At 35.1% G+C, this 55,529-nt stretch overlaps 2 protein-coding genes across 3 annotated transcripts; both read left to right on the top strand.

Annotated features, from left to right (window-relative positions):
- Positions 1-2,637: 2,637 nt before the first annotated feature.
- On the top strand, positions 2,638-13,008 carry LOC138323408 (erlin-2-like). The gene is made up of 12 exons (XM_069268008.1): positions 2,638-2,788; positions 3,576-3,687; positions 3,936-3,958; positions 4,231-4,311; positions 4,568-4,614; positions 6,924-7,111; positions 7,249-7,381; positions 7,571-7,662; positions 8,070-8,159; positions 8,715-8,794; positions 9,147-9,305; positions 9,969-13,008. Exons 2-12 carry the CDS (start codon positions 3,600-3,602, stop codon positions 9,978-9,980), a joined length of 993 nt encoding a protein of 330 aa, XP_069124109.1. The 5' UTR covers positions 2,638-2,788; positions 3,576-3,599; the 3' UTR covers positions 9,981-13,008.
- A 1,113-nt stretch (positions 13,009-14,121) lies between these two features.
- On the top strand, positions 14,122-46,685 carry LOC138323407 (wings apart-like protein homolog). 2 transcript variants are annotated; one of them, XM_069268005.1, is made up of 17 exons: positions 14,122-14,240; positions 14,907-16,661; positions 16,923-16,985; positions 18,524-18,709; positions 27,477-27,613; positions 29,588-29,699; positions 31,131-31,379; positions 34,736-34,847; positions 37,502-37,605; positions 38,609-38,685; positions 40,461-40,603; positions 41,270-41,385; positions 42,013-42,150; positions 43,423-43,699; positions 44,144-44,232; positions 44,707-44,802; positions 45,159-46,685. In XM_069268005.1, exons 2-17 carry the CDS (start codon positions 14,925-14,927, stop codon positions 45,222-45,224), a joined length of 3,702 nt encoding a protein of 1,233 aa, XP_069124106.1. In that variant the 5' UTR covers positions 14,122-14,240; positions 14,907-14,924; the 3' UTR covers positions 45,225-46,685. The 2 variants fall into 2 exon arrangements, with proteins under 2 accessions (XP_069124106.1, XP_069124105.1); XM_069268004.1 differs by having other exon boundaries at positions 16,923-17,003.
- The last annotated feature ends 8,844 nt before the right edge of the window (positions 46,686-55,529 follow it).

Raw genomic sequence — 55,529 nt, 5'->3', positions numbered from 1 at the left:
TAAAATTGTTACTACGCTATCAAATCAGAAAGTTCAAGTTGGATTTTTCATAGCTGGTTTTGTAAAGGTTTTGTACATTTGTAAAGGAAGAGACATTTGTACAACGGTTTGAATTAGTTGTTTTCTCCCTTTAGAAGACGATTGTTTGAAAACAATATAAGTACATTATTTATCAATTCTAAATCCGACAATTATGAGAAATACATGTACATGTATAACACTTTCCATAGTCTTCATATACTTACATCTAGCAGTCTTTTTGTTAGAATTCTTTACGCCAATAGTCGACGTCTAGCTAAATATGATTGTGAAAATATGTGGTATAGAGTGCACAAATCCTTTCATATTCAATCAAGTTGTAATCTTGGACTTATAAAGTCAGTACGCGCTGAAGATGAAATCATATGAATGACAGAATTTCTTATCGAGCACATATTGACTGGTTGTCTTCCCTCCTATCATAAACTATAAGATAGCCCGTGCCGCCGCTATGCAGATTGACTTCATATTCTTTTTTGTATGTGTGCAAAATCACTAAAATCCTTCATTATCCATGGTGTCTGTCGACGAACTTGTAACCGGGATCGATAGCATTGTTTCTATTTCCAGTCTTGTTTATATGTCCTGTCACAGTAGATGCTATACCCCGTTTAATTTGTTATGGCTTTTGATTTCTCACTATTTATCATATTATCAGTGACGACGACATCAGGACACACGAGTTTGAGTGGATGTGAATAAATGCATTTCGTAAAAACTTTTCTTGTCGGACATCATGATATCATCTGAATACACAAATGTATATTAATCCATATTAGAGCGGATTGATATGATAAACTATATCTTTGTTTTTAGACAATGCCTCTCGAGTGGTATTACTGCCTGACCTGGGTTGAGCTTTGGTTTTGTATGTTGGGTGAGATCAATGTACTAGTAACAATGACGCTTCCTTTTTCTGGAACACCGGGACTTATATTCTCTGTGTAAGAATTTTTAAATATTGTTTTGTATGTTTTCGTAGTTGCCTTTGTAATTCATTGTTTTGTCCGTCGGCCTTGAGAGCTTTCTGAGCGGCTTTATTGAGAACAATGTACACCCAGTCGACAATAGACATTGGCCTTTTAAAGGAAGGCGAACATCTTTTTTTATTAGTAATTCTGATTATCAATATAATCCAGTGCTATTTACTTTATACTAGTAATTGTTTTGTGCTTCGATGTACGAGTAATCAAATTAACCAAGAGAAGAACATAGTTTTCACAGGGACTTGTAACGTAGGTTGTGAGAAAGTCTGTTGTGTATGTACATGTGTACTAGGCTTATATACTATATAGTACATATGTATGCACAACAGACTTTCTCACAACCTATACTACGTTACAAGTCCCTGTGATAGTTTTCTTCCCATGGAAACCTTTCAGATTGGTCTGCTCATCAAACTCAAGTATGATGCTACTTATTATAAATTCCATTATCTTTTCGATTCCATTAAAAGTGTATCATCAAAAACAGCCTCTGTATAGAAAATGACTGCAATAATAGGACATTCTAATGTCATGCGCTATTTTTGAAAAATGAAATATATCGTAGATAGTAGGTATATATACGTCTCAAGTGAAAATAATCAGGATATGTAATTCAACTAGGCTAGTACAGCATTCAAACGTTTTGCTGGAAATATTTTAAAGTTATTTCAGTTTCCATATCCCGGACCAAACATCGTCGCTCACATCTCATGAATATATATAATTTTGACGTTTTCTTTGGTTATTATCCTAATATGGTGTACAACAATATCACACAGTTTTGTATGACTTCGCAACTGCTTTTTTGTCATTAATATGGCAACTTCGTTATATTTTATCATGCAACGTACCGTTCCCATAGACTACGGTTGCGTTCTACGTCATAGCTCATTACATGTTATTGTGTTACGTATACATTAGAATGACAGTTCTACCAAATCTTTACATTAGGGAAGGGATTTATTACAGAACGAGTACAGAACTCAATCTTTTTTTTCAAGAGTAGTGAACTAATATAATTCTTTTAATAACTAGCAGATCGTTGTAAATAATTTAAAAACGTTATATCGGCCATGTGTCATATGATATGCTGGGATAACGGAATCATCCATAGTCAATTTTTCATAACAAATTTAAATGCAGTCCACTGACAGTCAAAGTCATACAGTCAGCCACAATGTACCGTTATATCAGATTCTTCTGTTGTACAGTGTATCAAATATGTTGAAAGAACCTTCACATTTGCTATGAATCAAATATTCCAGGGCCCAGTCTCATGAACATTCCTTTAAATTAAGGAATTCATTAACTTGAAATTATCCATAGGTCTAGAGTTTAAAGTTAAGGAATTCCTAAAGTTAAGAAATGTTATTGAAACTGGGCCCTCAACGTTGCTGGGCCCTGGGTGGATACATTACGACAGCGGCAGTAGGGCCTAACCCCTGGAGTATCGAGGATGATATATATATGTTCGCATAAATAACATTAACTTTCGTTATTTTTTCCAACTATCCACAACTGTGTATATAAAGTGATAAATTGTGTATAACAAAAACATACATAATATAGCGTTGCGTTGTATTGTATACGGGCACATGACCATAAAAATACGAAAATATCCTCGAACAGCTCTGCTAGCTTTTTGTATGAATGGCGTCCTCCATGTAATGATCATCCTCATCCAGGAAAACGAAAGTTGTTGTGTTACTGACTGATTCCTCTCTCGCATCTTGTGTTTATTTGGATTTTTCGAGTTTGATAAGGTAGCTAATTATTTAGTATTATATTTCAATGTTGGCAAATCCGCTTTGTATCGTTGGACAATAACGTTACACCACAGTGACAGTCGTTTTGTCTTGTCATCGTTGCCGGTTGACGTTAGGAAATGCTCGTTGGTTAACCAGTGGTACACGTGTTTGTAAAGCTGTTGTATATATAGAAATGTGCAAAGTAGCAAAAATTTTCACAAGATATTGACGCGCAGTGCTTTATTTTACTAATGTTAGGTTGTTTTATTTTCTTATGATGACATGTTCCTTGCCTCATCCATAGCGATATACAGTTACATAGCAACGTTAACATAAACGTTGCATTATTATTATGTTATCTGTTAGTCCTTTATTATAATAATAATACAGTAGTACTGACGTGGCGTTCGTCTGGAAACCTATTTTTATTTTTGTCTGTAACAGCTAAAAATAGTTTTTTTCCTACATGAACTTGTACTGTGCAATATATAAGCTTGTTACCTGACAAAATCTTAACTGGATGTCTTTTGCCTGAAAGATATTGTACGTGTATAGACCAAATAGGTAAATCCACCAAAGACATACTATTTGTGATATTAGAAACTTGTACTCATACTATTATATATCTATATCTGGTGGTATCAACCTTATATTATTTTCACACATTTATACATGCAAATTTGTATTATTTTCACAATTTATACATGCAAATTTGTATGTGACAATTCCTATGCAAATGACTATAAGATCAATAGATTCCGTAGATCTTCCTTCATTCCAATTTCTTCTCATTTTTTTGTAGTGAGCTGATTGTTGCTGCTGAACCATGTCACAATCTGGAATTATTGGTGCTGGGATACTAGCTGTAGGGCTGGGGTTATTGATCAATGTGTCCATCCACAAAATTGAGGAAGGTGAGCTGCAGCGTTCTGATTTCTTGTAAATTTGTACCCATGTACAAACCACAACAAACCGCTCCTTTTACATATACTATGCACCAGACAAAAATGCAAGGGCACAATTAAACACTGAGGATAACCATTCCTGTTATACTGTTTGGTGTTTCTGTAGACAAATCATCAATAACTGAAATATTTACATAGAATAATATTTAAAAAAAAAATAATTTAAAAACACTTAATAATCTCTTGTGTATTTGCAGGTCATGTTGGAGTGTATTACAGGGTAAGTTTTCCGAGGGTTTTTCCTAAAACAAATCATGAGATAAATTTTGTGCAATGTTGTATATTAAGCTACTACTTTCACTTTCTATTTAAAACTAAAATCCTTAATTTGATGAAAAAGAATATGTTGTGCATGCTTATAAATATAATTCATGATTAACGTATAACATATTGATATACACTGGCATTACAATCACATAAATTAGGTCTAAACACCAATAAAGAACACGAGTTACACAGAAAGTATTTTAAGTTGATGTTTTGTTGTATCAGGGAGGAGCCCTGCTTTCGTCAGTTAGTGCTCCAGGTTACCACTTTATGCTGCCTTTCCTGACTTCCTATCGCACAGTACAGGTGAGAGACATTTTACGCTAATAAACTGGTCTAGCAAGTCCATGAGCATTAGAAATATCATATCATAAGTAGTTATAAACACATTACTTGTATTGTTAATGTTATAGTCATGGTTTCGTCCACAAAGGAAGATACCAATTTTGTAGGGTTCTTTCTCAATTTTATTCTTATAAATACCCTGCAACATGAATTACTAAGAATACAAATGTAATGCTCATCATATTTATAACATATTAACATGCTTCCTTTTTTGCAGACAACACTACAAACAGATGAAGTGAAGAATGTACCATGTGGAACAAGGTATAGTTTATCTATACATAGAAATAAGAAGAAGTGTAATCATTGAGTAGTGTATCTATACGTCATCTTTCTCGGAAATGTAACAAACTTTTAATAAGTTGGTTCTCTTACCTAGATGCATATGTATATAGTTGTCATTAAAAAACCATGTTCAACATAGATAACAACCATAAAGTGTTATTAAAAAAAACCATTCAAATTTCCACATTTTGTTAAAGATGCATGCTCCACAGCTGACACATGGTATTTTTACGCTATCAAAAAGAGGAGCAGACAATTTAGTATTTTTCTTCAGTTACATAAAAAACTAGGTCCTATATGGAATGAAGTACTGATTGCCCATGCACCAAAAGTGAAATAAATTATTTTATATTATTTTTTGTTTTAATTATACATATACACTGGTACATGATTAAACACTTGTTATTGCATGTTTAAATGATGAGTATCATTTATGCTCTGTCGGTGGTGGAGCATCTTTAACAATACTATGCAATGGTGATAATGCAGTGTGTTAGACAGTTGATTGTAACTTAAGTATTTTTTATTATTTGCCTTTTGTCCGTCGTCGTGCGTCGTGCGTCGTATGTCCGTAAACAATTTACATTTTCGACTTCTTCTCCAAAACTGCTGAAGCAATTTCAATGAAATTTTGCACAAACCTTCATAAGGCATAAGGCCAATCAAAATGTTGGAAAGTTATATGGTCCCCACCCCCCAGGGAGCTATGGTAGGGGCCAAAAGGGGTAAAATTGACTAAAATTGCAAAAATCTTCCTTCTCCAACTCACAGATGTGATGGAATTAAATACTCTTCATAATAGAAAGGTCATAGGAAGTCCTTTACAAAAATTGAATTATATGACCCTGGTCTCATCAGGTTTCCCCCTGGGGAGGGGGGGTAAGTTACTATTAGTTTATATAGGGAAAACACTTTTGAGTAATTATTTGATCATTTGAGTGCTAATAGGAAATGATTGCGATCAAAAATTGTCAGAATATCATATACGAATTGCAAATGAATCCTATTATCCTAACTTTCCCATGACTGACCCAGGGCCTTAGGGGCGGGTGTCAACAAGGGGTCAAATAGGCTATATCTTCAAAAATCTTCTTCTGAAATTCTGGAAATGGGTATGAATCACTTACTCTTCATAGATGGAAAGGTCTTGAGAACCTTTACCAAAATTGTGAATTAATATGACCCTGGGGTCTCATCGCTTTATTTCCCCCTGGGGAGAGGGGTCAAGTTTACTATAGTTTATGATATAGTGAAAACACATTTATGAGCATTTTTTGGCTCACTTTTAATACCAAATGAGCTCAAACTTGTTAGAATTATAAGGGCATGGAGATAACAATTTACATATCATATATCTATATTGGTCCCTGTTCAAGAGCCCCTCGGGGCGCAGAGGGGCGGGGCCAAAAGGGGTCAAATAGGCTAAAAAACTTTAAAAATCTTCTTCTTAAATACTGGAATTTGGTAGAATCAAATACTCTTCATAGATGGACAGGTCTTAAGGTGTTTTATGAAAATTGTGAATTATATGACCCTTGGGTCTCAGGTTTCCCCCTAGGGAGGGGGTTAAGTTTACTATATATAAGTTTATATATGGAAAACACATTTTTGAGCATTATTTAGTCATTATAATAGGAAATTAGTCAATTGTAGTCAGAATTATCCCTATGTGATGGCCATTGAATTTTATTACCAAATTTTCCATGACTGATCCCCAGGGGCCTTAGGGGCGGTCCCAAAACCGGTCAAATAGGCTAAAACTTCAAAAATCTTCTTCTGAAATTCTGGAACTGGTAGAATCAAATACTCTCCATAGATGGAAAGGTCTTAAAGTCCTTTACAAAAATTGTGAATAATATGACCCTGGGATCTCAGATTTTCCCCTAGGGAGGGGGTCAAATTTACTATAGTTTATATAGGAAAACACATTTAGGAACATTATTTGCTTAGTTTTCATAGGAAATTAGTCAATCTGGGTTAGAATTATTAGCCTGAGATGGCATTTAACATCATACCCATATTGGTCCTGGCCGACTCCCAGGGGCGAGAGGGGTGGGGCCAAAAGGGGTCGAAATGGATAACATTTCAAAAATCTTTCTCCTGAATTCACAGATTTGATGGAACCAAATAATCTTCATAGATTAAAAATTTATAAAATCACTGACTGACTTCAAGGGCCTGATGGGCCAATATATATTTATAGTGTTTATATGCATGTCTTTGTTTCATTCTGTGTCTGAACTCAGGTGACCGCTAAGGCCCATGGGCCTCTTGTTTATTATTTCCAGTGGAGGTGTGATGATCTACTTTGACCGTATAGAAGTTGTCAACAAACTGGATATCAATGCTGTGTATGATATAGTGAGGAACTACACTGCAGACTATGATAAGACGCTCATCTACAACAAAGTTCACCACGAGCTTAATCAGTTCTGTAGTATGAACAACCTTCAGGAGGTCTACATTGATTTGTTTGGTGAGTTTGTAAAGATTTGTCTGAATTATTCAGAATCAGAATGAATGAAGTAAAGTTACTGTATAGAATTCTGATTGTTTAAGGCTTCTTTACACTAAATATCTATGCAAACTTAATATCTTTTTTTTTACATATAGATCAAATTGATGAAAACCTGCGAGTAGCCCTACAGAAGGATCTGATTACCATGGCGCCGGGTCTCACTGTGCAGGCTGTCAGAGTGACCAAACCAAAGATTCCAGAACAGATTCGTAAAAACTACGAAGCCATGTTAGTAAAATCATTTACGCTCCTTTCTATCTGAAATCAGCATTTATTCTGTCTCTTTGTCCATTTGTCCTACTTTTTTCCAAAGAATGAAATAAATTTTCTTGAAGGATGGCACAAGCAGTTGTAAGGGTCTTAACATGTTATACATGTACATTTATTTATATATTTGATACTTTCTTACCTAAATAGGGAAGCTGAGAAGACAAAGCTGCTCATCTCTATACAGAAACAGAAGGTCGTGGAGAAGGAAGCAGAGACTGAGAGGAAGAAGGCCATTATTGGTGAGGCCTAAATAGTATTGTACCAGATTAACTGTAGAAATTCAGCAGGTGTCAGGGTTCAGTATAGTCTTACATTTATTGGTATATTTACCTATCAATAGAATATCTCTATGGCCTTGAAATTTCCCATATGCTGGTAAGTTTTCAGTCTTTTCAAAATTACTTGTTTATTTTCCTAACCTTCCTTTACTGGTTATATCACTAGCTATAGTATTCACCACAATTTAGTGACATTGTCTTCATCTTCATTATCATATTATATTTTTGTATGTCATATTGGGTTAAATTCCTTTTTATTGTGCATGTGATCAGTTACTGTGACTATTTATTTTGTAATGACATATAGGTTACAGTCTTAGGGCATGCAATATAAAACAAAGTCATAATATGGTAATGATTTTTTGTAGAGGCTGAGAAGCTAGCAGAAGTGTCTAGAATTCAGTGGGAACAGAAAATTATTGAAAAAGAGTCTCAAAAGAAGATATCACAAATAGAAGGTAAGACAACTTTGATTTGGTGACCATTTTTTTCTAGAATTAATGGCTCATGATTATATCACGATGCCAACATTTTAGAACTCAGGTGTCAGTATGAAATCTCCTGCAATGAATTTTAATTTGAGGTAGAGAGGATGAAGGTTTACAAGAACAACCAGCCAACCATAACTATAAAACTTAACAGACACCATAGAGGATTAAGGATGTGAAAGAACTTTTTTCTAGCCTTGAAACTAAGAAAGGATTAAAGTGATTATTGAATGTTTTGTTTTCAAATTCAAACAAACTAATTAATATTTGGCATGCACAGTGAGACCTGTCTTAGCAACTACCACTTAGTGTATAAAGGCCATGTGCTTTAGACCAAATGGCCATTTATAACACAATTTAACCTGTGTATAAAGACCACTTGGCTATAGAGACCACTTTTTCCTTTTCCTTGTCCCTTTGGTGGTAGTAAGAGACAGGTTTGACTGTCTTCAATTTCATCTGTTCTTCACCTGCTATTCTGTGTCAGGATAAACATTTAATGCTTACCTCTGTTATTTGTTTCAGATTTAACACATTTAGCAAAAGAAAAGGCAAAGAGTGATGCTATGTTCTATGCAGCAGAAAAGGAAGCCCAATCCAATAAGGTATAATATTGATTGTGTGGCGAAAATGTCATACTTGTAGTTTACAAGCAGTTAAAAAAGTATTTTTATGAATATGCATTTTATTGGTTGCAAACCTTTAGAGATGTTAAAATTGAAATACGTTAGATGATTTCCCACTGTCAGACTGTTCTCAGTGTGGCATCTTAATTATGACACAAATGTTTTCATTGGACATTCAAGTTTGTTTTGGATTTTGATCACTGAAATCAGATTTTCACATTTTAATTTCTGATAATGCTTTGTATCAAGGTCACAATAGTAAATTGCAGTTGAACAAAAAAAGTGATACTTGATGCTGATCAATACTAAAAAATATCTTGTTTGTGTTCAGGCTAAACTATCACCGGAGTACCTTGCATTGATTAAATACCAAGCCTTGGCCTCCAACACTAAGATCTATTTCGGAAATGCGATCCCAGACATCTTCCTGGACCAGAACACAGGAGGAGTTTCAGCTGCAGCAGCAGCCAGCAAGGCACAGAAAGATCAGGTAAGTCAGTAATGGAAGCTACATAACATAGAAGTCAAAATGTTTAAATATTCAAAGACAAAGAAGCTTAATATGGAGGATAGCAAAAGAATTTCCCATGTTCTAGTGTATAATATGCTGCTCTCAATTTGGAAATTGGGCTTGTGACTTATATGTGCAATGTTTAGGGAAAAGCATACATTGCATTTTATTCTATATCTTTGCAATGCTTGTGTATTGTTAGCTTGCCTCTCGAAGAGAGGGGAAGGGATGAGGGGCTTATGGAATCACCCTGGTGTGAGCATAAGTGTCAGGGTTAGACATAAGGTTTTGGTGCAAGTTGTGAAATGCCATAACAACTGATATCGATTTCTACTTTAAGATTGAAATGTTTTGTGGTATATAATCAATCCTTTTAAAGAAGAAAATACTGTATTTTGAAAAATTTAAGAGGCCCAATGGACCAGAATTACCAGGATAATGTTTTGGCTAAGAAATGCCGCTATCTCCAATAATTGACATTGATAACTTCATGGATATAGGATTTTAAGTACATGCACAAGCATTTCAGTTAAATTTGATTTAAGGTCTTTAAACTTATCTCAAACAGCTCCTTTTCTATTCCTGATGCCATCCCTCATTTGTTAGCGATAAGTGTTGTATGTTGGTCTTTTCTGGTTTCAGCCTAAGATGTAAATACCCTACAGATGGACTAAGACAAACCTGAACCTACAAAACTACTTGCTCACTTCTTTCTGTGATATGTTTGAATGATTGTGAAAAAGTCCCAGTCGTAAGTGTCGACCTCTATCAGAACTGGTGCTTTGAGAACTTAAACAAACACCAGTTTCATTAAACATTCCAGGTGTGTAATACTATCACTGACACCTGTAAAATAACCCAGGAGTCACAAGTTACCTTTGTATGTATTTTATTACTTTAAGGTGTTTAAAAGAAAATTTCTCATTAACTCATTAGTTAATAATTATTTTTGTAGAAGTAATTTCTATGTCAAGATTTTTGCTCCATAAAAATTATGATTTTTTTGAGCTGGAGTAAGTTTTGTGTGGTCATGCATTCTAGGATTGGGAGTGGCTATACTGTGTTGGTATGTAGTGTGTGAAAAAACTATTGAATCCATCAATGCAAAATTGACTTAGTATCTTTATTGTGTGTTCCTCTCCCTCTATTCAGGTAATATTGTAAACCATCTTATTTTTGTGGGGCCATAATTTTGCATTATCATGTTTTATGACAATTTCACAGTGATTTATTTTTTGCCATTTATGCTTCTATGGTTCTGGTGTACCTGATTTGAAAAATGTGTGTGGTTATAACTTTTTGCAACTTGTGAAACTCCCATAAAAATGAGAAATTTAGTCGCACACAAAAATGAATTGGTTTACAGTATAAGTGTGTGTAGTTTGTATGTTTAGGTTGTGATATGTACTGGGTACTCCATGTAGATCTCGTTAAAATGTACATTGGCAGGTCCAGACAGGTAGGCCAACATATTTGTAGAATTATCTGCACGTAGTTTGAGAAATCAGATCATGAATAAAATTTTGAAATATTATAGTACCCTTTAATAGTGTGATCCTGAATTGTTTAATTATTGAAATTTTGAACACTTGATATTTAGAAAATTAAAGGGAGATATTTGATAAGCTGTTACGAATTTCAATATAGTACACATTGTTTAATCATTAACTATATTTATTGTGCAATAAGTGTAATTCTGGTGAATACTAGCTGCAGTTTACCTCTCGGCTAGAGAGAGAACTTATCTGTAGCTCGTTTGGTTGGACGTCAGACTAGTATGTCAGAGGTCCTGAGTTTGATCCCTAGTAGAGGCAGTGATTATGTAAAATTGCGCTCTGTTACATAAGTTCTACTCAATCAGCTGATCTGCCATAGATACCAAGTACTTATAGACATATGTTTATTGTTTGTAATACAATTGTTATCACAGAGGGAAAAGGTTCATTTTTATATATCCATAACATTTTTTTTATAAATGATTATTGTATTGAAGAATAAATACTTTTGTACCACTTAAATTTTGTAATGTTACTCAAAGAAGTCAAAACATTACTAAGTTATAAATTTTATAACATGTATGAGATATGAGTCTGTTGAAGTTGGTGTCATCTTTGATTTGAAAGAAAACTCAAGTCAGTGATAGGAGAGACTCAGATTTTATCTGTAAATGTTTAAGTGCTATCTGTATGTATATGTCTCTAACTTCATTCGTGAGAGTTTGAGTGTTATTTCTCGGTATTTAATTATTTTGCTGACATGATCAGTCTTATAATGTGTTATTTGCGTATTTATATATCAATTAATTAAGAACGAAATATTAGACTTTGTTAAGATCATGATAGTTATGTTAGCAGTGAATGGTTAAGAAAATGTTATGGTCTAATAACACACATTGTTATTGATGACAAAGTAAGGTAAATTTTGTTGATAATCTGTGTTAAACATAGCAACATAAAAAATGCTTTAAAAATACTTATCAATTTGTGTACATCTTATCACAAAAAATTAATATTTTTTCTAGTTATTTTGAAAAGTTTTTGCAAATCAAGTGCTGATCACTAACTCTGAAATTGGTGACTCCACATTGGGAATACATATGTAGATGTATAGTCTTATATAGTCACTGGATGTTTTATGCATTTGACCAGCGTCTGTAGTCCTATCATTGTTAAAGCTTTGGAAAATTGCAAAGTTAATGTAAAGATAGGCTGCTGGATTGATACTTTATACATTTGTATTGAATTAATTATTAATCTAATCAAGATTACCAGGTATATGTATATTTCTTTTTCATGGTTTTGAAACAAATCCCACCTTATGTTACCCCAATAAAGTAAATAAGTTTGTTTATACATGTGTTGGTCTGTTATATCCATGTTCACAAGGGAAAGGTGATTTTGGAAAATTATCTCCCTTGAAATCAGCCAAAAACCTAGTAAATAGGACAGTTTTTCTTTGAACCAAACACTTGATTGTTTGTTTATTGGGAATATTAATGATAAAAGTATTCAGGTATTTCATATCCATTTCATTTAATTGGGGAGTTTCATAAAAATCATGTTCACATGCATTTCCAATGAGCATGTATGGTGATTGTTTTCAACATAATGTTTTTATATGTTTATTGTTAATCTGATCTGTCTTGAATTTAGTTAGTGGTTTGTATGCTGATAATTATTTAATGTAGTGACATAACTATCAAGGATGTATTTTATGTCTCTTGAATGATAATGTGTCAATATCTCTACAATATTTTTACAAATCAGTTTTGGAGTTTACTGAAGCCACTCGATCGATTTCAAGTTTTAGATACATAATCATAGATTCTATTATCAAAGTTAACTGAAACTGCCATTGATGTCAACTCAAGGCAGGAGTCAAAGTCAAAAAGCATTTTACAGTTTATTTTGTGGTAACAATTTGCATCATTGATATTTGACAAATACATGGAATACTTAGCATAATAATGAACTATTACTGGTTAATTTTCTACCATTATTACAAACTGTAATCATGAATTGATTTTAATTTTTCAACAGGATGCCCATTAAGTCTTACCTCTATATATGTGATTGACTTGACCCAGAGTTGAGAAAACTTTACATATGTGCCTTTATTCACATGTGTCACATAACAAACAGGTCAGACATGGGTGAAATAAACAGATATTCAATTTCCAGAAGGACTTTGTTTTCTTATTTAGAAAATACAATGTACTCTATTGATAGTTTTCCACCCGTCCAACCACCAGCTCGTTTGTATCAGACAGCTGTTTGAGAGGCAGCTAGAGGAAGGAAAGAAAATCAAACAGAATCTATATCACCGTTAGTATGGAAAATGAAATAGATGACCAATGAATCTTCCATTGGAATTGAGGCTATAACCAATAACCTTGACCTTTATTCAAGGATGCCGTAATTAGGATGTCCCCACATATGAACAGAAGCAACCAGCCTCCACGTATCTGGGTCGCAAATTTGGATCCCATTTGGGGCAGTTGCCAGGTACTGGCAGCTGGTCAGTGTTTTTTTCTCCGAGTACTCTGAATTTCCTGCATTAATGAATAACCTTATTCAAAATTACAGTGGTGAGTCTGAAGCTGGCTGCAGTATTGTTGTCCAAATGACTTCGAGAAAGATAATGATGTGGTCTTTATACATGTATTTGTTCTAGTCTGAAACATACTTCAGATACACAGCTACAGTTGCATGACAGATAACTTAATGTTATAAGCTTCGTTATGCATTCTGACACCTTCTCAACAACTAAATACCTGATATCACGGATGTAGCAAAATTATCAAAATTAAAATAAAGTCCTTGCTTAATAAACCCATGCTAGGTTATTAATAAATTAGCACTTTGTTATTTAATTAGGTCTTCAACAACGTTATAGTCATGCAGTCCTGACTAAGTGCGTGCAGTCTGTTTCTTTTTCTCTTTATGAATTTTAATCAAGTAACAGAACCATTTGCTGCATACAACCTTGAATACAATTTAAAAAAAACCCAACATATTAATCACCAGTTAATAGCATCCAATTAACGACAATATCTTAAATGTTAAGCACAAACAAGCACAAACTGTTGGTGTTGCCTTTAAAGTTAAGCCATATATATTGAATAAATATAACAGCAAGTAATAGCTTTGGTAAACACTACATGAAATAATCACAAAATGGTCTTCGGTGTAGATATGCTATGGTCTAAGTGGAGATAATTCACATTCTTGATAAGAGTTGTCTTCCTTTCCAAAATACGAAACAGGGCCTCAATATTGGGGAACAGCACCACTTGAACTAGCGTTGTACGCATGCGTATTTGCCTACTTTACCTTCAACCACGAAAAATGGCGCTTATCCTTAGGTGGCATCGATAGCGGTACCGAATAAAGTGCTTATGTGGAAGGAGTACAGGTATGATCATCGTATAGACATTTCCATCATAGTCCTTGATGTATTTGGAGTTTACAAAGTGGTCAAATACCACAGGAGATTGTTCAGATAACCAAATATCGGGCATTGTTTTTGTAAATTCTCAATCTGTCGGAAGTATAAACAAACGCATTTCTTGTCTGTTTTGAAGTTTGTAATCCGATTGTACGCTTGCATGTATATTTAGATAAAAGTTTTATTATGTTTTCACTGTTATTTTAACTGGATATAGCGTTGCCTAAAAGCAATTCCCTGTCTAACTAGGTCTTATGTACTGATCTGATTTTGTAAATAATCTATTGTTTGCCGTGGCACATGCTGCACTGTAGTGAGCTAGCTCTGTGTCCGACCGGAGTAAGTCGAATAGATATAAGATAAAGTAAGATAAAAATTCATAAATGTGAAAATCTAAAGGATGCCAAAAAGCGAAGGCTTATGTAAGGCAGATACTGATATAACTGATACAACTGTACATTTTTCAGATAAATTTTTATCTTGACAGCAGTAAAGGGCCCATAAACAAAGACGTTTCCCGAATCATATGTCATTTTATAGTTAAAAGCACCAAAATGCCTAAAACAATTCTTTTCTAACTATAGTCTACACTTTTGGGTGTTAATGTATTGTGTTATAATATTTTAATTACAGTCAACTTGGAAATCCGTCATGGCAAGCAAATACGCAGTCAAAACCTATAGTCGATCCTATGGAAGGGAGACTGCAGCAAGCAAGGCCTTTGATGAAATAGTAACTAACAAAACTGGAGCTCAGAATATACCAATAAAAACAGCCAATACAAAATGGGGTAAAACACAGTTTAGCAGGGTCAGAGATGAAGATCCCTTCCAAACTACATATAATAAAGTCAAAACTGAAGTGGAGACTGAAGACCCATTCTCATTTGGATCAGATGAGAGTGAAATTGCAAAGCAAAAAATAATCAAGGAAGAGCCTGTTGCAAGCTCTCATCAAGCTGGTTTGGGCAGACCAGCAATTCCAAATATGAAGGTAATGAAGACACATTCTTACACATTAGAAAGAACCAAAACTGAACCAGAACAGGATCTGGATTGTCAGCCAACATTTAAAAGACCAACAAGAACTTATTCTCGTGCTACTAAAAAACAGAATGCCGACAATACAAAGCAGTTGTCAATGGATCAGTTTGCAAAACCTGTTTCTAATGACGAAGATGATGAAATGCCAGTACTTGAGCCAGAGGGATCTGCTGTAGGGGAACCTTATGCATCACATTCCAGTAGTTATGCAGCTGAAGAAGCTTCAAATGATCCAGAGGACCCATACACACAATATGAAGAAGAAGATGATGAAGAAGCACCTCTTTTGACAAATGAACGTCAAACTCATAGCAAGCATGGAAAGATGGCTGCCGTTTCAAGCTCTGATAAAACACATTTGTTACAAAACGATGATGAAGAAAATCCAAAGGCAACAGTTCTAAATTTTCGAAGCCATTTCATGGACCCAGCTGTTTACAGCAGATTTAACTACGTTCCACGGCCAGAGGACCCAGTAGGAAGACTCAATAACAGCAAAGTTTTACAAAAAAGCGAAATAAAACACGGTAAGGGATCAACATTGATTGTTATTTGTTCTCCTAAGCCACCACAGAGCGAAACTAAGGCAAAACATCACCAACCGAAAACTGCCACCAGAGACCCTTACTCTCAAGATGAAATGGAGGAGAAAAGTGATTCTCAGGAACTCCTTAAAGCAGAGGAAGCCAACACAGATAGCTCAAACTTCGATTTTTCAGAAGATAATAATGCTTCTACTCCAAGCATGGAAGAACAGTCATCTGCCACTAGTGAAAATGATACACCAGGTAGAATACAGTACAGGAAAGGTGTTAAACGTGGAAGGGACAATTCTGATAAGTCAGTTAGATATAACAAGTTCTTCAGGTCTAGAAATTCAGCAGCAGTAAAGGAAGAAAATGAATCCAAAAAAGTCAGTACTATTCCAGATGAGCAACAAGCTATCGAGGAAAACAATCAGGAAAAAAGTATCCGACAAACTCGAGATATTTCAAAAGGTAATAAAAAGAAACAAGAAAGTCTCGCATCATTTGGATTTGAAGAAGATGGTGAATCGCAACAGAGCACTGAAAGTTTGGAAAGATCTGAGGAAGGTCCACCTGTAGCTGAGCCAATGGAAATTGGTGAGGAACAGACCACGCAGCTTGGCAGTCAGAGTGAGGGAAGTCAGTCGGAGGAGGACGAGAACTCACAGTCAACACAGAGTCTCAGTCAGACATCAGCTGATTCGAGTGAGGCAGAACCTCCAACCCTGAGCAAGGCCAAGACAGTCCGCGTTAGAGAGAAGAAGATATTCAAATCGAAAAACAAAGGAGAAAGGAAAGCTCTACAAAGTCCCAAAAAGGTATCTCAATGCGCTTATTTATATGATGTTCAAATTGCAAGACTATCAGTTTATTATTTATTAATAAAATCTCAGTTTCAATGCAATTTCAAATTGGTTATTTGTCATTAATAATTTAGAAGGAACAAGATAATGTCAGATCAAAGATTAGTCAATATCTTAACTTATATTTTCAGATTTTATTGTGTAATTTTACTTTTAACTTTGATATTATAAATCCTATATAAATAAAATGTGATACATTATACTAATCTGTTTCAGTCCCCATCAAAGGCAGTGTACAATGTCCGATCCTGGCAGGAAGACTTTGATGAAGAGGAAAGGGTAACATTCATGAAAAATGTGCATAGTGCTTTTTTATTTTGCCTTTTATTTGCTTAGTTCATAAAGGTATCAGATTAATTCTTTGTCTTGCATAATCCTCATGCATCTCTTAACAGTGAATTTTCATTATTCGTAATTTAAGATCTTGAGCCATATCATTCTGTCTATCAATTTCTTCTTTTGAGGTACTAATTTTGAAAATCTGTAGTATGTTGTCTAACTACAACATACCTTACCCAATTTCTCTCAAGTTTGTAACAAGGATATAAATATTTGATTATTATTAATAAGTGAGAATATATTATTTTAAAGAGCTATGTAGCCCTTTATTTCAAAAGTCCTGCTTCCTGCTATAGGTATAACAACTGAACTGCAACATTTTTCCAACATTTTTTTCCCGCTTGATAAAACCTTTTGTTTTATAAATAGCAACATCTTATTTAAGAGGATAATTATTCTATTCATTAGCTTGCTTATCAGTAAATAGGCATTAGAAGTAACATTTGTGCAACGTGGAAACATTTTGATGCAAATGAGGTAGATAAGCAAGATGTACAGGATTCTTGACCCAGATAATTCTGTGAAGCATTTGATTATAACATCATTTCAAAGACTTACATCTCCCTATATTTATATTCAATGCTGCATATTAGCCTATTAACATGTGCAAATTACCTAATCAATGAATGGTTGTTAATTATAAGTAGATTGTCTTAAATAATGAATCAATGATAAACTTGGATAACTTTGGACAAATTGCTATGTTTAACTATCAACATATTATTTTTGAAACTCATTAATACAAGATAAAAAAAACTATATGTAGATCTACCTTTGGTTATAGATACATTCAATTATCTGACCTATGATGAGATTTTGACAAAAGTCACCTTGTTATATAAGTTAACATGAATGTGATGTAAATTATTAATAAAAAGATCTTTTTTCATTGCAAGAATATTTACCTGGTATATATTTGAGAAAAAACCACTATTTTTTACCTTTGTAAAAAAGACTATTTTAATAAAACAACAAAGTGAATAGTTTTAAATGATTTGAATTAATTCCAATTATAATAACCTGCTGTTGAGCAGAGATCATTATTAACTCTGCAGCTATTTTCTATTTTTCCTTATTTGAATGCTTCTGGCATAGTCTGTTGTATCTGTATAGCTGCATGTTGAATGAAAACTTGTATCCCTGATTTTAATTGATGTCTATTTTTTCTGCATTTATTTTTATATTCCCACATGATGTCCACATAAACATAACAAACAGTGGACATCAGTATAAATATACACAAACAATGCTCGTAGGACGTGTACATTTTAATTTAGAAACATATGCTTTTGGTTGTAAAGATAAGAGCTCAAACACAATGCAAATTTTGGGAAATGGAATATCTCCAGTAAAATTTCTTTGCAGTATTGATACTACATTGTATGTAAATTATAAAGCTAAATCAGTAAGTGATAGGTCACAGTACTTGAATCCGTAAGTATGAAAATAGATTTTATGTAAGAAAATTTCATTGACAGAACAAGAATAAGGACGATCCTTCTGGACCACCAAAGCTTGTACCTATTCCCAAGATGGCTCCCAAATCTGAACAACCAGGAGAGCGACCAAATGAGCCCCCTAAACTGTCCCGCGCTGTCCACTGGCCAGACAAACTCGGGGACGAGGCCTACACATCTGTACATGTCTCTAAGGAACACAAGGAGGTATAACAAACAATCGAAACAATTAAGTTTCTTTGTTATAAATGTGATCAGAGATCAAATGGTATTGCTATTTAAAGAGAACTTTTACTTTTTGATTTTCAAAGCATCAAGAAATATTCTTGATGCAAATCAAAAGTACAATTAAAAAGGGGAATAGTTTCTATGACTTTTTACTTCAAAATAATAAATAATAGCAATTTATTTCTATGACTTTTTACTTCAAAATAATAAATAATAGCAATTTATTTCAAAATTTTATTAAAATGTTTAACAATCATGATGCTGTAACTTTTAATTGTCTTGGTTGAGTCCTGTTACAGTTGTACACTGTGATGTTTAACAGACAGGACAATGTTGTGTATTAATGGTTGTGTCTCCTGTTACAGTTGTACACTGTGAGGTTTAACAGACAGGACCATGTTGTGTATTAATGGTTGTGTCTCCTGTTACAGTTGTACACTGTGAGGTTTAACAGACAGGACAATGTTGTGTATAAATGGTTGTGTCTGCTGTTACAGTTGTACACTGTGATGTTTAACAGACAGGACAATGTTGTGTATTAATGGTTGTGTCTCCTGTTACAGTTGTATACTGTGATGTTTAACAGACAGGACAATGTTGTGTATTAATGGTTGTGTCTCCTGTTACAGTTGTACACTGTGATGTTTAACAGACAGGACAATGTTGTGTATTAATGGTTGTGTCTCCTGTTACAGTTGTATACTGTGATGTTTAACAGACAGGACAATGTTGTGTATTAATGATTGTGTCCTATGTTACAGTTGTACACTGTGATGTTTAACAGACAGGACAATGTTGTGTATTAATGGTTGTGTCTCCTGTTACAGTTGTACACTGTGATGTTTAACAGACAGGACAATGTTGTGTATTAATGGTTGTGTCTCCTGTTACAGTTGTACACTGTGATGTTTAACAGACAGGACAATGTTGTGTATTAATGGTTGTGTCTCCTGTTACAGTTGTACACTGTGATGTTTAACAGACATGACAATGTTGTGTATTAATGGTTGTGTCTCCTGTTACAGTTGTATACTGTGATGTTTAACAGACAGGACAATGTTGTGTATTAATGGTTGTGTCTCCTGTTACAGTTGTACACTGTGATGTTTAACAGACAGGACATGTGTTGTGTATTAATGGTTGTGTCTCCTGTTACAGTTGTACACTGTGATGTTTAACAGACAGGACAATGTTGTGTATTAATGGTTGTGTCTCCTGTTACAGTTGTACACTGTGATGTTTAACAGACAGACAATGTTGTGTATTAATGGTTGTGTCTCCTGTTACAGTTGTACACTGTGATGTTTAACAGTCAGGACAATGTTGTGTATTAATGGTTGTGTCTCCTGTTACAGTTGTACACTGTGAGTTTAACAGACAGGACAATGTTGTGTATTAATGGTTGTGTCTCCTGTTACAGTTGTACACTGTGATGTTTAACAGTCAGGACAATGTTGTGTATTAATGGTTGTGTCTCCTGTTACAGTTGTACACTGTGATGTTTAACAGACAGGACAATGTTGTGTATTAATGGTTGTCAGTCTCCTGTTAAAGTTGTACACTGTGATGTTTAACAGACAGTGGATTGTTGTGTATTAATGGTTGTTGTCTCCTGTTACAGTTGTACACTGTGAAAAATTCTGAACTATATGACAGGACAATGTTGTGTATTAATGGTTGTGTCTCCTGTTACAGTTGTACACTGTGATGTTTAACAGACAGGACAATGTTGTGTATTAATGGTTGTGTCTCCTGTTACAGTTGTACACTGTGATGTTTAACAGACAGGACAATGTTGTGTATTAATGGTTGTGTCTCCTGTTACAGTTGTACACTGTGATGTTTTTAAACAGACAGGACAATGTTGTGTATTAATGGTTGTGTCTCCTGTTACAGTTGTACACTGTGATGTGTAACAGACAGGACAATGTTGTGTATTAATGGTTGTGTCTCCTGTTACAGTTGTACACTGTGATGTTTAACAGACAGGACAATGTTGTGTATTAATGGTTGTGTCTCCTGTTACAGTTGTACACTGTGATGTTTAACAGACAGGACAATGTTGTGTATTAATGGTTGTGTCTCCTGTTAACAGTTGTACACTGTGATGTTTTAACAGACAGGACAATGTTGTGTATTAATGGTTGTGTCTCCTGTTACAGTTGTACACTGTGATGTTTAACAGACAGGACAATGTTGTGTATTAATGGTTGTGTCTCCTGTTACAGTTGTACACTGTGATGTTTAACAGACAGGACAATGTTGTGTATTAATGGTTGTGTCTCCTGTTACAGTTGTACACTGTGATGTTTAACAGACAGGACAATGTTGTGTATTAATGGTTGTGTCTCCTGTTACAGTTGTACACTGTGATGTTTAACAGACAGGACAATGTTGTGTATTAATGGTTGTGTCTCCTGTTACAGTTGTACACTGTGATGTTTAACAGACAGGACAATGTTGTGTATTAATGGTTGTGTCTCCTGTTACAGTTGTACACTGTGATGTTTAACAGACAGGACAATGTTGTGTATTAATGGTTGTGTCTCCTGTTACAGTTGTACACTGTGATGTTTAACAGACAGGACAATGTTGTGTATTAATGGTTGTGTCTCCTGTTACAGTTGTACACTGTGATGTTTAACAGACAGGACAATGTTGTGTATTAATGGTTGTGTCTCCTGTTACAGTTGTACACTGTGATGTTTAACAGACAGGACAATGTTGTGTATAATGGTTGTGTCTCCTGTTACAGTTGTACACTGTGATGTTTAACAGACAGGACAATGTTGTGTATTAATGGTTGTGTCTCCTGTTACAGTTGTACACTGTGATGTTTAACAGACAGGACAATGTTGTGTATTAATGGTTGTGTCTCCTGTTACAGTTGTACACTGTGATGTTTAACAGACAGGACAATGTTGTGTATTAATGGTTGTGTCTCCTGTTACAGTTGTACACTGTGATGTTTAACAGACAGGACAATGTTGTGTATTAATGGTTGTGTCTCCTGTTACAGTTGTACACTGTGATGTTTAACAGACAGGACAATGTTTGTGTATTTAAATGGTTGTGTCTCCTGTTACAGTTGTACACTGTGATGTTTAACAGACAGGACAATGTTGTGTATTAATGGTTGTGTCTCCTGTTACAGTTGTACACTGTGATGTTTAACAGACAGGACAATGTTGTGTATTAATGGTTGTGTCTCCTGTTACAGTTGTACACTGTGATGTTTAACAGACAGGACAATGTTGTGTATTAATGGTTGTGTCTCCTGTTACAGTTGTACACTGTGATGTTTAACAGACAGGACAATGTTGTGTATTAATGGTTGTGTCTCCTGTTACAGTTGTACACTGTGATGTTTAACAGACAGGACAATGTTGTGTATTAATGGTTGTGTCTCCTGTTACAGTTGTACACTGTGATGTTTAACAGACAGGACAATGTTGTGTATTAATGGTTGTGTCTCCTGTTACAGTTGTACACTGTGATGTTTAACAGACAGGACAATGTTGTGTATTAATGGTTGTGTCTCCTGTTACAGTTGTACACTGTGATGTTTAACAGACAGGACAATGTTGTGTATTAATGGTTGTGTCTCCTGTTACAGTTGTACACTGTGATGTTTAACAGACAGGACAATGTTGTGTATTAATGGTTGTGTCTCCTGTTACAGTTGTACACTGTGATGTTTAACAGACAGGACAATGTTGTGTATTAATGGTTGTGTCTCCTGTTACAGTTGTACACTGTGATGTTTAACAGACAGGACAATGTTGTGTATTAATGGTTGTGTCTCCTGTTACAGTTGTACACTGTGATGTTTAACAGACAGGACAATGTTGTGTATTAATGGTTGTGTCTCCTGTTACAGTTGTACACTGTGATGTTTAACAGACAGGACAATGTTGTGTATTAATGGTTGTGTCTCCTGTTACAGTTGTACACTGTGATGTTTAACAGACAGGAACAATGTTGTGTATTAATGGTTGTGTCTCCTGTTACAGTTGTACACTGTGATGTTTAACAGACAGGACAATGTTGTGTATTAATGGTTGTGTCTCCTGTTACAGTTGTACACTGTGATGTTTAACAGACAGGACAATGTTGTGTATTAATGGTTGTGTCTCCTGTTACAGTTGTACACTGTGATGTTTAACAGACAGGACAATGTTGTGTATTAATGGTTGTGTCTCCTGTTACAGTTGTACACTGTGATGTTTAACAGACAGGACAATGTTGTGTATTAATGGTTGTGTCTCCTGTTACAGTTGTACACTGTGATGTTTAACAGACAGGACAATGTTGTGTATAAATGGTTGTGTCTCCTGTTACAGTTGTACACTGTGATGTTTAACAGACAGGACAATGTTGTGTATAAATGGTTGTGTCTCCTGTTACAGTTGTACACTGTGATGTTTAACAGACAGGACAATGTTGTGTATAATGGTTGTGTCTCCTGTTACAGTTGTACACTGTGATGTTTAACAGACAGGACAATGTTGTGTATTAATGGTTGTGTCTCCTGTTACAGTTGTACACTGTGATGTTTAACAGACAGGACAATGTTGTGTATTAATGGTTGTGTCTCCTGTTACAGTTGTACACTGTGATGTTTAACAGACAGGACAATGTTGTGTATTAATGGTTGTGTCTCCTGTTACAGTTGTACACTGTGATGTTTAACAGACAGGACAATGTTGTGTATTAATGCATATGGTTGAGTCCTGTTACAGTTGTACACGTGTTTTTTAACAGACAGGACAATGTTGTGTATTAATGGTTGTGTCTCCTGTTACAGTTGTACACTGTGATGTTTAACAGACAGGACAATGTTGTGTATAAATGGTTTTGTCTCCTGTTACAGTTGTACACTGTGTTGTTTAACAGACAGGACAATGTTGTGTATTAATGGTTGTGTCTCCTGTTACAGTTGTACACTGTGATGTTTAACAGACAGGACAATGTTGTGTATTAATGGTTGTGTCTCCTGTTACAGTTGTACACTGTGATGTTTAACAGACAGGACAATGTTGTGTATTAATGGTTGTGTCTCCTGTTACAGTTGTACACTGTGATGTTTAACAGACAGGACAATGTTGTGTATTAATGGTTGTGTCTCCTGTTACAGTTGTACACTGTGATGTTTAACAGACAGGACAATGTTGTGTATTAATGGTTGTGTCTCCTGTTACAGTTGTACACTGTGTTGTTTAACAGACAGGACAATGTTGTGTATTAATGGTTGTGTCTCCTGTTACAGTTGTACACTGTGATGTTTAACAGACAGGACAATGTTGTGTATTAATGGTTGTGTCTCCTGTTACAGTTGTACACTGTGATGTTTAACAGACAGGACAATGTTGTGTATTAATGGTTGTGTCTCCTGTTACAGTTGTACACTGTGATGTTTAACAGACAGGACAATGTTGTGTATTAATGGTTGTGTCTCCTGTTACAGTTGTACACTGTGATGTTTAACAGACAGGACAATGTTGTGTATTAATGGTTGTGTCTCCTGTTACAGTTGTACACTGTGATGTTTAACAGACAGGACAATGTTGTGTATTAATGGTTGTGTCTCCTGTTACAGTTGTACACTGTGATGTTTAACAGACAGGACAATGTTGTGTATTAATGGTTGTGTCTCCTGTTACAGTTGTACACTGTGATGTGTAACAGACAGGACAATGTTGTGTATTAATGGTTGTGTCTCCTGTTACAGTTGTACACTGTGATGTTTAACAGACAGGACAATGTTGTGTATAAATGGTTGTGTCTCCTGTTACAGTTGTACACTGTGATGTTTAACAGACAGGACAATGTTGTGTATTAATGGTTGTGTCTCCTGTTACAGTTGTACACTGTGATGTTTAACAGACAGGACAATGTTGTGTATTAATGGTTGTGTCTCCTGTTACAGTTGTACACTGTGATGTTTAACAGACAGGACAATGTTGTGTATTAATGTGTGTCTCTGTTTTAAGCGACAATGTTGTGTATTAATGGTTTGTCTCCTGTTACAGTTGTACACTGTGATGTTTAACAGACAGGACAATGTTGTGTATTAATGGTTGTGTCTCCTGTTACAGTTGTACACTGTGATGTTTAACAGACAGGACAATGTTGTGTATTAATGGTTGTGTCTCCTGTTACAGTTGTACACTGTGATGTTTAACAGACAGGACAATGTTGTGTATTAATGGTTGTGTCTCCTGTTACAGTTGTACACTGTGATGTTTAACAGACAGGACAATGTTGTGTACTAATGGTTGTGTCTCCTGTTACAGTTGTAAACACTGTGATGTTTAACAGTCAGGACAATGTTGTGTATTGATGGTTGTGTCTCCTGTTACAGTTGTACACTGTGATGTGTAACAGACAGGACAATGTTGTGTATTAATGCATATGGTTGAGTCCTGTTACAGTTGTACACGTGTTTTTTAACAGACAGGACAATGTTGTGTATTAATGGTTGTGTCTCCTGTTACAGTTGTACACTGTGATGTTTAACAGACAGGACAATGTTGTGTATTAATGGTTGTGTCTCCTGTTACAGTTGTACACTGTGATGTTTAACAGACAGGACAATGTTGTGTATTAATGGTTGTGTCTCCTGTTACAGTTGTACACTGTGATGTTTAACAGACAGGACAATGTTGTGTATTAATGGTTGTGTCTCCTGTTACAGTTGTACACTGTGATGTTTAACAGACAGGACAATGTTGTGTATTAATGGTTGTGTCTCCTGTTACAGTTGTACACTGTGATGTTTAACAGACAGGACAATGTTGTGTATTAATGGTTGTGTCTCCTGTTACAGTTGTACACTGTGATGTTTAACAGACAGGACAATGTTGTGTATTAATGGTTGTGTCTCCTGTTACAGTTGTACACTGTGATGTGTAACAGACAGGACAATGTTGTGTATTAATGCATATGGTTGAGTCCTGTTACAGTTGTACACTGTGATGTTTAACAGACAGGTACAATGTGTTTGTGTATTAATGGTTGTGTCTCCTGTTACAGTTGTACACTGTGATGTTTAACAGACAGGACAATGTTGTGTATTAATGGTTGTGTCTCCTGTTACAGTTGTACACTGTGATGTGTAACAGACAGGACAATGTTGTGTATTAATGGTTTTGTCTCCTGTTACAGTTGTACACTGTGTTGTTTAACAGACAGGACAATGTTGTGTATTAATGGTTGTGTCTCCTGTTACAGTTGTACACTGTGATGTTTAACAGACAGGACAATGTTGTGTATTAATGGTTGTGTCTCCTGTTACAGTTGTACACTGTGATGTTTAACAGACAGGACAATGTTGTGTATTAATGGTTGTGTCTCCTGTTACAGTTGTACACTGTGATGTTTAACAGACAGGACAATGTTGTGTATAAATGGTTTGTCTCCTGTTAAGTTGTAGACAGGTACTCCTGTTACAGTTGTACACTGTGATGTTAACAGACAGGACAATGTTGTGTATAAATGGTTGTGTCTCCTGTTACAGTTGTACACTGTGATGTGTAACAGACAGGACAATGTTGTGTATTAATGGTTGTGTCTCCTGTTACAGTTGTACACTGTGATGTGTAACAGACAGGACAATGTTGTGTATAAATGGTTGTGTCTCCTGTTACAGTTGTACACTGTGATGTGTAACAGACAGGACAATGTTGTGTATAAATGGTTTGTGTCTCCTGTTACAGTTGTACACTGTGATGTGTAACAGACAGGACAATGTTGTGTATTAATGGTTGTGTCTCCTGTTACAGTTGTACACTGTGATGTGTAACAGACAGGACAATGTTGTGTATTAATGGTTGTGTCTCCTGTTACAGTTGTACACTGTGATGTTTAACAGACAGGACAATGTTGTGTATAAATGGTTGTGTCTCCTGTTACAGTTGTACACTGTGATGTTTAACAGACAGGACAATGTTGTGTATTAATGGTTGTGTCTCCTGTTACAGTTGTACACTGTGATGTTTAACAGACAGGACAATGTTGTGTATTGATGGTTGTGTCTCCTGTTACAGTTGTACACTGTGATGTGTAACAGACAGGATGATGTTGTGTATTAATGGTTGTGTCTCCTGTTACAGTTGTACACTGTGATGTTTAACAGACAGGACAATGTTGTGTATTAATGGTTGTGTCTCCTGTTACAGTTGTACACTGTGATGTTTAACAGACAGGACCATGTTGTGTATTAATGGTTGTGTCTCCTGTTACAGTTGTACACTGTGATGTTTAACAGACAGGACCATGTTGTGTATTAATGGTTGTGTCTCCTGTTACAGTTGTACACTGTGATGTTTAACAGACAGGACAATGTTGTGTATAAATGGTTGTGTCTCCTGTTACAGTTGTACACTGTGATGTTTAACAGACAGGACAATGTTGTGTATTGATGGTTTTGTCTCCTGTTACAGTTGTACACTGTGATGTTTAACAGACAGGACAATGTTGTGTATTGATGGTTTTGTCTCCTGTTACAGTTGTACACTGTGATGTGTAACAGACAGGACAATGTTGTGTATTGATGGTTTTGTCTCCTGTTACAGTTGTACACTGTGATGTTTAACAGACAGGACAATGATGTGTATAAATGGTTTTGTCTCCTGTTACAGTTGTACACTGTGATGTTTAACAGACAGGACAATATTGTGTATTAATGGTTAATTCCTGTTACAGCTGTACACTGATGTTTTACATTTAATGTCTCCTATTGTAGTTGTACACAGTGGTGAAGAATGTGAAGCAGGCACATGAGTGTCAGGAATATGGAGAGACCCAGGAGTTTGCTGACGATGTTGAATACCTACTAGCTGGACTCCAGGAAGGACAACCCATGTCAACTCGCTGCCTTAGGTACTCTATCTATAACAGCTTCAAACAACACACTACAAGCCGGTCACTGTAGTAGTGTGGTAAACATATTCCAACATGATTGTATTAGCGTTCCATCCCTTGATTACAAATTCAATGTCTATGTCCAACATACCATAGATCGACGTTTTTTCTCCATGTACTCCAGCTTTCCTTCTTATTTCTAATCCAGAACCTGACTTTGCCGGTTTAGTTTTGTAATGGTAACAGTCAAGGTCATTAAAGGACTTGACAGGTTCAGATGGTGGAGGAAAGCCAGGTTACATACCTGGAGAAAATCCATCACTCTGTATTTCATACTATCTTGCCCACTAGAACCTGGTACTTGCTCAAAAGAAAAAGAAAATCATGTAGTTCTAGTGCTGGTCGTCACATCACATCAAAGTTCTTTGGCATATCATTCAAAATTATTTTACAAGATGTTGGAACAACATTGTGTTAGGTTAATTATAAAATCAGGGAATTTATTTGAGTGGACTTATGTTGATATTTATAACTTCAATTGTTAGGAGAACAGCCTATAGAAAACTTAGATTTTTCAATTTCGCGATGCCTTGAAGCAATAATTCTGGTATGGGTTAATATGCTTCAAAATTAATACGTAAAAGCATATGGTAAGCATCAATAGTTATTTGTTTTAACTACTGCATAGTTCTAAAATTTGAGGGTTCACGTTTTGTGATAGTAAACAAAGTCTGATGATGGTATGATACTGTAGCGATTATTTTAATATTGTGTTGAATTAGCGGTTTTCAGTAAAACCATGAATATATCAAAAATAAACTATCCACAAAATTTACCGGATATACAGTATTTATTGACTGGTTTGTGGCAATTATCTGTGATCTGATTGAAATCATCTGTTCATATCTTTTATGTGAATATCTGATGATGATACCAATCGTTAACGTTATGAACAATCCTTTGAAATTGGCCAATGAGTGACTTTTCAATCAGCCCAAATACTGCTTGCCTTCCCCTCTCAGACTATACCTCAGCTTTGTTGTGTAAGTGTGTTGATTTCCAATGATATACCAAAAACTCCAAAGGTGAAGCATGCATTGTGGTTGTTTCAGGTGTGTAAACAAGGAAGAAATGAGCTTTAATCTTATTGTGTTTTTTAGCAACTTCTGTAAACATTTATATGGATGAAGACTGCAGATAAATCATTGCTTTAGAAAACATCTGATTCTGTAAATTTTATGAAACTGTTTATCAGTGAAGGGAAATTGAATCTTGTAATTATACCCCCCTCAACAAAATTTAATAGGAGGGTATGCTGGAATCTGGTTGTCTGTCTGTCTGTAGACACTTATAAAATCTGTTACCTGTAAGTGATCGAGATCAGGTTATCTCAGTCAAGGGCTAAGATTTTGTTACATAATCCTAATCGAGGCGTTAGCCGAGATTTGGATGTAAAAAAAACTTAGCCCAAGACTAAATATTTCTAATGATATTGATTATCTGAAGCATGTGACGTTACCAAATCGAAAGTATGACGTCAATGCGCGGACTGTTACATGAATGGGTAAAATTCTGCCAAAAATGATGAAAAGGTACCAAACAGATCGGACGAGATATATAGAAAAATCTAGCACTGGGTATCATGTAAGATTTCCCTGTCTGAAGTGCAAGAAAATTTTGTCCGGCGACATCCTCCTAAACTACTTGACAGATTCTGATAAAATTTAGTACACAGAACCCCGATATAAAGAGGAGTTGAATGAACTGTTAAGGATTCTGCAATGTCCCCTATTTATTTAGTTATTACTAAATTTGTGGATCAGGGGGATTAGTTGTCCACTCTGACGACAGTTGTAGAATAGTTTCATTCCAGCCATGTATTATCTTCTGATTCAGGAAAGTTGTTGACACTGTTGATAAATTCATAATTCAAACTAAAAGCCATACATTTGTATGTTGTAAGAAACATCAGTATTTCTCTTCTGATTTCAGTTGTACAGGACTTGCCCAGAAGTGTATTTTACCTGCATTCAGGATGCATCTGAGAGCCCATGGCACTGTGGCCAAGATCTTCTCATCCCTCCAAGATGCCTGCACTGATCCTGTGAGTCAGACGTTAGATAATGATGATTGTTCTGATGTGATCATCAATACAAGTCCCCTTTGTTTACTTTCACCCACAAAATATCAGATAGATTATTAAGATAGCTCATAGATGTTAAATCGCAAATCTACATAGTGTTTTGTATAGCAGTTACAAAGCAGGACATGTAGCTATATGGATAACCTGTCACTGGGAAACAAATAAAAAAACAACAAATTAGAAATAAATAGGATATTGTCAGACAAAAGCCACTTCATAATAACAACATAGGTGGGATTTAGCAAGAGACCCATAGATGTAACATTTAGATATTGGAAGGGCTAAAACGATATGATGCTTATTGACAATACAATGAAACAATATACGGTACTTAATGACATTACAATGGAGCTCTTTTCCAAAATTCATGTTGACCATTAAGTTTTGAATACTGTGAATGACAATTTTGATCAAAAATCCTACAACCAGGCAAACATAAACCGATTTGATTTGATATCCCGTTGACATTTTTGTAAGATCTGTCCATTTGTATTCTTAGTTATGAAAAGGCATTCTAATACATTAAGGTGGCACAGATACTTGACACTTCCTTTTGATTGAAATGCGATTACTTGAGTGATGTTTTAGTATGAATTTGGTTGAAATTTCCAAACTTTAGTGAAAACAGTTGGTTGAATTGTTACAATGATACAGCAAAATATAAACAGTCTGTTTAAGTAACGATAATTGATATGCTGCTGAAAACTGGTACATTCTAATATATTGATCCAACCCTAATATGCTAAGAGTGTTACAGCACAGACATTAATATGGTGTAAAAGTGGACAGTTCAAACACATAGACATGGATAAAATTTAACCATTGTAGTCTTCATATTTGTAAAATGGTAGTGAGGTTCCTATTGCCAATTAAACAGGGCATTGGCAAAGGCTAACACTAAAAAGTGCTGTACTCAGGAATCAGTTCTACAGCATAGTCTCGCCCATGACTTATGTTTGATATTTTACTCTTGCAGAGTCTCTCCCTATGTTTATGTACAGTAGTGGCTTATGTTTGATATTTTACTCATACAGAGTCTCTCCCTATGTTTATGTTAAGTGGTGACTTATGTTTGATATTTTACTCATACAGAGTCTCTCCCTATGTTTATGTAAAGTGGTGACTTATGTTTGATATTTTACTCATACAGAGTCTCTCCGAATGTTTATGTTAAGTGGTGACTTATGTTTGATATTTTACTCATACAGAGTCTCCCCCTATGTTTATGTTAAGTGGTGACTTATGTTTGATATTTAACTCTTACAAAGTCTCGCCCTAGGTTTATGTTGAGTTGTGACTTATGTTTGATATTTCACTCTTACAGAGTCTCGCCCTATGCGCAGCACTGTTTATGTTGAGTCGTGACTTATGTTTGATATTTTACTCATACAGAGTCTCGCCCTATGCACAGCACTGTTGATGTTTATGTTGAGTCGTGACCGCCTGAACATGGACCTGGATGGAGACAGCCTTGACTTGATGCTAAAATTGTTAGGCGTCGATAACCAGGAGCAGCTCAGTGCCACGATCACAGCCTCAGGGAAACGCGCTCTCAACCGGAACCGGGCTCGCGTCGGGGAGGTTTATATGCAGTTACAGATGGAATCTGGTACCAAATTACCAGACATGGAGAGTGTCTCGGTAAGTAGCTGAGGACTGGTAGTATACATTTACTGATGTAAACCTCCATGTGTCTGAAAGTGGCTGAGGACTGGTAGTATACATTTACTGATGTAAACCTCCATGTGTCTGAAAGTGGCTGAGGACTGGTAGTATACATTTACTTATGTAAACCTCCATGTTTCTGAAAGTGGCTGAGGACTGGTAGTATACATTTACTGATGTAAACCTCCATGTGTCTGAAAGTGGCTGAGGACTGGTAGTATACATTTACTGATGTAAACCTCCATGTGTCTGAAAGTGGCTGAGGACTGGTAGTATACATTTACTGATGTAAACCTCCATGTTTCTGAAAGTGGCTGAGGACTGGTAGTATACATTTACTTATGTAAACCTCCATGTTTCTGAAAGTGGCTGAGGACTGGTTGTATACATTTACTTATGTAAACCTCCATGTGTCTGAAAGTGGCTGAGGACTGGTTGTATACATTTACTTATGTAAACCTCCATGTGTCTGAAAGTGGCTGAGGACTGGTTGTATACATTTACTTATGTAAACCTCCATGTGTCTGAAAGTGGCTGAGGACTGGTAGTATACATTTACTTATGTAAACCTCCATGTGTCTGAAAGTGGCTGAGGACTGGTTGTATACATTTACTTATGTAAACCTCCATGTTTCTGAAAGTGGCTGAGGACTGGTTGTATACATTTACTTATGTAAACCTCCATGTTTCTGAAAGTGGCTGAGGACTGGTTGTATACATTTACTTATGTAAACCTCCATGTTTCTGAAAGTGGCTGAGGACTGGTTGTATACATTTACTTATGTAAACCTCCATGTGTCTGAAAGTGGCTGAGGACTGTTTGTATACATTTACTGATGTAAACCTCCATGTGTCTGAAAGTGGCTGAGGACTGGTAGTATACATTTACTGATGTAAACCTCCATGTGTCTGAAAGTGGCTGAGGACTGGTAGTATACATTTACTGATGTAAACCTCCATGTGTCTGAAAGTGGCTGAGGACTGTTTGTATACATTTACTTATATAAACCTCCATGTGTCTGAAAGTGGCTGAGGACTGGTAGTATACATTTACTTATATAAACCTCCATGTGTCTGAAAGTGGCTGAGGACTGGTAGTATACATTTACTTATATAAACCTCCATGTGTCTGAAAGTGGCTGAGGACTGTTTGTATACATTTACTTATATAAACCTCCATGTGTCTGAAAGTGGCTGAGGACTGTTTGTATACATTTACTTATGTAAACCTCCATGTTTCTAAAAATAGCTGAGGACTGATAGTATACATTTACTGATGTAAACCTCCATGTTTCTGAAAGTGGCTGAGGACTGGTAGTATACATTTACTGATGTAAACCTCCATGTTTCTGAAAGTGGCTGAGGACTGGTAGTATACATTTACTGATGTAAACCTCCATGTTTCTGAAAGTGGCTGAGGACTGGTAGTATACATTTACTTATGTAAACCTCCATGTTTCTGAAAGTGGCTGAGGACTGGTTGTATACATTTACTTATGTAAACCTCCATGTTTCTGAAAGTGGCTGAGGACTGGTAGTATACATTTACTGATGTAAACCTCCATGTTTCTGAAAGTGGCTGAGGACTGGTAGTATACATTTACTGATGTAAACCTCCATGTTTCTGAAAGTGGCTGAGGACTGGTAGTATACATTTACTGATGTAAACCTCCATGTTTCTGAAAGTGGCTGAGGACTGGTAGTATACATTTACTGATGTAAACCTCCATGTTTCTGAAAGTGGCTGAGGACTGGTAGTATACATTTACTGATGTAAACCTCCCTGTGTCTGAAAGTGGCTGAGGACTGGTAGTATACATTTACTGATGTAAACCTCCATGTTTCTAAAAATAGCTGAGGACTGATAGTTTAGTTCGTATAAGCCTAAGTAGATATTCAAGCAATATAAATTCTGATTTAACTTGAAAAAATCATTCTTTAGGCCAAAAAAAATTAATTGTTAGTTTCTCAGGCCACTTTTTCAAGAAGTCCGTGCGGGCGGCGGGAATATTTTTTATTTTTTATTTCTCTGTAAACAAATGCGGCAGATAACATTTTATTTTTTTCTCACTTGAAGGACATGAAAATCAATGAAAACATGTGTAGAAATGTAAATTCTTACTCAGTCTTTAAGAACAGCTTTTAAATATCTCAATCGTCACTATATCCAAAGAGGGAGGAAACATTCCGTTTTGAGCAAATGCTGACATTGGCAGCCATTTTTTACCGGAAATGAAAGGTGCATACTAAAATTGGAGCCAATTTCCGGGTGCGTTTTCGAATGGAGATTTCGGGCGAGTTCGAATGGAAATTTTGGGTGCGTTCGATGCGGCGGTCTCGATTTTAATTTTTAAGTTATGGCGCATAAAAAACGTTGGTGCGGGGGGTAAATGTTGATGCGGCGTTTCCTGAGAAACTAAGAATTAATTTTTTTTGGCCTTATATTATTAAGATAAAATCAGAGGAAATAGAATAAATGAAACCTTGATGGTTTTATGTTGAAAGAGATCAAGATTATTACATATGATTGTGTGTAGTGTTTTGATGTTTTGTTTTAGAAGTAACAACTCTAGTACTAGGAGTCTAAATTAGTTGGAGGTGAAAAAAACACTGTTAATCTCACTAATTGTAATCACAAAATTTATTGAAAGGCCAGATTATTATTTCCTAAGTTGCCTATCGACTTCAGCTGTAATACATATGAAAAAATCATCTTTCCCCAGTGTAGTTTTAAATCACCAAATGCGTTTTGAATTCACCCATGGCAGCCCTGTTTGAATAGAATTTTTAACAAGAATGGATAGGTTAAGGTGAAAATTTAAATTTGTCTCATATAAGCTTGCTTTTTGAAATGTTACAGGATATGATTACAAATGAAAACCTAGATAACAATGGACAGATGTAGTTGTCCTCTATGGCTTTTCTGTCCATTTTCACATTTTGTAGTCATTCTTGTTGATAGGTTTTCTGTATTCAAAAGCATATTGAAAGTTTGGAAGATTAACATTTTTGAACTTAAAAATTGAATAGCGATTCATATCAATATAAATGATGAAGATGTTAATTTGCAAAGATATACTTTTCCAAATTAAGATGACACAATTAGCATGCACATTACTAGAGGGTTTATTGTATACATTTATTGATCCCGAGCACCATATTACTTAATAATTTTCTGTTTCATATTATTGCTAGTGGCCATATTTGATTTGACATCATGATATGCTGAGGAATTCCTTGAGGACTGTTTCTTATCTGCAAAACGCTGACTCATTATTGTATATGTGTACATCTGAAAATAATGATGTAATGTGTGTATCTATGTTTTACAGACTGGAAACCTAGCTATGGAATCCTTACTGAGCTTGACTTCGAGAAGAGCTGGTGAATGGTTCAAGGAAGAACTTCGTACACTTGGTGCTTTGGATCATATTGTAGATACAGGTAACTAACTATATAATAAGGAATTTGCAATTGACTGGTCGCCAGACAATATATAGCCGCAACTCGTACTTACACACACACGTTTTCATTCAATTTCGTAGAAAACCTCAAAGCAAACACAATACAAAATGCAAAGTCACATGCAGTTCCGGAGCATTTTGATTGACAGCTAAGGGAAAATGTGAATATAGTACAGTACAAATGTAAGGGAAAATGTTAATAGCACAATACAGATGTAAGAGAAAAGGTAAATAAATAGCACACTACAAATGTAAGGGAAAATGTGAATATGTTACAATATAAATGTTAGGGGAAATGTGAATTTTATAGTACAAATGTAAGGGGAAATGTGAAAAGCACAATACAAATTAAAGAAAAAATATAAATAAATAGCACAGTACAAATGTAAGGGAAAATGTGAATATTGTACAGTACAAATGAAAGGGAAATCGTGAATAGCACAGTACAAATGTAAGGGAAAATGTGAATAGTACAGAGTTCAAATGTAAGGGAAAATGTGAATTGTACACTGCAAATGTAAGGGAAAATGTGCCTTTCTTGAATATCCACCATATTTAATAAGATAACTGTAGGAATCTGAAACTGCCTTTTTGAAAACAGATGCATGTTTTTATTCCCAATCTACTTACTTCTTTTGGTGCAAGTGAATGCCTGTGGAAAACTACAGGTGTCAATAACCAATTTGCTCCTCAATTACATCTGACTGCTTGAGGTGCCTTTTGTCCATGATACCCTCTTCTGTTCATCCTGCAATACTTATTTGTGCTATTTCTCAAAAAGTGCTCTGACAAGAGGTCTTTCTCAAATTGAATATATGCAGGTTCCCCTTGGACCTTAGTTGTGCATATTGCATTTTGGGACCGGTCATGATGGTTGATAGGCAGCCATCTTAGATTTTAAAAAGTTAAAAAAGTTTGTTACTGCTATTTCTCAGAAAGTAAAAAAATATGTCTCAAAGTTCATATGCAAGTTCCTTTGGTCTCAATATTTTTGAACATAGTGTATTTTGACACAGGTTGAACATCAAGATGACCAAAAGCAGCCATCTTGGATTTTGATAATTGAAGTTTGTTTCCACTATATCTCAACAAGTCCTGAAAGGATCTGTCTCTGAATTCTGATGTAGGTTTCCCTCTGGCTGTAGTTTTGCATTTTGCATATTGGGAATATTTGGACAAGAACACTAGCATCCATCTTTGATTTTGATAGTTAGAAGCCTGTAGTATAAATTTATTTATCAGAGAGTACCTCAGGGATATTTTTTCAAAACTGAAGCTTTTTACTGATATTTTGTAATTGTATTGTATTTTATATTGGATTAATGTATTTTCAGTTTTGATAATTATTAGAATTACTAAGTTATAGATATTAAGCTATCTTGAAATTAGACAATCAAAACTTTACATTTGTATAAATAGGAAGATTAAATAAGAAATAGGAGACAAAGGACCAATCTTTCAGTAAACTGATGTAAAAAGTTCAATGGTGGCATCAAGATTTCTCTGGGATCTCTTGTTTGCTTTACTTTAAAGTATTTCTCACATTTTTGCCTCGGAAGTTCTGATATTTGTCTTCTCCAAAGGCAAGTGATGTTCTATAACACAGGACATTTCATCTGTTCACGCAATATATTGAATTCTTGTTGATTTCTCCTTTATTTACTTAGGGCTGTTCCAGCAAAACATATATGGCACCCAGGGAAGGCACTTTAAAAAATAGTATGTGCCATGGTGGGTTCAAAATAAAATCACTTCTGTGCCAGGGTGGCGTTTCAATAAAATCCCTTCTGTGGGTGGGTCTATCTGAAGCATTTGTAACCTTTTGAAATAAAATGCAAATTTTATGTTTTATAATGTTGCTCAGTCATCCTGACTACAAAAGTACAAAAATGAATATTGAAAAATGTTAGTTTCTGACAATATTTAATGTGTAGTTCATCTTCAATAAAAAACAATTATTTTATTTTCTGAATATTTTGATATAATAATGATAGACTATTTATCTAAAACATATTATATTCATTCAAACTTGACAATGGTACAAAGAAACAATAGATTAGTTTTGGCAAAATAACAGATCTTTATTTAAATTCACTGGTATTAAGTCGAGGAAAAAGTTGCAGTTCACAAGCTTAAGTGTGAATGTTCAGATGTCTACTTTTGCATTATGCTTGCGAAACACTTCAGTATGTTTAGAAGATTTTACGCTGGTTCTACAAGGATTGTACCCTTATACAAATTTAGTAGTAGATGCAGCATATCAAACAAAAGTTCACTGCACCATATACAGTGCAATTTTGTCCTAGGACTCTTTGGTGATGCTAGAAATCAAAATGTGTTAATCCAAATACAAATCGGAGTGAAATAAAAAATTAAATGGCTTCTATGCCATGGTCTTGTTCACAAAAAAATAGATATGTGTGTGGGTCAACAAAATTGAAAATCACTTCTATCGGTGGGTCTCCCAATTTCAAAGTGCCTTCCCCCCCTACCATATATGTTTTACTGGAACAGCCCTTAGTGGACTGAATTTGGTAATCATTATGAGAAGAGTTGAACTAAGGCTATCAGTAATGGTCATGAAAGAAAACATTTCATTGGTTTTCATTTAATGACTGTTTTGTTTTGTAACAGTGTGTTCCTGTATAGAAGCCGTTGGGGACGACACAACCCTCCTGACTGATAGCACCATAGAAAATCTTAAAAAGATTGACCGCTGTCTCAGGGTATTGGAGAATGTAAGTAGAGTGTCTGGAAGTGTGAATAGCCTGACTAAAATGAAACACATAAAAAAATTTGTTTTACTGATCGATCCCCCTGTTCTCTGTACTATTGGGATATCTGGACCCAATGAGACTAATTCACGTACCACATGATACCCCATAAAGTTTGTGTGGTTCTTGTATCTCCAGTGGTGATCGAACGTACCACATGATACCCCATAAAGTTTGTGTGGTTCTTGTATCTCCAGTGGTGATCGAATGTACCACATGATACCCCATAAAGTTTGTGTGGTTCTTGTATCTCCAGTGGTGATCGAATGTACCACATGATACCCCATAGTGTTTGTGGTGTTCTAGTATCTCCAGTGGTGATGGAATGTAACTCTTTGTAATCTTCATGCTGAAATGACGTTAGCCCAGGATATTATATTTTAACATCATTCCATCTCCAATAAAAACAATAGTGCTGCACACACAAACTTTTATCAGGTATCACATGGTACGTGAATTAGTCCCTTTGTTAAAAAGGCATATAAATAGTGAAAATTTCATTTCTCATTTACTGGTGTTATTGGTGTTGAATGGTATCAAAACTAGCCTGTAAAACCCTCCCAAATGTTATGTTTTAATTGTAGTCACATTAGCAAAGACAAATAATATTTTCTAAATAAATAATATTGCAATGTGCACTGGGAATGTTCAGAGCTGCCTTAAAAAGCTCTCAAACTCACTTTGTATCTGGCCTTAGAAAATCAAGATAATTAAAGATTTTTGTTTTCAAAAGTGTATACAGTTACTATAGTATACGTATATCAGTATCAACAGAGATGGTAAAATATGCTATATCTGTCTTGGTATCATATCAGGGGAGACAACTTAAACTAATTTTTTATCTGTTAATGATGTGTATGTTTTCAAGTTCCTTTACAAAAATGACCTGTTGCTTAATGAAAATTCCTTTTTAACTATTATTTCATTAAAAGGGTTGTACAATATATTTTATAAATTTTCTTTGCAGGTAACATTTGTCAATGCAGAAAATCAGACGTATCTGATAGGCTACAAACAGGGTGTTCTGGTACAGTCAATATGCAGGTATGTTTTGTCCACAGAGTTCAAAAACTATGAAAAGGAAGGTCTTTACTGATTAGCTATAATACATGTTAAATTATTCATTGTCATTAAATATTATACAAAAATTAATACTTTCAGTGTAATGTTCACAAGACATGATTGCAAGGTATTCATTTCTCATTAACATAATAGAGATTACGATATGCAAATGATCATCATACAATTAACGTCAACCTGCGTGTAAGCATGAGGCTCTCTGATTGCTTATCTGCCAAAGTCATACATGAGTCACTGCACATACTTTTAGTATGTTTCATATTGATATTTAAACACTAAATATGTTTATGGTTGCTAAGATCACTTTTTTACAACTGTTACTTATTGTATTAACATCATTCCATGAGATGGACACATAGACATTTCAGCTTATTTACTTGTAATTTCTGCTAGACATAACAAGATTAAGAAGTATTTCAAACAATACATTGTATTCATGAAAATAACCTATCAAACATTACTTTATTTTTAGCTCACCTGGCCCAAAGGGCCGGTGAGCTTATGTCATGGCGCGGCGTCCGTCGTCCGTCGTCCGTCGTCCGTCCGTCCGTCCGTCCGTCCGTCCGTCGTCCGTCTGTCCGTCAACAATTCCTTTAAATGGCTACTAGTCATAGAGTTCTGCATGGATTGTAACCAAATTTGGCCACAAACATCCTTGGGGGAGGGGGAACAGAACTTGTATAAATTTTGGCTCTGACCCCCCTGGGGCAGGAGGGGCGGGGCCCAATAGGGGAAATAGAGGTAAATCCTTTAAATCGCTACTAGTCATAGAGTTCTGCATGGATTGTAACCAAATTTGGCCACAAACATCCTTGGGGAAGGGGGAACAGAACTTGTATAAATTTTGGCTCTGACCCCCCGGGGGCAGGAGGGGCGGGGCCCAATAGGGGAAATAGAGGTAAATCCTTTAAATCGCTACTAGTCATAGAGTTCTGCATGGATTGTAACCAAATTTGGCCACAAACATCCTTGGGGGAGGGGGAACAGAACTTGTATAAATTTTGGCTCTGACCCCCCCGGGGGCAGGAGAGGCGGGGCCCAATAGGGGAAATAGAGGTAAATCCTATAAATCGCTACTTGTCCTAGAGTTCTGCATGGATTGTAACCAAATTTGGCCACAAACATCCTTGGGGGAAGGGGAACAGAGCTTGTATAAATTTTGGCTCTGACCCCCCGGGGGCAGGAGGGGCGGGGCCCAATAGGGGAAATAGAGGTAAATCCTTTAAATCGCTACTTGTCCTAGAGTTTTGCATGGATTGTAACCAAATTTGGCCACAAACATCCTTGGGGAAAGGGGAACAGAACTTGTATAAATTTTGGCTCTGACCCCCTGGGGGCAGGAGGGGCAGGGCCCAATAGGGGAAATAGAGGTTAAATCCTATAAATCGCTACTTGTCCTAGAGTTCTGCATGGATTGTAACCAAATTTGGCCACAAACATCCTTTTTGGAAGGGAAACAGAACTTGTATAAATTTTGGCTCTTACCCCCCAGGGGCAGGAGAGGTGTGGCCCAATATGGGAAATCGGAGGTAAATATTCAAATTCCTTCAGAAAAGAAACATAAACCTGTATTCAGAACATGACTTGGCATTACAAACCAGGTGAGCGATACAGGCCCTCTGGGCCTCTTGTTCAATGAAAACTTTGATATGATTGTAAGGATCAATCTAATGACTTTGACCTTCTCAATTGTCACGGATGATCTGTCCATCATGTAATGTATATATATACCGTTACAGGGCTTTGTATACATGTGAGCAGTGCTTGCCTGTCTACCCACTGGTGGAGTCAGAAAAGATTGAGAAGGATTCGACTGGCTACGTGGTGTATAGTTGTGTTCTAGCTATCCTCCGTGTCTTACTCAACCTGACACATGATAACGGTAAGAACTGCTGCCGCTATAGTTGAAATAGAAATAATTTCTATCCATGGTACAAGATAAAAAATATTTATTTAACATTGTTTATTACACAGTGCTAATATTGGTCTTTTTTACTGTAAAATGGGTTAATTTTGTTTGGGGGGGTTAGTTTCCCTATATTTGCAGTAATCTTTAATCATGAATTCAAATGGGCAGTGAAATATTTTGAATTTCTTTGTTGTTATGCAAAAGTGCTAATATTGCATATAGAGAAATCGGTGTACTGGAAAATTAAAACTCTGCCAATATATTCTGATGATGAAAGCACAAAATATATGCCCAGCAAATTTAAAGCACAAAACAGTATGTATTTATTATTAAAAATTTTTTACCACTGAACACAATATGGACTCCATGGGGTCTTGTGTTGAGAATTAAAGAGAATTGTTTTATAACTAATTATTTGAATACTTGTACTGGACATCAGGTGCTTCTTATCATAAAAAGGCTATCCTGAAATTGCTGTACTTGCGACCCAGACCAATCCATCTGGATTTCGAATTTTCTGGACTGCTGAGTGCTGAACTCCATCTATTTTGTTAATTATCAAATCTGTTCCCTGATAGGAATGTGAGTATATTACAGATTATCACTGGACCATTTATACTATTTACTTGTTTGTTACAGAGTTTGGTAGTACTAAGACTGGGGAACAATCTGACTTTATCAATGTTGTACTGGCCTGTATCCTACAGACTCCCCAACATGTTCCTGTTGACATGCGGTTTGACATTCTGGTGCTGGTAAGGCTGTTTACCTTTATATTAAAATCAAGCTAGTAATGTTTTAAATGTTGCTATAAAACAAAATAATTAATTTCTAAATTTTTATAATCATTGAAGTATAGTCAGAAGACCTGTAAAATATTGGAAAAATGATTTTTTATAAAACAATAAAGAATGGTATTAGTATGACCGTCCAACTGAATCTTAATCTATATCTATTTAAAGATAAACTATTACAGAACATACACGTTATTAATGTATAATCCTCAGCCATGGTAGCTGGGTTGTTTGGTGTTTTTACGTAATACCACCTGCCATCCACCTGTGGGTATAAAAGTTTTGAATCCCACATTTAGTAGTTGCCAAGTCTTGCTATTGGTCAACAGTTTTTCTCTGCATACTCGGAATTTCCTTTTCATACCTCCTCAACCTGTCGTGCCTTCAAAAATTACCATAGCTGTTAATAGGAACTTAGGTTTCAAAAAATGATTTATTTATGAATTGGAATATTTTTACATTAAGGACCTACAAAATTGCAATTAGCACTATGATATGTTTCAGTGCGTAATGTCTGGCACGAAAAAAAAAGAGACAAAATATTTGAACTACGATAATTTGACGATTTTTAATTTGTGTTTGTCACAGAGCCTAGGTCTGATGATCAATCTGGTTGAACACTGTGAAGTTAACCGCCGACGTCTGATTGATGCCAAGATAGATTCACCTTATGAATTTGAGAAGTTTCAGAAAGACATTGTTCCAGCTCCGAAAGCTCTAGTCCAGGTATGGTCAATTTGTCCGAGGCAGTCACAAGGGTACAGTAATACTGGACCACTCACAGGGAAAAGGTCTTCAATGAGGGACATATTTTAATCACAATATCTTTTGGGGTTATGAAGTCATAGATTATGTCATGTCTATGACCTCATAACCCCAAAAGATATTGAGAATAATGCTTATAATTTAATCCAGATAACTCGCTCAGGTACTAATTGGGCTCAGGCCTTGACTTTACTTACATATACAATAAAAAACATCTGAAAGTTATATCTTATCCAGTAATTCAGTTTAGCCAATGACCGCCATTTTTGAAATTCCTGGCGAAACGGTTTTGTATATATGACGTCATAATACTTGACGTACAATATTTTTGGTCTATGGAAAAATAACCTCAAAGATCTAACCAATAGAAATGAGTGTAACATATGAAATTAAATTATAGCTTAATGGTTGATGAAATAATTTAAGATAATTGATATTGAATTGCATGATTGTTTGTTGAGTTTTAAAGCCCATCGACAACTAAGGTCATTTAGAGCCAAACTACTATGAATTACATGAAAATAACTAAAATTTAAGGTATATCGGTTATATTGAAGATATACACAGGTACTGGTACAGCAATTTATTATATTAATAAATTAATTTAATTTGAAAATTAAATAAACAAATTTATTATAAATATTTTCTTTAATATGTAGATGCATCCATATAGAGTTGTGGATATTACATTTCGTTTCCAGTTCTACTTGGAGGTTTCTACTGTCTCTTGTTATAAACAAACCCCTGATGGTGAAAACAGAGGGGACTTCAGTGTTTATCTCCATCTGTCTGTTCAGATGGTGGTTTCCAGACTATAACTTAGAACAGATAAACATAACTTAGAACAGATAAACATATTTTGTTGAAGCTTCATACCATTGTAGTTTTGTTGGCTGGGATTGAAATTTAGATCAAAAGGTCGATTGTAGAAGTCACTGTTACTAAATTAAGGTTATAGTCACTGTAATAGCGCGTGAAAATTGGCAGGGGATATTTATTGCATCAACCATACTCTGTTTTACAAACCAGCCTATGCCATGTAAGCTTAGGATGCTCACACAAATAATTCTGTAATCAAGTGATTGTTTGCAGTACTCATAATCCTTGGTAAGGGAAGGTTCCTTTATATTCTTCCTTGTCACATAGGACACTTTTTATATTACAGCAGTTAATTTGGTTTATAATAATTTCAGCTATGATTGACTTATATTGAATATATTCATTATTTCTTAGGTGTTTTGTCATCGATATGAAATAGCCAAGAAGATGGAGGAGCAGGATTTCGGGGAGCCCACCACCCCTCAGGCATCGCCTAACAAGAGTGGGGAATGGAAGGAATCTGATTCCGGAATAGAATGGGTCATCAACTCAGCTAAAAAGGCCAAGGAAGCAGAGCAGGCCGAGAGGGAAAGGGCCCAGAATGACGACACACCTCTCAAAGATAAACTCAAACAAAACGAGGAAGATGGCAAAAATGCTAACGTAGACGAAGACGACACATTCTCAAAAGGTTGTTACTGCTCTGTTTAGGAATTCATATAGAAATTGGTCCTGGTTCTATAAGCTTTAGACATATCATGTAGTAGAGTAATAAATTGATTTACAATACCAATGTATAGACAGAGTTGAATGAGCAATGAGAAATATACATCAGATATCTTTCAATAACTTAAAATGACTAAATATACCACAGTTACTATACAATAATAAGATAAGATAAGATAAATTCATCTGTGAAATAATTAGCCTAGTTACTCATTATGTAATTAAAATTTAGTCCTTGTGACAAAATGACTTAGCTATACATGTCTTCAATAACATGTCTTTGTTTAGATTCCACATATATCAAAGTGTTGAATGAACAACATATCTTATCTGTATAGTTTGACATGAATAATCAGTCATTGGTATTTCAATTTTTTCTTATCTCAACATTGTTGTTCTTATTTGACAGCTCTGCATAGAGCAGGCAAGCACATGGAAAACAGCATTGTAGCCTCGTATGTAGCTCTCCTATTGGGCTGTGTGATACAAGATAATACAGTAAGTACTGTTCAGACTCTCTCGATCAAATCTGTCCTCTGTTGTGGTGATATCTAAACCTACCATCTGATGATGTAAAGCTATCCTAGATTGCCTCTAGTCAATTTATCCTCATTTTCAAAATTGTTGTATTTTAATGAAAATTGGTATATAGGGGTGTTCTGGGTCACTAGTAGGTATGGAAATGGTTTCTATTGGATGCAAGAACCATAAATGGCTGCTTGAGCCAGTATGCCACAGTTACTGCAGCTAAGGATCAACTTAGAGGGGTAGGAGCCATTTCTGATAGATGTCAGTTTTCTAGTTTGTTCTGTTAGCACCACTTTGTCTGTAATTATGCATATTGAATATTAAGACTAATAAGAAATCTAAAGGTTTTAGAAACACTAATAAATGTATGGAAAAAAACCAGATATGTTTTTGGAAAATGCCACAATTCTTACTTCATATTCAAGTTATCTTTTTTTTTAACAGATGTTTGTCGACAACATTAAACAATACCTCCCGAAGGGCAACTTTGATGACATGATCACTATTCTCAAGAAATTCTTAGGATTTATGAATTTAACTGTAAGTATCTTGCTTTCCCTTGTTTCAACTTGTATGACTTTGGGAATATTTGGGGCACTTTCGTAATAGCCACGAATTACAATTATCACTTGTTTGATTTTGATTGTTGACTTTTATTTTACTTGAGAAGTTTTGCATTGAAAATTTGTATTCTTGGTGTAGCAAGTTTCATAATTACAAAATTTCATCATGGCATAAACTTTCAATATTAAACATAATGCTAATTTTGATTCTGAAATTAATGTATTCGATAGCACCATAAACTATCATCGACTCTTATTAATTTGTATTAATTTAAATTTGTAAATTTGTAATGGCATGTGAACTGATTTCCTGATTGTGCCTTGTTTTTACAGACTGCTATTGGTAGTACAGGAGGGAAATCCATAGCACACGTGATTGAAGTACTGGAAGGTTGCTAGCGACACCAGGCCTCACTTGTATGGATTTGACCACAATAACAGCTGGCTGTATTTATGACATTGTCATTTTCCCATAGGAGCATTCATACCAAACAGGAATCATTGTGATAGTCAAATAGTTCTTCATTAATTCCCGAGTCTTTGTATTTGATATGTAGATAAAACAAAATGTGGCAACATGTTTTTGATATGTAGATTAAAAAAAAAAATGTGGCAATATGTTTCTGATGTTAATGAAAACTCCAGTTACATGAAAATAATATTGTGAAATAAGGAATAATAATGATTAATGAATGTTAATAATAACCTTAAAGTATTTTAAAACATCATTAATGCCAATTTCATTGACATTCTGTGAATTCTAACACTGTATACTATTCTACTAGTGATTTTTGTACATACAAACTTGTAAGTGAATTTGATATGAGTTGAACTGAAGTAATCATGGGGAAAAATAAGATATTTTCTGCATAATCCTATGAAAGGTGATGTAGTTTGACCTGTGTATAGATGTATGGGCCTAATAGACAAGGTCCTCTGTAGGAATGTTCATGTGAAAACTGTTGAAGTATGAGTGTTGTAATAAGTAAGCCGTGCACGGTTATGATCGAGTGATATGTTAATAATGAGAGTGCAGTGGAATTTCCCCCTTTTAAAGTAGAATTAATGTGCAATCAAGGTATTAAATGTATTTCCTTGTGTGTATATATAACATTAGAGGGTGTAGTAAAGGTGTGTGGTGCAGGGCGAGAAATGTTTATGTGACCGAGAATAATTAGCAAGGAAAATGTTGTGAAAACAAGTGGCCTTTGATTGCTATTGTTTATATTATTTTTAACCCTGTATCTCCATTTTGTATCCCAGACTGTAAGATAATGCCTAGAATTTCTACTGACTTGGTATGACCTACTGACTTAGTATGACTCATATCCTTGCAGAATGGGGTAAATTTGAAAGTGTGAATCCGATTCCACTAGTATTGTACATGAATATGATCTGTGAGAGAGTGCTCAGTACTAGTTTACATATATAAGTGAGAGGATTGAATGCTCCTTACCAGTTTTATTCTTATGTTGTAAAGATTTTCATCATTTAGAGGCAGTCACATGTGGTTTTCACTGTAATGTATTTATTTACAAACTTTCATTAAAATCTTTTTCACCAACACATCACAATAACTGTAACTTTTAAGTATTGAGAGTAAAAGTATGTTAGCGTTATTTTGATTGGCGTCAACCTAGATGATTCTGTTTTGTTTCAGCATGTCCATGGTTTTGTTTTTCCATCTTGTCTTATTTCTCTCCATCTTGCGTCACCTATATTGTGTTTCAGTTGAAGGCATGTACATGATTTTGTTGCTCTGAGTTCCTCACATTTTGATGGTATGCCATGCAGAACTTTGTATTTATGTATAGGTCTTCAGTATCATAAAAATAAAAATAAATATTTTGAAATACTGGATTATCTATCAATCGTTATGTTTGTACTATAGTGGAACCTTGTTACTTCAAAATCAAGAAGACACTGGTTTAAGTGACATAGGTCTACAGTAAAACATTTAGAACAAAAACACTCACGTTTTACTGTCAAGATTGTGGTTTTATCAGTTTGAAGACCTAACAACAGTCAGGGTCATTTAAGGACGTGCCAGATTTGTTGGTGGAGAAAAGTTTGAGTACACAACTGACCAGTGGCTGTACCTGGCAACTGCCCCACATGGAAATTTATCTTGCAACCCAGAGTTGGTGAGTTTGTGGTAATATGTAGAGACACATTTACCACTTAGCCACTACAACACCTGTCAAGGTTCCTTTAATGTGTGTATAACAAATTATGTTTATAACAAATATATTTTGTTGGCCTCCAGAGGTTTGTTTTAACCGTGTTTTATTGTAAATGGTTGAAACAAACAAAACTTTGAATTATGGTGTTTTAGTGAACTGTACGTCATTACCCTGTTATATAATTCGGAAAAAACCATCATGTTGATTTCAGTGTTTAATAGATGTCTGACTTTCATTTTATGCCAGTCAGACTTTGTATGTTTTTTACTGTCTTGAAAAAATGTTATGCTTTGTAAGCAAAGGGTTGTCTGATCAATATTCTCCATCAAGGTCTGTTATTACGGACTTGTGTAATTGAAAGAAGCCATTTTGGTTTTTGGATAGCTAATACATCCTCATCCAGTGTCAGCCTTAACACACACAAACAAAAAAAGCTATAGCCACGTTTCTTTATACAGTTAACCTTGGTAACTAGAACTAGTTTAGTTTTAGCTGTTTTGTTTGTTGCATCCAAATTTATAACATACTATATTCTAATTACTAAACTCGAATTATATGATCACTTTGAGACATGGTGTTGCTATATGTTTTAATTGGATTGTATGGAAAACCACACAGTTTGTTTCCTTAGCTTGTTTGGTCTTAAGGAGTAAGCTGAGTTTATGACTGTTTTGGTCAAGCATTCGTTTCTGGGGCAACCATCTTCGGACAAGTATGGATGACCTATGTCCATCGTCATTGACTGTGCATATTATTCACCTTCAAAATGATAATCATTAATAATGTATAGTAGAGTTCTGCTGAACTTGGCTCAGACGACCAAGGTGACCTTAGGCAATACCATGGGATCCAAACTCTCATCTGTCAGACATTACTTGACTTCTTAAAGACCTCTGGCCAGTAATTATACACATTTTGTGCTGGCAATATTTCAAGTTATTATACAAATAGTGAGGCTCAACTGCAACTTCTTGAAAACTATAGGATTGGATATCCTTGTATTTTGACAATTTTCACTACAGGCTGTGAATTCAGAATTGTACAAGTGATGGGACAAAAACTAGTCTATTTAAATAATATCTGGATTTGAAATAGTACGTGTTGATTGACCCTTACCTCATCTCAACTGATCTACTGGGGCTTAAAAATTGATCACATATAAACATAACTGCTGATGGTGGTGACTTATCACTCTACATTTATCTGTGGGTCGTCATCAGTGTTAACCTTATCTGTATGATACTAAGTAAATCTTTTAGACAACCATCATCGGAATCAAATTGCCTTTCGTCCATAAACAATACTTGTTACCATCATTTCTCAGAAAGTACTGAAAGGGTATGTATCCAATTTCAAATATAGGCTCCCCTTATGGGATATTTTGGAACCTATCTGACAACAAGATGGCCGACAGACAGCCATCTTTGATTTGATAGTTTTTTACTGCTATTTATAGAAAGTACTAATTTTATATGTTTCAAATTTCATATGTAGGCTGCTCTTGGGCTCTAATTAAGCATATCACATTTTGGGAGGAATTGGGAAAAGGTAGCCTTCTTAGATGTATTAAAAGTCCAACATCATCAGATGGTGGGAATTCAAATAGCCTTTTGTCCGTAAGCCTTGATGTCTAGTTATGCAAATTGATCCAAAAAACAAGATAGCCGACCAACAACCATATTGGATTTTGACAATTGAAGTTTTGTTATCGCTCCTTCGAAGAAAGTACTGAAGGGATCTTTCTAAAATTTCATATGAATGTTCCCTTAGGGTCTCGTTATGCATAATAGATTTTGAAACTGATCCATATACAAGGGCATGAAGCTATCTGGGATTTTGACACTTTAAGTTTGTTATCTTTATATCACTATTTTGTTAAAAGATTCTAGATGTAGTCTCACCTACCGTATTCTGCAGTAATGCATATTGATATCTGGAACTGATTAGAAAACAAGCTGGTCAGTAGACGATCATCTTGGATTTTGATAATTGAAGGTTTTTTTTGCTACTCATTTGACTTTGTGTAGTTTTCCTGTTTATATAAAATACTTAAAATGAAGAGAAAAGAGAGAAAAAGCTGAGAAAAGACCCCTCTTTCCCTTTCCTTTGACCTACAAGGTCATTCAGTGGGACCATCTTTGACAAAAAATATGTGAAGTTTGTTGCCCAAATATAGCAGAAGGAGTTTGTAACTTCTTTCAATGTAGGTTTTACTTGGACCATATAACTGTTAATAATAAGCCATTTTTGGATTGACGGTATGATCAACTAGACATTATTTCAACAAATTAATGCATATACATAGGTTCCAATGGGTCTATTTGTAAATACTTTATTTTGTTATGAAAAAGAGGTAATTCAGACATATCCATCTTGAACTCTTAACAAAACGGTTTAGTGTTGTAGTGTAGAGTCTTTATGTAATGGAAAGTTTAAATAGAAAAGAAAAACAGAGAAAATATCAATCTTTCATTTGATTGATAAAGACCTATCAATTTAGTGGTGTCCCTATGGGACCGTTTGTTTAAAATTCTGGACGATCAATACATGCATGCCTTTTTGGCAATTTGTTTTCTTCAAAGTCATACTGCATCATAGCCATTCAGTGGATTGCAACCGATTTAAAAAAAAATTGCGGTGAAATCAGCAGGGATAGGTAAATAGTGATAAATATGTTTGTTTTTGCCCATAGGGATGGAGTTCCAAAAAAGGAACTTTATTGGCATATTGCTTTTAGATGCTAATGGGTTACTCTTTAAATCACGACTGCATTTTAACCATATTTGGTCTGAAACTGTAATGACAAAGGACACTCTTCCTTATTCTTTAATTCGCTTACCTTTTTACTTAAAGCTAAATTAGATCGATAAATAATTGGGTAATGCGAATAAGTTCGTGGGGCATATCGTGTAGTACAGTCCAAATTGGAACAGTTTGAAATTGACATGCTTAAACTGAATTTTCTCTGAAACATAGCGATGTGTAGTTCTAGCTAGGTAGTATATGGTACAAAATATCAGAAGCTGTGTGATTCCAGAGAGCTGAAGATACTGCCAGGAAATGTCACAATCATCCACTCTGAATACCTTAAGGTATTATTGATATCATCTGTACAAAAGCCTACGAAAGGTACGTGTATTTATATAACATGCTATGAAAGAAAGCTGTGTGAATTTAAATATTAGCCAATTTTCGACCTGAAAGGTTCCTACTACAGTGCTATATTAGCGCAGTTCTTCGACATTAAATACGTACGTTGATATCAAACATGGGGCGAATCAGTCATGTCCTTCTACAAGGTTGCCGATTGTTCCTCAAGAGCGGTGCTCAACGACCATTCTGATGATACCATTTAATGTGTCGACTAAGGGACAAAACAGCTTGAATGTTCAACCACAGGCCTTTGATTCTATAGTTATACATCCTCGATACTCCAGGGGTTCCGATCACTTACGATCTCTACACCCCTGGACTATCTCATAGTGAAATTGAAGGCAGCTCAGCTGAAAATATTTGACCAATCACAGACCAGCAAATATTTCCTTTGAAGACTACAGAGAGAGCGACGCCCAACATCAAAGCCACAGAGTCAACCACAGTGTACCTTTGATGTACATCAAAGGACTAAATTACCTGTTCTGTTCTGTTGCCTCCAGTTTTACGATGAGATAGTCCAGGGGTGTAGAGATCGTAAGTGATCGGAACCCCTGGAGTATCGAGGATGATAGTTATACAGACATTTATATTATAAAGGTGTCTGTATAACTTTAGAATCAAAAGCCCGTGGTTCAACCCGAAGGCTGAAATGAGGGTGCTGCCAAGGAAAAATCAAGATGGTTCGAAGAAGTTGGTTTAGAAAGTAGTATATTATGAACGTTCTAAGATCTACATGCTGGCAAGGACGTACATGAGAAGGATAAGTCACACTGGGTTTTGGGGAAGTCCAAGGCAGGCGCTTTTGTGTTTGTGCACTGACCGTGACGTTGGGCGACGACTGATTTTCCTTTGATATCCGCCGGCACAGCCTTTGATGTAGCTTGCGGGTGCGAGGGTTACCGTCTTACTTTCTGAAGCGGGGCCGTCATTTCATGAGCTGTCGATCTTTTTTAACGAAAATTTAAGACATATCCTCGAAATATTCCGTCTTTAAAGCAAGTAATATACGTCATGAAATTTAATAAACTTTACAATGGTGTTTCGTTTGACTCGATAAGACAAGTATTTGTTGAGAAAAACGGTTTTTATTCCCGGTTCATAGGCGTCTCGCGTGGTGTTTAGTAATGGAAAGAGACAGTCACGAATCCTTCTCACTTATAAATCCTTGATGCTGGGATTCAGACGTTATAGATCATTTGGAATTTTGTAATCAGTAAACACAGCACTTTCTGTTGAACAACAATGGTAATGCACAATATGATCTAAGATAGGCTGCTGGCAATTTGGTCATGTACATATAAACAATCACGTTATTTAAGGATGTATTCTTCTGAGGTTTCAGTCCCGTTGAAGTCTCGTTTCAACATAGATCAAAGAAGTTTTGAGATTTTTAAATACAATTTATCAGTATCTGTAGCAAGTTGCCAGATGCAAATTTTGTCAAAAAATTGCATTTCTATTTTTAGAAGAATTTTTTATACGGTGATTTTAAGAAATGGCCCATTTGGCGGCCATTTTGAAATTGTGTCTTTTTCGCATCAAGTAGAGCCACAGTTTTACCATTTTTTACTGAAATTGTTTTTACTTAAATCATCACTGCGCCAGCATTTTTTGCTGTATTGAGGTAATTTTTGCTGCAAATTGTTACTAGGTTCGTAGTAATTAAAATATTGAGCAATAATATGTGAAATGATACACTTTTGTGACTTTATTTTAACATTTAATGGTAATTTGGGCACTTTTATTTTTTACTCTAAAATACTGAAAAATAACAAAAATTCAAATGGGGCAAAAAAGTAAGCACACGGACCCCCAATTTTTCTTCCTGATTTAGAAAGAACAACCGTTTCCCTATTGATATGCAAAATAATAACAAAAGTTTAATACCAGAACTTTTTCTATAAAGGGTTAAATTTGGCAAAAATGGCTGAAAATGGTGCATTTTGTAGCTCAAAATTAAGGGGTAGGGATAGCATATGTTGTTATTCTGAGAAAAAATATTAGTCTAATTGATCAAATCTGGTATATTTTTAAAGAAGGCTTTTAGAAAATGAATTCTAGAAACATTCATACATATCAAACACCCCATTAGAAAATTATGGCTTTAATCTCTATCTTATATGGTCAAAACGGCAAAATTCCCATAAAATCCAATATTTAGTCAACTAGGTATCTTTGAGTGACAAAAGCTCAAAAACGAGCACACGGACATATGTATTCCATTTTCTTTTATGGTATGAACTCCTTTTTCCAAAAATCTATATGAGAAAAAAAGTTTAATACAAGAAAATTTTGACTTCTCAGAGGTGTACATCATTAAAGAGTAATTACCAAAGACTATTTTTTTGAAACCAAACTTAGACCTTTATTGCTGAGAGATGTGTCAGACTGATCGTTACACTATATAACGGTTGTCATTCCAGAAATCGTTCGTTCCCGAAATCCAAACCATGACAATACCAGGCTATATTAGATTTGTAGTAGCCTTGTGGACTCGGCCATCATTGACAAGCCTTATATGTTGTAATATAATCATATCCTAATCTCATTATCTGATGATGTTAATCTGATCAGATGCTACACATCCTATATGATCTATACAAAGTCTCATGTTAACCTGATATATAACCTACTGTACTGCATAGATGTCCCAATATGGTCGATATCCCAGTGGTTGTTATCGCTGTCGTAATATCCACATCCTTGGAATATGTCATAGAAAAACTACTGAACGCTCTGTGTTCGATAGGCGGTCAGCGGGTATTTTGGTAGGTAGTTTGTTTCTTTGATGAAGACCAAAAGAGTTAGATAACCGTACATTGTTGTTGAATTTGACCTAGTTGAGCGTAAATATCTCTATAATCATTAAAGGAAGTATATGTAGGCTTGTGATTGGTCAGTTTTTTTTTATCTCTTGAACTGTTTTTAGTCCAACTATGAAATATTTCTGGATATTACAACAGTGATATATCGAGGTTGAATATGGCCCAAAGCGCATGATTTGTATGTCTAACCATATTGCTATTCACTGAGCAATAATGTTATCAAATTATATATGTTAGGCCAAAAAAATGTATGTCTGTTTAGGGTTACATTGCCAAAAAAAAAAAAAATAAAAAAAAAAAATAAAAATAAGGGTCGGTCGGTCTGTAGGATTAAAAAAAAATTTGGGTCTTTCACTCTTGAATTATGGCCGGAACCTGAGTCTGAGGTCGAAATTCCAACTTTTTAATTTATTTTCGTAGAAAAGTAGGAAAAAAATAAGGGTCGGGGGTTAAAAAATAGGGTCGGTCGGGTAACGCTAAACAGACATATTTTCTTTTTGGCCTTATTCGAAGGCAATGTTTGTTATTCCCAACCAAGCTTTTCACTATCCTGTACTCGCCAAGTTTTTCTGTGCTCCTCCCAATGTTCGAGTCAACGAAAGGAATTCAGACTGTCTGCCGTACTAATAAACAAATTAACGATCACATATACTTAAACATATACTTTTAAAGATATTTTGCAAAAAATAATGATTTCACGTATGGTGATCTCAAACTTTGACATTTTCAATAAAATTGTTGGAAATCATGTTAAATTATAAGAAAATGTCATCTTTATATAATTCGATTGATTATTTTTACAAAAATGTTTACCATTTAAAACTAAACTTAGACTAAAACAAACCCACAATTTAGTTAGCGGAATATCAAACAGCTGATTTTAATCAGTAGCGGAGCACGAAGTTAGCGGAGTATCAAACAGCTGATTTTAATCAGTAGCGGAGCACGAATTTAGCGGAGTATCAAACAGCTGATTTAAATCAGATTGGATCATGATTTAACACGACTGTATGTTAAAGATGCTCCACCGCGGACAGAGCCCAAATGGTACGCATCATTTGAACAATAATTAGTTTTTAATCGTTAATATACATGTCTAATGAACACAAAAAATGATTAAAATTTTTTTTTTTTTTGCTTTCGGTGCATGCGCAATCAGTACTGCATTCAATATAGGACATAGTGTCATGGATTTTTTTCGGGGTGCAATTAAGTTTTATAAATATTTTTATCTTTAAATAAAATTAGAAGCTCAAACTTTTCAATGGTGGTAATGGTGTAAAGTAAGTAACTTTTGTAACTGAAGAAAAAATACTGAATCGTCTGCTCCTGTTTTTGATAGAGGAAATTTACCATTTGTCAGCGGCTGAGCATCTTTAAATTAATTCATACCTAACGCACAGAAGTCAGGAGATATTATAATAAGTATCAATAACGTTATCGTTTACAAATCTTATCAGGAGTAAGAGTTATTTCCCTTTAAAATAGTATTTTAAAGCAATGTTCTTTGAAGATATTATCTTTCTGTATATAAAAAAAAATTCCAGCTTACGCATGTTATATATTTAATAATATACCACTGCTTAATTAATGCTTAAACTGTGAATAAAATATCTTTGAAGTCATGTTACTAATTTTCACTAGATCTATTTCCATTTAAAACAATAACAGTTACAAACATGATTTATTATGAAATAATAAAAAAAATCATGATATCAATGTGATCTACTTGTATATCGATACACAAGATATAATGAATAATGGGAATCGCTGCTACACTTAAATGTGTTCTATTGTTAAAGGTTAATGATTTTATACACCTGTACTTACTTATAGATTACTTTCATTGTCAATTTGATTATGTTTATGTACACAAACATCACTTACATCAAATCATGCAACATTCGTTATCATAACAGAAAACTCGTTATTCGGTTGTGTTTTTTTAGTCTCGGTCAATATTATCTATCACAATAAGTCTTGACTGTACAATTTCCAAATTTTAAATGAGAGTTACGTCCCTTGCTTTCTACCCAATAAGTCATGTTTCATTCTAAACCTCAAGGTTTTTCCCAATGTATACGTTAGATAGCCACACAACGAACAGTTCGTATATTAATAAAACATTACCTTTATATTTTATCTAGGAAACAACTTACATAGGCATTGCTTCTTGTTTAATCCTGTTTCAATTTATTTTGAAATACAAATTTGTTGACATGAAATATTTTTATCTAAACATTGGAAAACCAATTAAATATATTCATGGTTAAAAACTTCATAACTTTATAAACTTCATGCAAAATGCATTATTACTAATTGTTTTCTTTTTTTATTTAGTATTTAATCATTACGAGCAGGTTTTCATTATGTTTTTGATTTAAATACAACTGTGAATGTAAAATGAGTTTGATAATTATGTAGACTCGTAAAAGTTATTAGCTTGACCACAATACTACTAACACTTAATATCAGCACGTTATAAAGAATTTGATAAAAATAAATAAAAAATTCGGGTCGTTTTATGTTCCTGTCGTCGT

The sequence above is a fragment of the Argopecten irradians genome, chromosome 5, assembly GCF_041381155.1.
Source record: "Argopecten irradians isolate NY chromosome 5, Ai_NY, whole genome shotgun sequence".
NCBI lineage: Eukaryota > Metazoa > Mollusca > Bivalvia > Pectinida > Pectinidae > Argopecten > Argopecten irradians.
This window is presented reverse-complemented; position numbering and strand designations above follow the sequence as displayed.

Excerpts from the sequence above, each read along its gene's own strand:
- LOC138323407 (XM_069268004.1), top strand. The coding sequence starts at position 14,925 with ATGGCAAGCAAATACGCAGTCAAAACCTATAGTCGATCCTATGGAAGG. Across the intron at positions 29,700-31,130 it reads AAGATGCCTGCACTGATCCT|AGTCTCGCCCTATGCACAGC; the intron begins GTGAGTCAGACG and ends TTACTCATACAG. Across the intron at positions 41,386-42,012 it reads GGTTTGACATTCTGGTGCTG|AGCCTAGGTCTGATGATCAA; the intron begins GTAAGGCTGTTT and ends TGTTTGTCACAG.
- LOC138323408 (XM_069268008.1), top strand. The coding sequence starts at position 3,600 with ATGTCACAATCTGGAATTATTGGTGCTGGGATACTAGCTGTAGGGCTG. Across the intron at positions 4,615-6,923 it reads AATGTACCATGTGGAACAAG|TGGAGGTGTGATGATCTACT; the intron begins GTATAGTTTATC and ends TATTATTTCCAG. Across the intron at positions 7,663-8,069 it reads GAGGAAGAAGGCCATTATTG|AGGCTGAGAAGCTAGCAGAA; the intron begins GTGAGGCCTAAA and ends GATTTTTTGTAG.